Here is a 72,089-nt window from a genome sequence, read left to right on the forward strand (position 1 = left end):
TTTGTTTTAGGATATGGTACACTGGTAGAAATTAAGCCAGCTGATAAGTTGAGAGAGGAAGGGTTATGCTACAGTTAATGGGAATAATAAAATCAATGAATAGCATATTTACCATCCTCATTTTAGCCAATTTCTACCAGTTCAGCAATAGTAAAGTTGAGACTCTTCTGCTCAAACGTACGTTCATATAAATTCAGAAGTCTCAAAAAATGCCCCAATTTCTTTAATCTTAACATCTTAGTTTGCAGTAGGGCATCCTGCCTACCCTACTACTCATTTAATTACCAAGATGAATGTATCCTACTGTTTAATAGGCAACAGAGTGGCCCTCATGTCAGACAACATCTTGTTTTTGCTTTATGATGTTAGCTTGCTAGGCAACAGAGTGGCCCTCAGGTCAGACAACATTCTTGCTTTAGCTTTATGATGTCAGAGCACCAGTGGACCAATTGTCCTTGTGGGAGCTGACCACACAGGAGGATGATATTTCAGAAGTTATGCAGTAGGTTACTATCTGTGTTTGTAAGGCAAGTAGGAGGGGGAATGGTAAAGGACGCTGAACCACTCAAAGCATAGGGGCCGTTTTGAAAGTGGGCTGGGGATACAAAAATAGAGATTATCCCTGATACCAATCCATCTTGAGTGTCAGAGCCCAACATGCAAAGTGCAGGGGAAGTGGTTAAATGAGCTTTCTTCCGTGAGAAGGAAACACTATCGTTCTAAAGTGAGATAGTGCATTTCAACCTCAAAGGCAGCTAATTCCTCAAATGGAACATTGCTAGCACCAGGATCTAAAGCAGGCTTTCACTGTGTTGAAGGTAGTCAGTTTTTGTTAAATATCATGACCAACACAATGTGATCCATATTACTTCCATATTGACAGAAAATATATTCAGGCACAGGCTCCCACTAGAAGGTAATGAGGACATTCAAATGCGGTGAACGTCTTTTTAATGCCTAAAGGAATGATTGTGAGTTTTACTTACCATATAAATTGGTCAAATGATGCCGTATGCCGGAAGACTTGCTTTTTTTTTTTTTCTTCAGTCTCGGCAATGCAGAGAAATTCTGTGGTGAAACACTGCCCCTGCTGGCCATTCAGTATAATCTGCAGATGGAAAAGTCCACTGTTAGAACAATTTTTATAAAGGGTAAACAGATCAATACTATGGAGTCTATATTATTGTGAAAATCAACAGCTCATTAGAAAATCAAATCCCAATTAGTGTTTTCAACCTCCCATACTTCTTTGAATCCCACGCCTCACTTGCTAACACTCTCTAAACAACTGTAGCACATACATTGGGACACAGATATATTGATCTTTTTGCAAGCCAAGTGGCAGTGAACCCTTCTGAATTCATTTGTTTTAGGATATGGTACACTGGTAGAAATTAAGCCAGCTGATAAGTTGAGAGAGGAAGGGTTATGCTACAGTTAATGGGAATAATAAAATCAATGAATAGCATATTTACCATCCTCATTTTAGCCAATTTCTACCAGTTCAGCAATAGTAAAGTTGAGACTCTTCTGCTCAAACGTACGTTCATATGAATTCAGAAGTCTCAAAAAATGCCCCAATTTCTTTAATCTTAACATCTTAGTTTGCAGTAGGGCATCCTGCCTACCCTACTACTCATTTAATTACCAAGATGAATGTATCCTACTGTTTAATAGGCAACAGAGTGGCCCTCATGTCAGACAACATCTTGTTTTTGCTTTATGATGTTAGCTTGCTAGGCAACAGAGTGGACCTCAGGTCAGACAACATTCTTGCTTTAGCTTTATGATGTCAGAGCACCAGTGGACCAATTGTCCTTGTGGGAGCTGACCACACAGGAGGATGAGATTTCAGAAGTTATGCAGTAGGTTACTATCTGTGTTTGTAAGGCAAGTAGGAGGGGGAATGGTAAAGGACGCTGAACCACTCAAAGCATAGGGGCCTTTTTGAAAGTGGGCTGGGGATACAAAAATAGAGATTATCCCTGATACCAATCCATCTTGAGTGTCAGAGCCCAACATGCAAAGTGCAGGGGAAGTGGTTAAATGAGCTTTCTTCTGTGAGAAGGAAACACTATCGTTCTAAAGTGAGATAGTGCATTTCAACCTCAAAGGCAGCTAATTCCTCAAATGGAACATTGCTAGCACCAGGATCTAAAGCAGGCTTTCACTGTGTTGAAGGTAGTCAGTTTTTGTTAAATATCAAGACCAACACAATGTGATCCATATTACTTCCATATTGACAGAAAATATATTCAGGCACAGGCTCCCACTAGAAGGTAATGAGGACATTCAAATGCGGTGAACGTCTTTTTAATGCCTAAAGGAATGATTGTGAGTTTTACTTACCATATAAATTGTTCAAATGATGCCGTATGCCGGAAGACTTGCTTTTTTTTTTTTCTTCAGTCTCGGCAATGCAGAGAAATTCTGTGGTGAAACACTGCCCCTGCTGGCCATTCAGTATAATCTGCAGATGGAAAAGTCCACTGTTAGAACAATTTTTATAAAGGGTAAACAGATCAATACTATGGAGTCTATATTATTGTGAAAATCAACAGCTCATTAGAAAATCAAATCCCAATTAGTGTTTTTAACCTCCCATACTTCTTTCAATCCCACGCCTCACTTGCTAACACTCTCTAAACAACTGTAGCACATACATTGGGACACAGATATATTGATCTTTTTGCCAGCCAAGTGGCAGTGAACCCTTCTGAATTCATTTGTTTTAGGATATGGTACACTGGTAGAAATTAAGCCAGCTGATAAGTTGAGAGAGGAAGGGTTATGCTACAGTTAATGGGAATAATAAAATCAATGAATAGCATATTTACCATCCTCATTTTAGCCAATTTCTACCAGTTCAGCAATAGTAAAGTTGAGACTCTTCTGCTCAAACGTACGTTCATATAAATTCAGAAGTCTCAAAAAATGCCCCAATTTCTTTAATCTTAACATCTTAGTTTGCAGTAGGGCATCCTGCCTACCCTACTACTCATTTAATTACCAAGATGAATGTATCCTACTGTTTAATAGGCAACAGAGTGGCCCTCATGTCAGACAACATCTTGTTTTTGCTTTATGATGTTAGCTTGCTAGGCAACAGAGTGGCCCTCAGGTCAGACAACATTCTTGCTTTAGCTTTATGATGTCAGAGCACCAGTGGACCAATTGTCCTTGTGGGAGCTGACCACACAGGAGGATGAGATTTCAGAAGTTATGCAGTAGGTTACTATCTGTGTTTGTAAGGCAAGTAGGAGGGGGAATGGTAAAGGACGCTGAACCACTCAAAGCATAGGGGCCGTTTTGAAAGTGGGCTGGGGATACAAAAATAGAGATTATCCCTGATACCAATCCATCTTGAGTGTCAGAGCCCAACATGCAAAGTGCAGGGGAAGTGGTTAAATGAGCTTTCTTCCGTGAGAAGGAAACACTATCGTTCTAAAGTGAGATAGTGCATTTCAACCTCAAAGGCAGCTAATTCCTCAAATGGAACATTGCTAGCACCAGGATCTAAAGCAGGCTTTCACTGTGTTGAAGGTAGTCAGTTTTTGTTAAATATCATGACCAATACAATGTGATCCATATTACTTCCATATTGACAGAAAATATATTCAGGCACAGGCTCCCACTAGAAGGTAATGAGGACATTCAAATGCGGTGAACGTCTTTTTAATGCCTAAAGGAATGATTGTGAGTTTTACTTACCATATAAATTGGTCAAATGATGCCGTATGCCGGAAGACTTGCTTTTTTTTTTTTCTTCAGTCTCGGCAATGCAGAGAAATTCTGTGGTGAAACACTGCCCCTGCTGGCCATTCAGTATAATCTGCAGATGGAAAAGTCCACTGTTAGAACAATTTTTATAAAGGGTAAACAGATCAATACTATGGAGTCTATATTATTGTGAAAATCAACAGCTCATTAGAAAATCAAATCCCAATTAGTGTTTTCAACCTCCCATACTTCTTTGAATCCCACGCCTCACTTGCTAACACTCTCTAAACAACTGTAGCACATACATTGGGACACAGATATATTGATCTTTTTGCAAGCCAAGTGGCAGTGAACCCTTCTGAATTCATTTGTTTTAGGATATGGTACACTGGTAGAAATTAAGCCAGCTGATAAGTTGAGAGAGGAAGGGTTATGCTACAGTTAATGGGAATAATAAAATCAATGAATAGCATATTTACCATCCTCATTTTAGCCAATTTCTACCAGTTCAGCAATAGTAAAGTTGAGACTCTTCTGCTCAAACGTACGTTCATATAAATTCAGAAGTCTCAAAAAATGACCCAATTTCTTTAATCTTAACATCTTAGTTTGCAGTAGGGCATCCTGCCTACCCTACTACTCATTTAATTACCAAGATGAATGTATCCTACTGTTTAATAGGCAACAGAGTGGCCCTCATGTCAGACAACATCTTGTTTTTGCTTTATGATGTTAGCTTGCTAGGCAACAGAGTGGCCCTCAGGTCAGACAACATTCTTGCTTTAGCTTTATGATGTCAGAGCACCAGTGGACCAATTGTCCTTGTGGGAGCTGACCACACAGGAGGATGAGATTTCAGAAGTTATGCAGTAGGTTACTATCTGTGTTTGTAAGGCAAGTAGGAGGGGGAATGGTAAAGGACGCTGAACCACTCAAAGCATAGGGGCCTTTTTGAAAGTGGGCTGGGGATACAAAAATAGAGATTATCCCTGATACCAATCCATCTTGAGTGTCAGAGCCCAACATGCAAAGTGCAGGGGAAGTGGTTAAATGAGCTTTCTTCTGTGAGAAGGAAACACTATCGTTCTAAAGTGAGATAGTGCATTTCAACCTCAAAGGCAGCTAATTCCTCAAATGGAACATTGCTAGCACCAGGATCGAAAGCAGGCTTTCACTGTGTTGAAGGTAGTCAGTTTTTGTTAAATATCATGACCAACACAATGTGATCCATATTACTTCCATATTGACAGAAAATATATTCAGGCACAGGCTCCCACTAGAAGGTAATGAGGACATTCAAATGCGGTGAACGTCTTTTTAATGCCTAAAGGAATGATTGTGAGTTTTACTTACCATATACATTGTTCAAATGATGCCGTATGCCGGGAGACTTGCTTTTTTTTTTTTCTTCAGTCTCGGCAATGCAGAGAAATTCTGTGGTGAAACACTGCCCCTGCTGGCCATTCAGTATAATCTGCAGATGGAAAAGTCCACTGTTAGAACAATTTTTATAAAGGGTAAACAGATCAATACTATGGAGTCTATATTATTGTGAAAATCAACAGCTCATTAGAAAATCAAATCCCAATTAGTGTTTTCAACCTCCCATACTTCTTTGAATCCCACGCCTCACTTGCTAACACTCTCTAAACAACTGTAGCACATACATTGGGACACAGATATATTGATCTTTTTGCAAGCCAAGTGGCAGTGAACCCTTCTGAATTCATTTGTTTTAGGATATGGTACACTGGTAGAAATTAAGCCAGCTGATAAGTTGAGAGAGGAAGGGTTATGCTACAGTTAATGGGAATAATAAAATCAATGAATAGCATATTTACCATCCTCATTTTAGCCAATTTCTACCAGTTCAGAAATAGTAAAGTTGAGACTCTTCTGCTCAAACGTACGTTCATATAAATTCAGAAGTCTCAAAAAATGACCCAATTTCTTTAATCTTAACATCTTAGTTTGCAGTAGGGCATCCTGCCTACCCTACTACTCATTTAATTACCAAGATGAATGTATCCTACTGTTTAATAGGCAACAGAGTGGCCCTCATGTCAGACAACATCTTGTTTTTGCTTTATGATGTTAGCTTGCTAGGCAACAGAGTGGCCCTCAGGTCAGACAACATTCTTGCTTTAGCTTTATGATGTCAGAGCACCAGTGGACCAATTGTCCTTGTGGGAGCTGACCACACAGGAGGATGAGATTTCAGAAGTTATGCAGTAGGTTACTATCTGTGTTTGTAAGGCAAGTAGGAGGGGGAATGGTAAAGGACGCTGAACCACTCAAAGCATAGGGGCCTTTTTGAAAGTGGGCTGGGGATACAAAAATAGAGATTATCCCTGATACCAATCCATCTTGAGTGTCAGAGCCCAACATGCAAAGTGCAGGGGAAGTGGTTAAATGAGCTTTCTTCTGTGAGAAGGAAACACTATCGTTCTAAAGTGAGATAGTGCATTTCAACCTCAAAGGCAGCTAATTCCTCAAATGGAACATTGCTAGCACCAGGATCGAAAGCAGGCTTTCACTGTGTTGAAGGTAGTCAGTTTTTGTTAAATATCATGACCAACACAATGTGATCCATATTACTTCCATATTGACAGAAAATATATTCAGGCACAGGCTCCCACTAGAAGGTAATGAGGACATTCAAATGCGGTGAACGTCTTTTTAATGCCTAAAGGAATGATTGTGAGTTTTACTTACCATATACATTGTTCAAATGATGCCGTATGCCGGGAGACTTGCTTTTTTTTTTTTCTTCAGTCTCGGCAATGCAGAGAAATTCTGTGGTGAAACACTGCCCCTGCTGGCCATTCAGTATAATCTGCAGATGGAAAAGTCCACTGTTAGAACAATTTTTATAAAGGGTAAACAGATCAATACTATGGAGTCTATATTATTGTGAAAATCAACAGCTCATTAGAAAATCAAATCCCAATCAGTGTTTTTAACCTCCCATACTTCTTTGAATCCCACGCCTCACTTGCTAACACTCTCTAAACAACTGTAGCACATACATTGGGACACAGATATATTGATCTTTTTGCCAGCCAAGTGGCAGTGAACCCTTCTGAATTCATTTGTTTTAGGATATGGTACACTGGTAGAAATTAAGCCAGCTGATAAGTTGAGAGTGGAAGGGTTATGCTACAGTTAATGGGAATAATAAAATCAATGAATAGCATATTTACCATCCTCATTTTAGCCAATTTCTACCAGTACAGCAATAGTAAAGTTGAGACTCTTCTGCTCAAACGTACGTTCATATAAATTCAGTAGTCTCAAAAAATGCCCCAATTTCTTTAATCTTAACATCTTAGTTTGCAGTAGGGCATCCTGCCTACCCTACTACTCATTTAATTACCAAGATGAATGTATCCTACTGTTTAATAGGCAACAGAGTGGCCCTCATGTCAGACAACATCTTGTTTTTGCTTTATGATGTTAGCTTGCTAGGCAACAGAGTGGCCCTCAGGTCAGACAACATTCTTGCTTTAGCTTTATGATGTCAGAGCACCAGTGGACCAATTGTCCTTGTGGGAGCTGACCACACAGGAGGATGAGATTTCAGAAGTTATGCAGTAGGTTACTATCTGTGTTTGTAAGGCAAGTAGGAGGGGGAATGGTAAAGGACTCTGAACCACTCAAAGCATAGGGGCCTTTTTGAAAGTGGGCTGGGGATAAAAATAGAGATTATCCCTGATACCAATCCATCGTGAGTGTCAGAGCCCAACATGCAAAGTGAGGGGAAGTGGTTAAATGAGCTTTCTTCCGTGAGAAGGAAACACTATCGTTCTAAAGTGAGATAGTGCATTTCAACCTCAAAGGCAGCTAATTCCTCAAATGGAACATTGCTAGCACCAGGATCTAAAGCAGGCTTTCACTGTGTTGAAGGTAGTCAGTTTTTGTTAAATATCATGACCAACACAATGTGATCCATATTACTTCCATATTGACAGAAAATATATTCAGGCACAGGCTCCCACTAGAAGGTAATGAGGACATTCAAATGCGGTGAACGTCTTTTTAATGCCTAAAGGAATGATTGTGAGTTTTACTTACCATATAAATTGGTCAAATGATGCCGTATGCCGGAAGACTTGCTTTTTTTTTTTTCTTCAGTCTCGGCAATGCAGAGAAATTCTGTGGTGAAACACTGCCCCTGCTGGCCATTCAGTATAATCTGCAGATGGAAAAGTCCACTGTTAGAACAATTTTTATAAAGGGTAAACAGATCAATACTATGGAGTCCATATTATTGTGAAAACCAACAGCTCATTAGAAAATCAAATCCCAATTAGTGTTTTCAACCTCCCATACTTCTTTGAATCCCACGCCTCACTTGCTAACACTCTCTAAACAACTGTAGCACATACATTGGGACACAGATATATTGATCTTTTTGCCAGCCAAGTGGCAGTGAACCCTTCTGAATTCATTTGTTTTAGGATATGGTACACTGGTAGAAATTAAGCCAGCTGATAAGTTGAGAGAGGAAGGGTTATGCTACAGTTAATGGGAATAATAAAATCAATGAATAGCATATTTACCATCCTCATTTTAGCCAATTTCTACCAGTTCAGCAATAGTAAAGTTGAGACTCTTCTGCTCAAACGTACGTTCATATAAATTCAGAAGTCTCAAAAAATGCCCCAATTTCTTTAATCTTAACATCTTAGTTTGCAGTAGGGCATCCTGTCTACCCTACTACTCATTTAATTACCAAGATGAATGTATCCTACTGTTTAATAGGCAACAGAGTGGCCCTCATGTCAGACAACATCTTGTTTTTGCTTTATGATGTCAGCTTGCTAGGCAACAGAGTGGCCCTCAGGTCAGACAACATTCTTGCTTTAGCTTTATGATGTCAGAGCACCAGTGGACCAATTGTCCTTGTGGGAGCTGACCACACAGGAGGATGAGATTTCAGAAGTTATGCAGTAGGTTACTATCTGTGTTTGTAAGGCAAGTAGGAGGGGGAATGGTAAAGGACTCTGAACCACTCAAAGCATAGGGGCCTTTTTGAAAGTGGGCTGGGGATACAAAAATAGAGATTATCCCTGATACCAATCCATCTTGAGTGTCAGAGCCCAACATGCAAAGGGAGGGGAAGTGGTTAAATGAGCTTTCTTCCGTGAGAAGGAAACACTATCGTTCTAAAGTGAGATAGTGCATTTCAACCTCAAAGGCAGCTAATTCCTCAAATGGAACATTGCTAGCACCAGGATCGAAAGCAGGCTTTCACTGTGTTGAAGGTAGTCAGTTTTTGTTAAATATCATGACCAACACAATGTGATCCATATTACTTCCATATTGACAGAAAATATATTCAGGCACAGGCTCCCACTAGAAGGTAATGAGGACATTCAAATGCGGTGAACGTCTTTTTAATGCCTAAAGGAATGATTGTGAGTTTTACTTATCATATAAATTGGTCAAATGATGCCGTATGCCTGAAGACTTGCTTTTTTTTTTTTCTTCAGTCTCGGCAATGCAGAGAAATTCTGTGGTGAAACACTGCCCCTGCTGGCCATTCAGTATAATCTGCAGATGGAAAAGTCCACTGTTAGAACAATTTTTATAAAGGGTAAACAGATCAATACTATGGAGTCTATATTATTGTGAAAATCAACAGCTCATTAGAAAATCAAATCCCAATTAGTGTTTTCAACCTCCCATACTTCTTTGAATCCCACGCCTCACTTGCTAACACTCTCTAAACAACTGTAGCACATACATTGGGACACAGATATATTGATCTTTTTGCCAGCCAAGTGGCAGTGAACCCTTCTGAATTAATTTGTTTTAGGATATGGTACACTGGTAGAAATTAAGCCAGCTGATAAGTTGAGAGAGGAAGGGTTATGCTACAGTTAATGGGAATAATAAAATCAATGAATAGCATATTTACCATCCTCATTTTAGCCAATTTCTACCAGTTCAGCAATAGTAAAGTTGAGACTCTTCTGCTCAAACGTACGTTCATATAAATTCAGAAGTCTCAAAAAATGCCCCAATTTCTTTAATCTTAACATCTTAGTTTGCAGTAGGGCATCCTGTCTACCCTACTACTCATTTAATTACCAAGATGAATGTATCCTACTGTTTAATAGGCAACAGAGTGGCCCTCATGTCAGACAACATCTTGTTTTTGCTTTATGATGTCAGCTTGCTAGGCAACAGAGTGGCCCTCAGGTCAGACAACATTCTTGCTTTAGCTTTATGATGTCAGAGCACCAGTGGACCAATTGTCCTTGTGGGAGCTGACCACACAGGAGGATGAGATTTCAGAAGTTATGCAGTAGGTTACTATCTGTGTTTGTAAGGCAAGTAGGAGGGGGAATGGTAAAGGACGCTGAACCACTCAAAGCATAGGGGCCTTTTTGAAAGTTGGCTGGGGATACAAAAATAGAGATTATCCCTGATACCAATCCATCTTGAGTGTCAGAGCCCAACATGCAAAGTGAGGGGAAGTGGTTAAATGAGCTTTCTTCCGTGAGAAGGAAACACTATCGTTCTAAAGTGAGATAGTGCATTTCAACCTCAAAGGCAGCTAATTCCTCAAATGGAACATTGCTAGCACCGGGATCTAAAGCAGGCTTTCACTGTGTTGAAGGTAGTCAGTTTTTGTTAAATATCATGACCAACACAATGTGATCCATATTACTTCCATATTGACAGAAAATATATTCAGGCACAGGCTCCCACTAGAAGGTAATGAGGACATTCAAATGCGGTGAACGTCTTTTTAATGCCTAAAGGAATGATTGTGAGTTTTACTTACCATATAAATTGTTCAAATGATGCCGTATGCCGGAAGACTTGCTTTTTTTTTTTTCTTCGGTCTCGCCAATGCAGAGAAATTCTGTGGTGAAACACTGCCCCTGCTGGCCATTCAGTATAATCTGCAGATGGAAAAGTCCACTGTTAGAACAATTTTTATAAAGGGTAAACAGATCAATACTATGGAGTCTATATTATTGTGAAAATCAACAGCTCATTAGAAAATCAAATCCCAATTAGTGTTTTTAACCTCCCATACTTCTTTGAATCCCACGCCTCACTTGCTAACACTCTCTAAACAACTGTAGCACATACATTGGGACACAGATATATTGATCTTTTTGCCAGCCAAGTGGCAGTGAACCCTTCTGAATTCATTTGTTTTAGGATATGGTACACTGGTAGAAATTAAGCCAGCTGATAAGTTGAGAGAGGAAGGGTTATGCTACAGTTAATGGGAATAATAAAATCAATGAATAGCATATTTACCATCCTCATTTTAGCCAATTTCTACCAGTTCAGCAATAGTAAAGTTGAGACTCTTCTGCTCAAACGTACGTTCATATAAATTCAGAAGTCTCAAAAAATGCCCCAATTTCTTTAATCTTAACATCTTAGTTTGCAGTAGGGCATCCTGTCTACCCTACTACTCATTTAATTACCAAGATGAATGTATCCTACTGTTTAATAGGCAACAGAGTGGCCCTCATGTCAGACAACATCTTGTTTTTGCTTTATGATGTCAGCTTGCTAGGCAACAGAGTGGCCCTCAGGTCAGACAACATTCTTGCTTTAGCTTTATGATGTCAGAGCACCAGTGGACCAATTGTCCTTGTGGGAGCTGACCACACAGGAGGATGAGATTTCAGAAGTTATGCAGTAGGTTACTATCTGTGTTTGTAAGGCAAGTAGGAGGGGGAATGGTAAAGGACTCTGAACCACTCAAAGCATAGGGGCCTTTTTGAAAGTGGGCTGGGGATACAAAAATAGAGATTATCCCTGATACCAATCCATCTTGAGTGTCAGAGCCCAACATGCAAAGTGAGGGGAAGTGGTTAAATGAGCTTTCTTCCGTGAGAAGGAAACACTATCGTTCTAAAGTGAGATAGTGCATTTCAACCTCAAAGGCAGCTAATTCCTCAAATGGAACATTGCTAGCACCAGGATCGAAAGCAGGCTTTCACTGTGTTGAAGGTAGTCAGTGTTTGTTAAATATCATGACCAACACAATGTGATCCATATTACTTCCATATTGACAGAAAATATATTCAGGCACAGGCTCCCACTAGAAGGTAATGAGGACATTCAAATGCGGTGAACGTCTTTTTAATGCCTAAAGGAATGATTGTGAGTTTTACTTACCATATAAATTGGTCAAATGATGCCGTATGCCTGAAGACTTGCTTTTTTTTTTCTTCAGTCTCGGCAATGCAGAGAAATTCTGTGGTGAAACACTGCCCCTGCTGGCCACTCAGTATAATCTGCAGATGGAAAAGTCCACTGTTAGAACAATTTTTATAAAGGGTAAACAGATCAATACTATGGAGTCTATATTATTGTGAAAATCAACAGCTCATTAGAAAATCAAATCCCAATTAGTGTTTTTAACCTCCCATACTTCTTTGAATCCCACGCCTCACTTGCTAACACTCTCTAAACAACTGTAGCACATACATTGGGACACAGATATATTGATCTTTTTGCCAGCCAAGTGGCAGTGAACCCTTCTGAATTCATTTGTTTTAGGATATGGTACACTGGTAGAAATTAAGCCAGCTGATAAGTTGAGAGAGGAAGGGTTATGCTACAGTTAATGGGAATAATAAAATCAATGAATAGCATATTTACCATCCTCATTTTAGCCAATTTCTACCAGTTCAGCAATAGTAAAGTTGAGACTCTTCTGCTCAAACGTACGTTCATATAAATTCAGAAGTCTCAAAAAATGCCCCAATTTCTTTAATCTTAACATCTTAGTTTGCAGTAGGGCATCCTGTCTACCCTACTACTCATTTAATTACCAAGATGAATGTATCCTACTGTTTAATAGGCAACAGAGTGGCCCTCATGTCAGACAACATCTTGTTTTTGCTTTATGATGTCAGCTTGCTAGGCAACAGAGTGGCCCTCAGGTCAGACAACATTCTTGCTTTAGCTTTATGATGTCAGAGCACCAGTGGACCAATTGTCCTTGTGGGAGCTGACCACACAGGAGGATGAGATTTCAGAAGTTATGCAGTAGGTTACTATCTGTGTTTGTAAGGCAAGTAGGAGGGGGAATGGTAAAGGACTCTGAACCACTCAAAGCATAGGGGCCTTTTTGAAAGTGGGCTGGGGATACAAAAATAGAGATTATCCCTGATACCAATCCATCTTGAGTGTCAGAGCCCAACATGCAAAGTGCAGGGGAAGTGGTTAAATGAGCTTTCTTCCGTGAGAAGGAAACACTATCGTTCTAAAGTGAGATAGTGCATTTCAACCTCAAAGGCAGCTAATTCCTCAAATGGAACATTGCTAGCACCAGGATCTAAAGCAGGCTTTCACTGTGTTGAAGGTAGTCAGTTTTTGTTAAATATCATGACCAACACAATGTGATCCATATTACTTCCATATTGACAGAGAATATATTCAGGCACAGGCTCCCACTAGAAGGTAATGAGGACATTCAAATGCGGTGAACGTCTTTTTAATACCTACAGGAATGATTGTGAGTTTTACTTACCATATAAATTGGTCAAATGATGCCGTATGCCGGAAGACTTGCTTTTTTTTTTTTCTTCAGTCTCGGCAATGCAGAGAAATTCTGTGGTGAAACACTGCCCCTGCTGGCCATTCAGTATAATCTGCAGATGGAAAAGTCCACTGTTAGAACAATTTTTATAAAGGGTAAACAGATCAATACTATGGAGTCTATATTATTGTGAAAATCAACAGCTCATTAGAAAATCAAATCCCAATTAGTGTTTTTAACCTCCCATACTTCTTTGAATCCCACGCCTCACTTGCTAACACTCTCTAAACAACTGTAGCACATACATTGGGACACAGATATATTGATCTTTTTGCCAGCCAAGTGGCAGTGAACCCTTCTGAATTCATTTGTTTTAGGATATGGTACACTGGTAGAAATTAAGCCAGCTGATAAGTTGAGAGAGGAAGGGTTATGCTACAGTTAATGGGAATAATAAAATCAATGAATAGCATATTTACCATCCTCATTTTAGCCAATTTCTACCAGTTCAGCAATAGTAAAGTTGAGACTCTTCTGCTCAAACGTACGTTCATATAAATTCAGAAGTCTCAAAAAATGCCCCAATTTCTTTAATCTTAACATCTTAGTTTGCAGTAGGGCATCCTGCCTACCCTACTACTCATTTAATTACCAAGATGAATGTATCCTACTGTTTAATAGGCAACAGAGTGGCCCTCATGTCAGACAACATCTTGTTTTTGCTTTATGATGTTAGCTTGCTAGGCAACAGAGTGGCCCTCAGGTCAGACAACATTCTTGCTTTAGCTTTATGATGTCAGAGCACCAGTGGACCAATTGTCCTTGTGGGAGCTGACCACACAGGAGGATGAGATTTCAGAAGTTATGCAGTAGGTTACTATCTGTGTTTGTAAGGCAAGTAGGAGGGGGAATGGTAAAGGACGCTGAACCACTCAAAGCATAGGGGCCGTTTTGAAAGTGGGCTGGGGATACAAAAATAGAGATTATCCCTGATACCAATCCATCTTGAGTGTCAGAGCCCAACATGCAAAGTGCAGGGGAAGTGGTTAAATGAGCTTTCTTCCGTGAGAAGGAAACACTATCGTTCTAAAGTGAGATAGTGCATTTCAACCTCAAAGGCAGCTAATTCCTCAAATGGAACATTGCTAGCACCAGGATCGAAAGCAGGCTTTCACTGTGTTGAAGGTAGTCAGTTTTTGTTAAATATCATGACCAACACAATGTGATCCATATTACTTCCATATTGACAGAAAATATATTCAGGCACAGGCTCCCACTAGAAGGTAATGAGGACATTCAAATGCGGTGAACGTCTTTTTAATGCCTAAAGGAATGATTGTGAGTTTTACTTACCATATAAATTGGTCAAATGATGCCGTATGCCGGAAGACTTGCTTTTTTTTTTTTCTTCAGTCTCGGCAATGCAGAGAAATTCTGTGGTGAAACACTGCCCCTGCTGGCCATTCAGTATAATCTGCAGATGGAAAAGTCCACTGTTAGAACAATTTTTATAAAGGGTAAACAGATCAATACTATGGAGTCTATATTATTGTGAAAATCAACAGCTCATTAGAAAATCAAATCCCAATTAGTGTTTTCAACCTCCCATACTTCTTTGAATCCCACGCCTCACTTGCTAACACTCTCTAAACAACTGTAGCACATACATTGGGACACAGATATATTGATCTTTTTGCCAGCCAAGTGGCAGTGAACCCTTCTGAATTCATTTGTTTTAGGATATGGTACACTGGTAGAAATTAAGCCAGCTGATAAGTTGAGAGAGGAAGGGTTATGCTACAGTTAATGGGAATAATAAAATCAATGAATAGCATATTTACCATCCTCATTTTAGCCAATTTCTACCAGTTCAGCAATAGTAAAGTTGAGACTCTTCTGCTCAAACGTACGTTCATATAAAGTCAGAAGTCTCAAAAAATGCCCCAATTTCTTTAATCTTAACATCTTAGTTTGCAGTAGGGCATCCTGTCTACCCTACTACTCATTTAATTACCAAGATGAATGTATCCTACTGTTTAATAGGCAACAGAGTGGCCCTCATGTCAGACAACATCTTGTTTTTGCTTTATGATGTCAGCTTGCTAGGCAACAGAGTGGCCCTCAGGTCAGACAACATTCTTGCTTTAGCTTTATGATGTCAGAGCACCAGTGGACCAATTGTCCTTGTGGGAGCTGACCACACAGGAGGATGAGATTTCAGAAGTTATGCAGTAGGTTACTATCTGTGTTTGTAAGGCAAGTAGGAGGGGGAATGGTAAAGGACGCTGAACCACTCAAAGCATAGGGGCCTTTTTGAAAGTGGGCTGGGGATACAAAAATAGAGATTATCCCTGATACCAATCCATCTTGAGTGTCAGAGCCCAACATGCAAAGTGCAGGGGAAGTGGTTAAATGAGCTTTCTTCCGTGAGAAGGAAACACTATCGTTCTAAAGTGAGATAGTGCATTTCAACCTCAAAGGCAGCTAATTCCTCAAATGGAACATTGCTAGCACCAGGATCTAAAGCAGGCTTTCACTGTGTTGAAGGTAGTCAGTTTTTGTTAAATATCATGACCAACACAATGTGATCCATATTACTTCCATATTGACAGAGAATATATTCAGGCACAGGCTCCCACTAGAAGGTAATGAGGACATTCAAATGCGGTGAACGTCTTTTTAATACCTACAGGAATGATTGTGAGTTTTACTTACCATATAAATTGGTCAAATGATGCCGTATGCCGGAAGACTTGCTTTTTTTTTTTCTTCAGTCTCGGCAATGCAGAGAAATTCTGTGGTGAAACACTGCCCCTGCTGGCCATTCAGTATAATCTGCAGATGGAAAAGTCCACTGTTAGAACAATTTTTATAAAGGGTAAACAGATCAATACTATGGAGTCTATATTATTGTGAAAATCAACAGCTCATTAGAAAATCAAATCCCAATTAGTGTTTTTAACCTCCCATACTTCTTTGAATCCCACGCCTCACTTGCTAACACTCTCTAAACAACTGTAGCACATACATTGGGACACAGATATATTGATCTTTTTGCCAGCCAAGTGGCAGTGAACCCTTCTGAATTCATTTGTTTTAGGATATGGTACACTGGTAGAAATTAAGCCAGCTGATAAGTTGAGAGAGGAAGGGTTATGCTACAGTTAATGGGAATAATAAAATCAATGAATAGCATATTTACCATCCTCATTTTAGCCAATTTCTACCAGTTCAGCAATAGTAAAGTTGAGACTCTTCTGCTCAAACGTACGTTCATATAAATTCAGAAGTCTCAAAAAATGCCCCAATTTCTTTAATCTTAACATCTTAGTTTGCAGTAGGGCATCCTGCCTACCCTACTACTCATTTAATTACCAAGATGAATGTATCCTACTGTTTAATAGGCAACAGAGTGGCCCTCATGTCAGACAACATCTTGTTTTTGCTTTATGATGTTAGCTTGCTAGGCAACAGAGTGGCCCTCAGGTCAGACAACATTCTTGCTTTAGCTTTATGATGTCAGAGCACCAGTGGACCAATTGTCCTTGTGGGAGCTGACCACACAGGAGGATGAGATTTCAGAAGTTATGCAGTAGGTTACTATCTGTGTTTGTAAGGCAAGTAGGAGGGGGAATGGTAAAGGACGCTGAACCACTCAAAGCATAGGGGCCGTTTTGAAAGTGGGCTGGGGATACAAAAATAGAGATTATCCCTGATACCAATCCATCTTGAGTGTCAGAGCCCAACATGCAAAGTGCAGGGGAAGTGGTTAAATGAGCTTTCTTCCGTGAGAAGGAAACACTATCGTTCTAAAGTGAGATAGTGCATTTCAACCTCAAAGGCAGCTAATTCCTCAAATGGAACATTGCTAGCACCAGGATCTAAAGCAGGCTTTCACTGTGTTGAAGGTAGTCAGTTTTTGTTAAATATCATGACCAACACAATGTGATCCATATTACTTCCATATTGACAGAAAATATATTCAGGCACAGGCTCCCACTAGAAGGTAATGAGGACATTCAAATGCGGTGAACGTCTTTTTAATGCCTAAAGGAATGATTGTGAGTTTTACTTACCATATAAATTGGTCAAATGATGCCGTATGCCGGAAGACTTGCTTTTTTTTTTTCTTCAGTCTCGGCAATGCAGAGAAATTCTGTGGTGAAACACTGCCCCTGCTGGCCATTCAGTATAATCTGCAGATGGAAAAGTCCACTGTTAGAACAATTTTTATAAAGGGTAAACAGATCAATACTATGGAGTCTATATTATTGTGAAAATCAACAGCTCATTAGAAAATCAAATCCCAATTAGTGTTTTTAACCTCCCATACTTCTTTGAATCCCACGCCTCACTTGCTAACACTCTCTAAACAACTGTAGCACATACATTGGGACACAGATATATTGATCTTTTTGCCAGCCAAGTGGCAGTGAACCCTTCTGAATTCATTTGTTTTAGGATATGGTACACTGGTAGAAATTAAGCCAGCTGATAAGTTGAGAGAGGAAGGGTTATGCTACAGTTAATGGGAATAATAAAATCAATGAATAGCATATTTACCATCCTCATTTTAGCCAATTTCTACCAGTTCAGCAATAGTAAAGTTGAGACTCTTCTGCTCAAACGTACGTTCATATAAATTCAGAAGTCTCAAAAAATGCCCCAATTTCTTTAATCTTAACATCTTAGTTTGCAGTAGGGCATCCTGTCTACCCTACTACTCATTTAATTACCAAGATGAATGTATCCTACTGTTTAATAGGCAACAGAGTGGCCCTCATGTCAGACAACATCTTGTTTTTGCTTTATGATGTCAGCTTGCTAGGCAACAGAGTGGCCCTCAGGTCAGACAACATTCTTGCTTTAGCTTTATGATGTCAGAGCACCAGTGGACCAATTGTCCTTGTGGGAGCTGACCACACAGGAGGATGAGATTTCAGAAGTTATGCAGTAGGTTACTATCTGTGTTTGTAAGGCAAGTAGGAGGGGGAATGGTAAAGGACTCTGAACCACTCAAAGCATAGGGGCCTTTTTGAAAGTGGGCTGGGGATACAAAAATAGAGATTATCCCTGATACCAATCCATCTTGAGTGTCAGAGCCCAACATGCAAAGTGAGGGGAAGTGGTTAAATGAGCTTTCTTCCGTGAGAAGGAAACACTATCGTTCTAAAGTGAGATAGTGCATTTCAACCTCAAAGGCAGCTAATTCCTCAAATGGAACATTGCTAGCACCAGGATCGAAAGCAGGCTTTCACTGTGTTGAAGGTAGTCAGTTTTTGTTAAATATCATGACCAACACAATGTGATCCATATTACTTCCATATTGACAGAACATATATTCAGGCACAGGCTCCCACTAGAAGGTAATGAGGACATTCAAATGCGGTGAACGTCTTTTTAATGCCTAAAGGAATGATTGTGAGTTTTACTTACCATATAAATTGGTCAAATAATGCCGTATGCCTGAAGACTTGCTTTTTTTTTTTCTTCAGTCTCGGCAATGCAGAGAAATTCTGTGGTGAAACACTGCCCCTGCTGGCCACTCAGTATAATCTGCAGATGGAAAAATCCACTGTTAGAACAATTTTTATAAAGGGTAAACAGATCAATACTATGGAGTCTATATTATTGTGAAAATCAACAGCTCATTAGAAAATCAAATCCCAATTAGTGTTTTTAACCTCCCATACTTCTTTGAATCCCACGCCTCACTTGCTAACACTCTCTAAACAACTGTAGCACATACATTGGGACACAGATATATTGATCTTTTTGCCAGCCAAGTGGCAGTGAACCCTTCTGAATTCATTTGTTTTAGGATATGGTACACTGGTAGAAATTAAGCCAGCTGATAAGTTGAGAGAGGAAGGGTTATGCTACAGTTAATGGGAATAATAAAATCAATGAATAGCATATTTACCATCCTCATTTTAGCCAATTTCTACCAGTTCAGCAATAGTAAAGTTGAGACTCTTCTGCTCAAACGTACGTTCATATAAATTCAGAAGTCTCAAAAAATGCCCCAATTTCTTTAATCTTAACATCTTAGTTTGCAGTAGGGCATCCTGCCTACCCTACTACTCATTTAATTACCAAGATGAATGTATCCTACTGTTTAATAGGCAACAGAGTGGCCCTCATGTCAGACAACATCTTGTTTTTGCTTTATGATGTTAGCTTGCTAGGCAACAGAGTGGCCCTCAGGTCAGACAACATTCTTGCTTTAGCTTTATGATGTCAGAGCACCAGTGGACCAATTGTCCTTGTGGGAGCTGACCACACAGGAGGATGAGATTTCAGAAGTTATGCAGTAGGTTACTATCTGTGTTTGTAAGGCAAGTAGGAGGGGGAATGGTAAAGGACGCTGAACCACTCAAAGCATAGGGGCCGTTTTGAAAGTGGGCTGGGGATACAAAAATAGAGATTATCCCTGATACCAATCCATCTTGAGTGTCAGAGCCCAACATGCAAAGTGCAGGGGAAGTGGTTAAATGAGCTTTCTTCCGTGAGAAGGAAACACTATCGTTCTAAAGTGAGATAGTGCATTTCAACCTCAAAGGCAGCTAATTCCTCAAATGGAACATTGCTAGCACCAGGATCTAAAGCAGGCTTTCACTGTGTTGAAGGTAGTCAGTTTTTGTTAAATATCATGACCAACACAATGTGATCCATATTACTTCCATATTGACAGAAAATATATTCAGGCACAGGCTCCCACTAGAAGGTAATGAGGACATTCAAATGCGGTGAACGTCTTTTTAATGCCTAAAGGAATGATTGTGAGTTTTACTTACCATATAAATTGGTCAAATGATGCCGTATGCCGGAAGACTTGCTTTTTTTTTTTTCTTCAGTCTCGGCAATGCAGAGAAATTCTGTGGTGAAACACTGCCCCTGCTGGCCATTCAGTATAATCTGCAGATGGAAAAGTCCACTGTTAGAACAATTTTTATAAAGGGTAAACAGATCAATACTATGGAGTCTATATTATTGTGAAAATCAACAGCTCATTAGAAAATCAAATCCCAATTAGTGTTTTTAACCTCCCATACTTCTTTGAATCCCACGCCTCACTTGCTAACACTCTCTAAACAACTGTAGCACATACATTGGGACACAGATATATTGATCTTTTTGCCAGCCAAGTGGCAGTGAACCCTTCTGAATTCATTTGTTTTAGGATATGGTACACTGGTAGAAATTAAGCCAGCTGATAAGTTGAGAGAGGAAGGGTTATGCTACAGTTAATGGGAATAATAAAATCAATGAATAGCATATTTACCATCCTCATTTTAGCCAATTTCTACCAGTTCAGCAATAGTAAAGTTGAGACTCTTCTGCTCAAACGTACGTTCATATAAATTCAGAAGTCTCAAAAAATGCCCCAATTTCTTTAATCTTAACATCTTAGTTTGCAGTAGGGCATCCTGTCTACCCTACTACTCATTTAATTACCAAGATGAATGTATCCTACTGTTTAATAGGCAACAGAGTGGCCCTCATGTCAGACAACATCTTGTTTTTGCTTTATGATGTCAGCTTGCTAGGCAACAGAGTGGCCCTCAGGTCAGACAACATTCTTGCTTTAGCTTTATGATGTCAGAGCACCAGTGGACCAATTGTCCTTGTGGGAGCTGACCACACAGGAGGATGAGATTTCAGAAGTTATGCAGTAGGTTACTATCTGTGTTTGTAAGGCAAGTAGGAGGGGGAATGGTAAAGGACTCTGAACCACTCAAAGCATAGGGGCCTTTTTGAAAGTGGGCTGGGGATACAAAAATAGAGATTATCCCTGATACCAATCCATCGTGAGTGTCAGAGCCCAACATGCAAAGTGAGGGGAAGTGGTTAAATGAGCTTTCTTCCGTGAGAAGGAAACACTATCGTTCTAAAGTGAGATAGTGCATTTCAACCTCAAAGGCAGCTAATTCCTCAAATGGAACATTGCTAGCACCAGGATCTAAAGCAGGCTTTCACTGTGTTGAAGGTAGTCAGTTTTTGTTAAATATCATGACCAACACAATGTGATCCATATTACTTCCATATTGACAGAAACTATATTCAGGCACAGGCTCCCACTAGAAGGTAATGAGGACATTCAAATGCGGTGAACGTCTTTTTAATGCCTAAAGGAATGATTGTGAGTTTTACTTACCATATAAATTGTTCGAATGATGCCGTATGCCGGAAGACTTGCTTTTTTTTTTTTCTTCAGTCTCGGCAATGCAGAGAAATTCTGTGGTGAAACACTGCCCCTGCTGGCCATTCAGTATAATCTGCAGATGGAAAAGTCCACTGTTAGAACAATTTTTATAAAGGGTAAACAGATCAATACTATGGAGTCTATATTATTGTGAAAATCAACAGCTCATTAGAAAATCAAATCCCAATTAGTGTTTTTAACCTCCCATACTTCTTTGAATCCCACGCCTCACTTGCTAACACTCTCTAAACAACTGTAGCACATACATTGGGACACAGATATATTGATCTTTTTGCCAGCCAAGTGGCAGTGAACCCTTCTGAATTCATTTGTTTTAGGATATGGTACACTGGTAGAAATTAAGCCAGCTGATAAGTTGAGAGAGGAAGGGTTATGCTACAGTTAATGGGAATAATAAAATCAATGAATAGCATATTTACCATCCTCATTTTAGCCAATTTCTACCAGTTCAGCAATAGTAAAGTTGAGACTCTTCTGCTCAAACGTACGTTCATATAAATTCAGAAGTCTCAAAAAATGCCCCAATTTCTTTAATCTTAACATCTTAGTTTGCAGTAGGGCATCCTGCCTACCCTACTACTCATTTAATTACCAAGATGAATGTATCCTACTGTTTAATAGGCAACAGAGTGGCCCTCATGTCAGACAACATCTTGTTTTTGCTTTATGATGTTAGCTTGCTAGGCAACAGAGTGGCCCTCAGGTCAGACAACATTCTTGCTTTAGCTTTATGATGTCAGAGCACCAGTGGACCAATTGTCCTTGTGGGAGCTGACCACACAGGAGGATGAGATTTCAGAAGTTATGCAGTAGGTTACTATCTGTGTTTGTAAGGCAAGTAGGAGGGGGAATGGTAAAGGACGCTGAACCACTCAAAGCATAGGGGCCGTTTTGAAAGTGGGCTGGGGATACAAAAATAGAGATTATCCCTGATACCAATCCATCTTGAGTGTCAGAGCCCAACATGCAAAGTGCAGGGGAAGTGGTTAAATGAGCTTTCTTCCGTGAGAAGGAAACACTATCGTTCTAAAGTGAGATAGTGCATTTCAACCTCAAAGGCAGCTAATTCCTCAAATGGAACATTGCTAGCACCAGGATCTAAAGCAGGCTTTCACTGTGTTGAAGGTAGTCAGTTTTTGTTAAATATCATGACCAACACAATGTGATCCATATTACTTCCATATTGACAGAAAATATATTCAGGCACAGGCTCCCACTAGAAGGTAATGAGGACATTCAAATGCGGTGAACGTCTTTTTAATGCCTAAAGGAATGATTGTGAGTTTTACTTACCATATAAATTGGTCAAATGATGCCGTATGCCGGAAGACTTGCTTTTTTTTTTTTCTTCAGTCTCGGCAATGCAGAGAAATTCTGTGGTGAAACACTGCCCCTGCTGGCCATTCAGTATAATCTGCAGATGGAAAAGTCCACTGTTAGAACAATTTTTATAAAGGGTAAACAGATCAATACTATGGAGTCTATATTATTGTGAAAATCAACAGCTCATTAGAAAATCAAATCCCAATTAGTGTTTTTAACCTCCCATACTTCTTTGAATCCCACGCCTCACTTGCTAACACTCTCTAAACAACTGTAGCACATACATTGGGACACAGATATATTGATCTTTTTGCCAGCCAAGTGGCAGTGAACCCTTCTGAATTCATTTGTTTTAGGATATGGTACACTGGTAGAAATTAAGCCAGCTGATAAGTTGAGAGAGGAAGGGTTATGCTACAGTTAATGGGAATAATAAAATCAATGAATAGCATATTTACCATCCTCATTTTAGCCAATTTCTACCAGTTCAGCAATAGTAAAGTTGAGACTCTTCTGCTCAAACGTACGTTCATATAAATTCAGAAGTCTCAAAAAATGCCCCAATTTCTTTAATCTTAACATCTTAGTTTGCAGTAGGGCATCCTGTCTACCCTACTACTCATTTAATTACCAAGATGAATGTATCCTACTGTTTAATAGGCAACAGAGTGGCCCTCATGTCAGACAACATCTTGTTTTTGCTTTATGATGTTAGCTTGCTAGGCAACAGAGTGGCCCTCAGGTCAGACAACATTCTTGCTTTAGCTTTATGATGTCAGAGCACCAGTGGACCAATTGTCCTTGTGGGAGCTGACCACACAGGAGGATGAGATTTCAGAAGTTATGCAGTAGGTTACTATCTGTGTTTGTAAGGCAAGTAGGAGGGGGAATGGTAAAGGACGCTGAACCACTCAAAGCATAGGGGCCGTTTTGAAAGTGGGCTGGGGATACAAAAATAGAGATTATCCCTGATACCAATCCATCTTGAGTGTCAGAGCCCAACATGCAAAGTGCAGGGGAAGTGGTTAAATGAGCTTTCTTCCGTGAGAAGGAAACACTATCGTTCTAAAGTGAGATAGTGCATTTCAACCTCAAAGGCAGCTAATTCCTCAAATGGAACATTGCTAGCACCAGGATCTAAAGCAGGCTTTCACTGTGTTGAAGGTAGTCAGTTTTTGTTAAATATCATGACCAACACAATGTGATCCATATTACTTCCATATTGACAGAAAATATATTCAGGCACAGGCTCCCACTAGAAGGTAATGAGGACATTCAAATGCGGTGAACGTCTTTTTAATGCCTAAAGGAATGATTGTGAGTTTTACTTACCATATAAATTGGTCAAATGATGCCGTATGCCGGAAGACTTGCTTTTTTTTTTTTCTTCAGTCTCGGCAATGCAGAGAAATTCTGTGGTGAAACACTGCCCCTGCTGGCCATTCAGTATAATCTGCAGATGGAAAAGTCCACTGTTAGAACAATTTTTATAAAGGGTAAACAGATCAATACTATGGAGTCTATATTATTGTGAAAATCAACAGCTCATTAGAAAATCAAATCCCAATTAGTGTTTTTAACCTCCCATACTTCTTTGAATCCCACGCCTCACTTGCTAACACTCTCTAAACAACTGTAGCACATACATTGGGACACAGATATATTGATCTTTTTGCCAGCCAAGTGGCAGTGAACCCTTCTGAATTCATTTGTTTTAGGATATGGTACACTGGTAGAAATTAAGCCAGCTGATAAGTTGAGAGAGGAAGGGTTATGCTACAGTTAATGGGAATAATAAAATCAATGAATAGCATATTTACCATCCTCATTTTAGCCAATTTCTACCAGTTCAGCAATAGTAAAGTTGAGACTCTTCTGCTCAAACGTACGTTCATATAAATTCAGAAGTCTCAAAAAATGCCCCAATTTCTTTAATCTTAACATCTTAGTTTGCAGTAGGGCATCCTGTCTACCCTACTACTCATTTAATTACCAAGATGAATGTATCCTACTGTTTAATAGGCAACAGAGTGGCCCTCATGTCAGACAACATCTTGTTTTTGCTTTATGATGTCAGCTTGCTAGGCAACAGAGTGGCCCTCAGGTCAGACAACATTCTTGCTTTAGCTTTATGATGTCAGAGCACCAGTGGACCAATTGTCCTTGTGGGAGCTGACCACACAGGAGGATGAGATTTCAGAAGTTATGCAGTAGGTTACTATCTGTGTTTGTAAGGCAAGTAGGAGGGGGAATGGTAAAGGACTCTGAACCACTCAAAGCATAGGGGCCTTTTTGAAAGTGGGCTGGGGATACAAAAATAGAGATTATCCCTGATACCAATCCATCGTGAGTGTCAGAGCCCAACATGCAAAGTGAGGGGAAGTGGTTAAATGAGCTTTCTTCCGTGAGAAGGAAACACTATCGTTCTAAAGTGAGATAGTGCATTTCAACCTCAAAGGCAGCTAATTCCTCAAATGGAACATTGCTAGCACCAGGATCTAAAGCAGGCTTTCACTGTGTTGAAGGTAGTCAGTTTTTGTTAAATATCATGACCAACACAATGTGATCCATATTACTTCCATATTGACAGAAACTATATTCAGGCACAGGCTCCCACTAGAAGGTAATGAGGACATTCAAATGCGGTGAACGTCTTTTTAATGCCTAAAGGAATGATTGTGAGTTTTACTTACCATATAAATTGTTCGAATTATGCCGTATGCCGGAAGACTTGCTTTTTTTTTTTCTTCAGTCTCGGCAATGCAGAGAAATTCTGTGGTGAAACACTGCCCCTGCTGGCCATTCAGTATAATCTGCAGATGGAAAAGTCCACTGTTAGAACAATTTTTATAAAGGGTAAACAGATCAATACTATGGAGTCTATATTATTGTGAAAATCAACAGCTCATTAGAAAATCAAATCCCAATTAGTGTTTTTAACCTCCCATACTTCTTTGAATCCCACGCCTCACTTGCTAACACTCTCTAAACAACTGTAGCACATACATTGGGACACAGATATATTGATCTTTTTGCCAGCCAAGTGGCAGTGAACCCTTCTGAATTCATTTGTTTTAGGATATGGTACACTGGTAGAAATTAAGCCAGCTGATAAGTTGAGAGAGGAAGGGTTATGCTACAGTTAATGGGAATAATAAAATCAATGAATAGCATATTTACCATCCTCATTTTAGCCAATTTCTACCAGTTCAGCAATAGTAAAGTTGAGACTCTTCTGCTCAAACGTACGTTCATATAAATTCAGAAGTCTCAAAAAATGCCCCAATTTCTTTAATCTTAACATCTTAGTTTGCAGTAGGGCATCCTGCCTACCCTACTACTCATTTAATTACCAAGATGAATGTATCCTACTGTTTAATAGGCAACAGAGTGGCCCTCATGTCAGACAACATCTTGTTTTTGCTTTATGATGTTAGCTTGCTAGGCAACAGAGTGGCCCTCAGGTCAGACAACATTCTTGCTTTAGCTTTATGATGTCAGAGCACCAGTGGACCAATTGTCCTTGTGGGAGCTGACCACACAGGAGGATGAGATTTCAAAAGTTATGCAGTAGGTTACTATCTGTGTTTGTAAGGCAAGTAGGAGGGGGAATGGTAAAGGACGCTGAACCACTCAAAGCATAGGGGCCGTTTTGAAAGTGGGCTGGGGATACAAAAATAGAGATTATCCCTGATACCAATCCATCTTGAGTGTCAGAGCCCAACATGCAAAGTGCAGGGGAAGTGGTTAAATGAGCTTTCTTCCGTGAGAAGGAAACACTATCGTTCTAAAGTGAGATAGTGCATTTCAACCTCAAAGGCAGCTAATTCCTCAAATGGAACATTGCTAGCACCAGGATCTAAAGCAGGCTTTCACTGTGTTGAAGGTAGTCAGTTTTTGTTAAATATCATGACCAACACAATGTGATCCATATTACTTCCATATTGACAGAAAATATATTCAGGCACAGGCTCCCACTAGAAGGTAATGAGGACATTCAAATGCGGTGAACGTCTTTTTAATGCCTAAAGGAATGATTGTGAGTTTTACTTACCATATAAATTGGTCAAATGATGCCGTATGCCGGAAGACTTGCTTTTTTTTTTTTCTTCAGTCTCGGCAATGCAGAGAAATTCTGTGGTGAAACACTGCCCCTGCTGGCCATTCAGTATAATCTGCAGATGGAAAAGTCCACTGTTAGAACAATTTTTATAAAGGGTAAACAGATCAATACTATGGAGTCTATATTATTGTGAAAATCAACAGCTCATTAGAAAATCAAATCCCAATTAGTGTTTTCAACCTCCCATACTTCTTTGAATCCCACGCCTCACTTGCTAACACTCTCTAAACAACTGTAGCACATACATTGGGACACAGATATATTGATCTTTTTGCCAGCCAAGTGGCAGTGAACCCTTCTGAATTCATTTGTTTTAAGATATGGTACACTGGTAGAAATTAAGCCAGCTGATAAGTTGAGAGAGGAAGGGTTATGCTACAGTTAATGGGAATAATAAAATCAATGAATAGCATATTTACCATCCTCATTTTAGCCAATTTCTACCAGTTCAGCAATAGTAAAGTTGAGACTCTTCTGCTCAAACGTACGTTCATATAAATTCAGAAGTCTCAAAAAATGCCCCAATTTCTTTAATCTTAACATCTTAGTTTGCAGTAGGGCATCCTGTCTACCCTACTACTCATTTAATTACCAAGATGAATGTATCCTACTGTTTAATAGGCAACAGAGTGGCCCTCATGTCAGACAACATCTTGTTTTTGCTTTATGATGTCAGCTTGCTAGGCAACAGAGTGGCCCTCAGGTCAGACAACATTCTTGCTTTAGCTTTATGATGTCAGAGCACCAGTGGACCAATTGTCCTTGTGGGAGCTGACCACACAGGAGGATGAGATTTCAGAAGTTATGCAGTAGGTTACTATCTGTGTTTGTAAGGCAAGTAGGAGGGGGAATGGTAAAGGACTCTGAACCACTCAAAGCATAGGGGCCTTTTTGAAAGTGGGCTGGGGATACAAAAATAGAGATTATCCCTGATACCAATCCATCTTGAGTGTCAGAGCCCAACATGCAAAGTGAGGGGAAGTGGTTAAATGAGCTTTCTTCCGTGAGAAGGAAACACTATCGTTCTAAAGTGAGATAGTGCATTTCAACCTCAAAGGCAGCTAATTCCTCAAATGGAACATTGCTAGCACCAGGATCGAAAGCAGGCTTTCACTGTGTTGAAGGTAGTCAGTTTTTGTTAAATATCATGACCAACACAATGTGATCCATATTACTTCCATATTGACAGAAAATATATTCAGGCACAGGCTCCCACTAGAAGGTAATGAGGACATTCAAATGCGGTGAACGTCTTTTTAATGCCTAAAGGAATGATTGTGAGTTTTACTTACCATATAAATTGGTCAAATGATGCCGTATGCCTGAAGACTTGCTTTTTTTTTTTCTTCAGTCTCGGCAATGCAGAGAAATTCTGTGGTGAAACACTGCCCCTGCTGGCCACTCAGTATAATCTGCAGATGGAAAAGTCCACTGTTAGAACAATTTTTATAAAGGGTAAACAGATCAATACTATGGAGTCTATATTATTGTGAAAATCAACAGCTCATTAGAAAATCAAATCCCAATTAGTGTTTTCAACCTCCCATACTTCTTTGAATCCCACGCCTCACTTGCTAACACTCTCTAAACAACTGTAGCACATACATTGGGACACAGATATATTGATCTTTTTGCCAGCCAAGTGGCAGTGAACCCTTCTGAATTCATTTGTTTTAAGATATGGTACACTGGTAGAAATTAAGCCAGCTGATAAGTTGAGAGAGGAAGGGTTATGCTACAGTTAATGGGAATAATAAAATCAATGAATAGCATATTTACCATCCTCATTTTAGCCAATTTCTACCAGTTCAGCAATAGTAAAGTTGAGACTCTTCTGCTCAAACGTACGTTCATATAAATTCAGAAGTCTCAAAAAATGCCCCAATTTCTTTAATCTTAACATCTTAGTTTGCAGTAGGGCATCCTGTCTACCCTACTACTCATTTAATTACCAAGATGAATGTATCCTACTGTTTAATAGGCAACAGAGTGGCCCTCATGTCAGACAACATCTTGTTTTTGCTTTATGATGTCAGCTTGCTAGGCAACAGAGTGGCCCTCAGGTCAGACAACATTCTTGCTTTAGCTTTATGATGTCAGAGCACCAGTGGACCAATTGTCCTTGTGGGAGCTGACCACACAGGAGGATGAGATTTCAGAAGTTATGCAGTAGGTTACTATCTGTGTTTGTAAGGCAAGTAGGAGGGGGAATGGTAAAGGACGCTGAACCACTCAAAGCATAGGGGCCTTTTTGAAAGTGGGCTGGGGATACAAAAATAGAGATTATCCCTGATACCAATCCATCTTGAGTGTCAGAGCCCAACATGCAAAGTGCAGGGGAAGTGGTTAAATGAGCTTTCTTCCGTGAGAAGGAAACACTATCGTTCTAAAGTGAGATAGTGCATTTCAACCTCAAAGGCAGCTAATTCCTCAAATGGAACATTGCTAGCACCAGGATCTAAAGCAGGCTTTCACTGTGTTGAAGGTAGTCAGTTTTTGTTAAATATCATGACCAACACAATGTGATCCATATTACTTCCATATTGACAGAAAATATATTCAGGCACAGGCTCCCACTAGAAGGTAATGAGGACATTCAAATGCGGTGAACGTCTTTTTAATGCCTAAAGGAATGATTGTGAGTTTTACTTACCATATAAATTGGTCAAATGATGCCGTATGCCTGAAGACTTGCTTTTTTTTTTTCTTCAGTCTCGGCAATGCAGAGAAATTCTGTGGTGAAACACTGCCCCTGCTGGCCACTCAGTATAATCTGCAGATGGAAAAGTCCACTGTTAGAACAATTTTTATAAAGGGTAAACAGATCAATACTATGGAGTCTATATTATTGTGAAAATCAACAGCTCATTAGAAAATCAAATCCCAATTAGTGTTTTCAACCTCCCATACTTCTTTGAATCCCACGCCTCACTTGCTAACACTCTCTAAACAACTGTAGCACATACATTGGGACACAGATATATTGATCTTTTTGCCAGCCAAGTGGCAGTGAACCCTTCTGAATTCATTTGTTTTAAGATATGGTACACTGGTAGAAATTAAGCCAGCTGATAAGTTGAGAGAGGAAGGGTTATGCTACAGTTAATGGGAATAATAAAATCAATGAATAGCATATTTACCATCCTCATTTTAGCCAATTTCTACCAGTTCAGCAATAGTAAAGTTGAGACTCTTCTGCTCAAACGTACGTTCATATAAATTCAGAAGTCTCAAAAAATGCCCCAATTTCTTTAATCTTAACATCTTAGTTTGCAGTAGGGCATCCTGTCTACCCTACTACTCATTTAATTACCAAGATGAATGTATCCTACTGTTTAATAGGCAACAGAGTGGCCCTCATGTCAGACAACATCTTGTTTTTGCTTTATGATGTCAGCTTGCTAGGCAACAGAGTGGCCCTCAGGTCAGACAACATTCTTGCTTTAGCTTTATGATGTCAGAGCACCAGTGGACCAATTGTCCTTGTGGGAGCTGACCACACAGGAGGATGAGATTTCAGAAGTTATGCAGTAGGTTACTATCTGTGTTTGTAAGGCAAGTAGGAGGGGGAATGGTAAAGGACGCTGAACCACTCAAAGCATAGGGGCCTTTTTGAAAGTGGGCTGGGGATACAAAAATAGAGATTATCCCTGATACCAATCCATCTTGAGTGTCAGAGCCCAACATGCAAAGTGCAGGGGAAGTGGTTAAATGAGCTTTCTTCCGTGAGAAGGAAACACTATCGTTCTAAAGTGAGATAGTGCATTTCAACCTCAAAGGCAGCTAATTCCTCAAATGGAACATTGCTAGCACCAGGATCTAAAGCAGGCTTTCACTGTGTTGAAGGTAGTCAGTTTTTGTTAAATATCATGACCAACACAATGTGATCCATATTACTTCCATATTGACAGAGAATATATTCAGGCACAGGCTCCCACTAGAAGGTAATGAGGACATTCAAATGCGGTGAACGTCTTTTTAATACCTACAGGAATGATTGTGAGTTTTACTTACCATATAAATTGGTCAAATGATGCCGTATGCCGGAAGACTTGCTTTTTTTTTTTCTTCAGTCTCGGCAATGCAGAGAAATTCTGTGGTGAAACACTGCCCCTGCTGGCCATTCAGTATAATCTGCAGATGGAAAAGTCCACTGTTAGAACAATTTTTATAAAGGGTAAACAGATCAATACTATGGAGTCTATATTATTGTGAAAATCAACAGCTCATTAGAAAATCAAATCCCAATTAGTGTTTTTAACCTCCCATACTTCTTTGAATCCCACGCCTCACTTGCTAACACTCTCTAAACAACTGTAGCACATACATTGGGACACAGATATATTGATCTTTTTGCCAGCCAAGTGGCAGTGAACCCTTCTGAATTCATTTGTTTTAGGATATGGTACACTGGTAGAAATTAAGCCAGCTGATAAGTTGAGAGAGGAAGGGTTATGCTACAGTTAATGGGAATAATAAAATCAATGAATAGCATATTTACCATCCTCATTTTAGCCAATTTCTACCAGTTCAGCAATAGTAAAGTTGAGACTCTTCTGCTCAAACGTACGTTCATATAAATTCAGAAGTCTCAAAAAATGCCCCAATTTCTTTAATCTTAACATCTTAGTTTGCAGTAGGGCATCCTGCCTACCCTACTACTCATTTAATTACCAAGATGAATGTATCCTACTGTTTAATAGGCAACAGAGTGGCCCTCATGTCAGACAACATCTTGTTTTTGCTTTATGATGTTAGCTTGCTAGGCAACAGAGTGGCCCTCAGGTCAGACAACATTCTTGCTTTAGCTTTATGATGTCAGAGCACCAGTGGACCAATTGTCCTTGTGGGAACTGACCACACAGGAGGATGAGATTTCAGAAGTTATGCAGTAGGTTACTATCTGTGTTTGTAAGGCAAGTAGGAGGGGGAATGGTAAAGGACGCTGAACCACTCAAAGCATAGGGGCCGTTTTGAAAGTGGGCTGGGGATACAAAAATAGAGATTATCCCTGATACCAATCCATCTTGAGTGTCAGAGCCCAACATGCAAAGTGCAGGGGAAGTGGTTAAATGAGCTTTCTTCCGTGAGAAGGAAACACTATCGTTCTAAAGTGAGATAGTGCATTTCAACCTCAAAGGCAGCTAATTCCTCAAATGGAACATTGTTAGCACCAGGATCTAAAGCAGGCTTTCACTGTGTTGAAGGTAGTCAGTTTTTGTTAAATATCATGACCAACACAATGTGATCCATATTACTTCCATATTGACAGAAAATATATTCAGGCACAGGCTCCCACTAGAAGGTAATGAGGACATTCAAATGCGGTGAACGTCTTTTTAATGCCTAAAGGAATGATTGTGAGTTTTACTTACCATATAAATTGGTCAAATGATGCCGTATGCCGGAAGACTTGCTTTTTTTTTTTTCTTCAGTCTCGGCAATGCAGAGAAATTCTGTGGTGAAACACTGCCCCTGCTGGCCATTCAGTATAATCTGCAGATGGAAAAGTCCACTGTTAGAACAATTTTTATAAAGGGTAAACAGATCAATACTATGGAGTCTATATTATTGTGAAAATCAACAGCTCATTAGAAAATCAAATCCCAATTAGTGTTTTTAACCTCCCATACTTCTTTGAATCCCACGCCTCACTTACTAACACTCTCTAAACAACTGTAGCACATACATTGGGACACAGATATATTGATCTTTTTGCCAGCCAAGTGGCAGTGAACCCTTCTGAATTCATTTGTTTTAGGATATGGTACACTGGTAGAAATTAAGCCAGCTGATAAGTTGAGAGAGGAAGGGTTATGCTACAGTTAATGGGAATAATAAAATCAATGAATAGCATATTTACCATCCTCATTTTAGCCAATTTCTACCAGTTCAGCAATAGTAAAGTTGAGACTCTTCTGCTCAAACGTACGTTCATATAAATTCAGAAGTCTCAAAAAATGCCCCAATTTCTTTAATCTTAACATCTTAGTTTGCAGTAGGGCATCCTGCCTACCCTACTACTCATTTAATTACCAAGATGAATGTATCCTACTGTTTAATAGGCAACAGAGTGGCCCTCATGTCAGACAACATCTTGTTTTTGCTTTATGATGTTAGCTTGCTAGGCAACAGAGTGGCCCTCAGGTCAGACAACATTCTTGCTTTAGCTTTATGATGTCAGAGCACCAGTGGACCAATTGTCCTTGTGGGAGCTGACCACACAGGAGGATGAGATTTCAGAAGTTATGCAGTAGGTTACTATCTGTGTTTGTAAGGCAAGTAGGAGGGGGAATGGTAAAGGACGCTGAACCACTCAAAGCATAGGGGCCGTTTTGAAAGTGGGCTGGGGATACAAAAATAGAGATTATCCCTGATACCAATCCATCTTGAGTGTCAGAGCCCAACATGCAAAGTGCAGGGGAAGTGGTTAAATGAGCTTTCTTCCGTGAGAAGGAAACACTATCGTTCTAAAGTGAGATAGTGCATTTCAACCTCAAAGGCAGCTAATTCCTCAAATGGAACATTGCTAGCACCAGGATCTAAAGCAGGCTTTCACTGTGTTGAAGGTAGTCAGTTTTTGTTAAATATCATGACCAACACAATGTGATCCATATTACTTCCATATTGACAGAAAATATATTCAGGCACAGGCTCCCACTAGAAGGTAATGAGGACATTCAAATGCGGTGAACGTCTTTTTAATGCCTAAAGGAATGATTGTGAGTTTTACTTACCATATAGATTGGTCAAATGATGCCGTATGCCGGAAGACTTGCTTTTTTTTTCTTCTTTAGTCTCAGCAATGCAGAGAAATTCTGTGGTGAAACACTGCCCCTGCTGGCCATTCAGTATAATCTGCAGATGGAAAAGTCCACTGTTAGAACAATTTTTATAAAGGGTAAACAGATCAATACTATGGAGTCTATATTATTGTGAAAATCAACAGCTCATTAGAAAATCAAATCCCAATTAGTGTTTTTAACCTCCCATACTTCTTTGAATCCCACGCCTCACTTGCTAACACTCTCTAAACAACTGTAGCACATACATTGGGACACAGATATATTGATCTTTTTGCCAGCCAAGTGGCAGTGAACCCTTCTGAATTCATTTGTTTTAGGATATGGTACACTGGTAGAAATTAAGCCAGCTGATAAGTTGAGAGAGGAAGGGTTATGCTACAGTTAATGGGAATAATAAAATCAATGAATAGCATATTTACCATCCTCATTTTAGCCAATTTCTACCAGTTCAGCAATAGTAAAGTTGAGACTCTTCTGCTCAAACGTACGTTCATATAAATTCAGAAGTCTCAAAAAATGCCCCAATTTCTTTAATCTTAACATCTTAGTTTGCAGTAGGGCATCCTGCCTACCCTACTACTCATTTAATTACCAAGATGAATGTATCCTACTGTTTAATAGGCAACAGAGTGGCCCTCATGTCAGACAACATCTTGTTTTTGCTTTATGATGTTAGCTTGCTAGGCAACAGAGTGGCCCTCAGGTCAGACAACATTCTTGCTTTAGCTTTATGATGTCAGAGCACCAGTGGACCAATTGTCCTTGTGGGAGCTGACCACACAGGAGGATGAGATTTCAGAAGTTATGCAGTAGGTTACTATCTGTGTTTGTAAGGCAAGTAGGAGGGGGAATGGTAAAGTACGCTGAACCACTCAAAGCATAGGGGCCATTTTGAAAGTGGGCTGGGGATACAAAAATAGAGATTATCCCTGATACCAATCCATCTTGAGTGTCAGAGCCCAACATGCAAAGTGCAGGGGAAGTGGTTAAATGAGCTTTCTTCCGTGAGAAGGAAACACTATCGTTCTAAAGTGAGATAGTGCATTTCAACCTCAAAGGCAGCTAATTCCTCAAATGGAACATTGCTAGCACCAGGATCTAAAGCAGGCTTTCACTGTGTTGAAGGTAGTCAGTTTTTGTTAAATATCATGACCAACACAATGTGATCCATATTACTTCCATATTGACAGAAAATATATTCAGGCACAGGCTCCCACTAGAAGGTAATGAGGACATTCAAATGCGGTGAACGTCTTTTTAATGCCTAAAGGAATGATTGTGAGTTTTACTTACCATATAAATTGGTCAAATGATGCCGTATGCCGGAAGACTTGCTTTTTTTTTTTTCTTCAGTCTCGGCAATGCAGAGAAATTCTGTGGTGAAACACTGCCCCTGCTGGCCATTCAGTATAATCTGCAGATGGAAAAGTCCACTGTTAGAACAATTTTTATAAAGGGTAAACAGATCAATACTATGGAGTCTATATTATTGTGAAAATCAACAGCTCATTAGAAAATCAAATCCCAATTAGTGTTTTTAACCTCCCATACTTCTTTGAATCCCACGCCTCACTTGCTAACACTCTCTAAACAACTGTAGCACATACATTGGGACACAGATATATTGATCTTTTTGCCAGCCAAGTGGCAGTGAACCCTTCTGAATTCATTTGTTTTAGGATATGGTACACTGGTAGAAATTAAGCCAGCTGATAAGTTGAGAGAGGAAGGGTTATGCTACAGTTAATGGGAATAATAAAATCAATGAATAGCATATTTACCATCCTCATTTTAGCCAATTTCTACCAGTTCAGCAATAGTAAAGTTGAGACTCTTCTGCTCAAACGTACGTTCATATAAATTCAGAAGTCTCAAAAAATGCCCCAATTTCTTTAATCTTAACATCTTAGTTTGCAGTAGGGCATCCTGTCTACCCTACTACTCATTTAATTACCAAGATGAATGTATCCTACTGTTTAATAGGCAACAGAGTGGCCCTCATGTCAGACAACATCTTGTTTTTGCTTTATGATGTTAGCTTGCTAGGCAACAGAGTGGCCCTCAGGTCAGACAACATTCTTGCTTTAGCTTTATGATGTCAGAGCACCAGTGGACCAATTGTCCTTGTGGGAGCTGACCACACAGGAGGATGAGATTTCAGAAGTTATGCAGTAGGTTACTATCTGTGTTTGTAAGGCAAGTAGGAGGGGGAATGGTAAAGGACGCTGAACCACTCAAAGCATAGGGGCCGTTTTGAAAGTGGGCTGGGGATACAAAAATAGAGATTATCCCTGATACCAATCCATCTTGAGTGTCAGAGCCCAACATGCAAAGTGCAGGGGAAGTGGTTAAATGAGCTTTCTTCCGTGAGAAGGAAACACTATCGTTCTAAAGTGAGATAGTGCATTTCAACCTCAAAGGCAGCTAATTCCTCAAATGGAACATTGCTAGCACCAGGATCTAAAGCAGGCTTTCACTGTGTTGAAGGTAGTCAGTTTTTGTTAAATATCATGACCAACACAATGTGATCCATATTACTTCCATATTGACAGAAAATATATTCAGGCACAGGCTCCCACTAGAAGGTAATGAGGACATTCAAATGCGGTGAACGTCTTTTTAATGCCTAAAGGAATGATTGTGAGTTTTACTTACCATATAAATTGGTCAAATGATGCCGTATGCCGGAAGACTTGCTTTTTTTTTTTTCTTCAGTCTCGGCAATGCAGAGAAATTCTGTGGTGAAACACTGCCCCTGCTGGCCATTCAGTATAATCTGCAGATGGAAAAGTCCACTGTTAGAACAATTTTTATAAAGGGTAAACAGATCAATACTATGGAGTCTATATTATTGTGAAAATCAACAGCTCATTAGAAAATCAAATCCCAATTAGTGTTTTCAACCTCCCATACTTCTTTGAATCCCACGCCTCACTTGCTAACACTCTCTAAACAACTGTAGCACATACATTGGGACACAGATATATTGATCTTTTTGCCAGCCAAGTGGCAGTGAACCCTTCTGAATTCATTTGTTTTAGGATATGGTACACTGGTAGAAATTAAGCCAGCTGATAAGTTGAGAGAGGAAGGGTTATGCTACAGTTAATGGGAATAATAAAATCAATGAATAGCATATTTACCATCCTCATTTTAGCCAATTTCTACCAGTTCAGCAATAGTAAAGTTGAGACTCTTCTGCTCAAACGTACGTTCATATAAATTCAGAAGTCTCAAAAAATGCCCCAATTTCTTTAATCTTAACATCTTAGTTTGCAGTAGGGCATCCTGTCTACCCTACTACTCATTTAATTACCAAGATGAATGTATCCTACTGTTTAATAGGCAACAGAGTGGCCCTCATGTCAGACAACATCTTGTTTTTGCTTTATGATGTTAGCTTGCTAGGCAACAGAGTGGCCCTCAGGTCAGACAACATTCTTGCTTTAGCTTTATGATGTCAGAGCACCAGTGGACCAATTGTCCTTGTGGGAGCTGACCACACAGGAGGATGAGATTTCAGAAGTTATGCAGTAGGTTACTATCTGTGTTTGTAAGGCAAGTAGGAGGGGGAATGGTAAAGGACGCTGAACCACTCAAAGCATAGGGGCCATTTTGAAAGTGGGCTGGGGATACAAAAATAGAGATTATCCCTGATACCAATCCATCTTGAGTGTCAGAGCCCAACATGCAAAGTGCAGGGGAAGTGGTTAAATGAGCTTTCTTCCGTGAGAAGGAAACACTATCGTTCTAAAGTGAGATAGTGCATTTCAACCTCAAAGGCAGCTAATTCCTCAAATGGAACATTGCTAGCACCAGGATCTAAAGCAGGCTTTCACTGTGTTGAAGGTAGTCAGTTTTTGTTAAATATCATGACCAACACAATGTGATCCATATTACTTCCATATTGACAGAAAATATATTCAGGCACAGGCTCCCACTAGAAGGTAATGAGGACATTCAAATGCGGTGAACGTCTTTTTAATGCCTAAAGGAATGATTGTGAGTTTTACTTACCATATAAATTGGTCAAATGATGCCGTATGCCGGAAGACTTGCTTTTTTTTTTTTCTTCAGTCTCGGCAATGCAGAGAAATTCTGTGGTGAAACACTGCCCCTGCTGGCCATTCAGTATAATCTGCAGATGGAAAAGTCCACTGTTAGAACAATTTTTATAAAGGGTAAACAGATCAATACTATGGAGTCTATATTATTGTGAAAATCAACAGCTCATTAGAAAATCAAATCCCAATTAGTGTTTTCAACCTCCCATACTTCTTTGAATCCCACGCCTCACTTGCTAACACTCTCTAAACAACTGTAGCACATACATTGGGACACAGATATATTGATCTTTTTGCCAGCCAAGTGGCAGTGAACCCTTCTGAATTCATTTGTTTTAAGATATGGTACACTGGTAGAAATTAAGCCAGCTGATAAGTTGAGAGAGGAAGGGTTATGCTACAGTTAATGGGAATAATAAAATCAATGAATAGCATATTTACCATCCTCATTTTAGCCAATTTCTACCAGTTCAGCAATAGTAAAGTTGAGACTCTTCTGCTCAAACGTACGTTCATATAAATTCAGAAGTCTCAAAAAATGCCCCAATTTCTTTAATCTTAACATCTTAGTTTGCAGTAGGGCATCCTGTCTACCCTACTACTCATTTAATTACCAAGATGAATGTATCCTACTGTTTAATAGGCAACAGAGTGGCCCTCATGTCAGACAACATCTTGTTTTTGCTTTATGATGTCAGCTTGCTAGGCAACAGAGTGGCCCTCAGGTCAGACAACATTCTTGCTTTAGCTTTATGATGTCAGAGCACCAGTGGACCAATTGTCCTTGTGGGAGCTGACCACACAGGAGGATGAGATTTCAGAAGTTATGCAGTAGGTTACTATCTGTGTTTGTAAGGCAAGTAGGAGGGGGAATGGTAAAGGACGCTGAACCACTCAAAGCATAGGGGCCTTTTTGAAAGTGGGCTGGGGATACAAAAATAGAGATTATCCCTGATACCAATCCATCTTGAGTGTCAGAGCCCAACATGCAAAGTGCAGGGGAAGTGGTTAAATGAGCTTTCTTCCGTGAGAAGGAAACACTATCGTTCTAAAGTGAGATAGTGCATTTCAACCTCAAAGGCAGCTAATTCCTCAAATGGAACATTGCTAGCACCAGGATCTAAAGCAGGCTTTCACTGTGTTGAAGGTAGTCAGTTTTTGTTAAATATCATGACCAACACAATGTGATCCATATTACTTCCATATTGACAGAGAATATATTCAGGCACAGGCTCCCACTAGAAGGTAATGAGGACATTCAAATGCGGTGAACGTCTTTTTAATACCTACAGGAATGATTGTGAGTTTTACTTACCATATAAATTGGTCAAATGATGCCGTATGCCGGAAGACTTGCTTTTTTTTTTCTTCAGTCTCGGCAATGCAGAGAAATTCTGTGGTGAAACACTGCCCCTGCTGGCCATTCAGTATAATCTGCAGATGGAAAAGTCCACTGTTAGAACAATTTTTATAAAGGGTAAACAGATCAATACTATGGAGTCTATATTATTGTGAAAATCAACAGCTCATTAGAAAATCAAATCCCAATTAGTGTTTTTAACCTCCCATACTTCTTTGAATCCCACGCCTCACTTGCTAACACTCTCTAAACAACTGTAGCACATACATTGGGACACAGATATATTGATCTTTTTGCCAGCCAAGTGGCAGTGAACCCTTCTGAATTCATTTGTTTTAGGATATGGTACACTGGTAGAAATTAAGCCAGCTGATAAGTTGAGAGAGGAAGGGTTATGCTACAGTTAATGGGAATAATAAAATCAATGAATAGCATATTTACCATCCTCATTTTAGCCAATTTCTACCAGTTCAGCAATAGTAAAGTTGAGACTCTTCTGCTCAAACGTACGTTCATATAAATTCAGAAGTCTCAAAAAATGCCCCAATTTCTTTAATCTTAACATCTTAGTTTGCAGTAGGGCATCCTGCCTACCCTACTACTCATTTAATTACCAAGATGAATGTATCCTACTGTTTAATAGGCAACAGAGTGGCCCTCATGTCAGACAACATCTTGTTTTTGCTTTATGATGTTAGCTTGCTAGGCAACAGAGTGGCCCTCAGGTCAGACAACATTCTTGCTTTAGCTTTATGATGTCAGAGCACCAGTGGACCAATTGTCCTTGTGGGAGCTGACCACACAGGAGGATGAGATTTCAGAAGTTATGCAGTAGGTTACTATCTGTGTTTGTAAGGCAAGTAGGAGGGGGAATGGTAAAGGACGCTGAACCACTCAAAGCATAGGGGCCGTTTTGAAAGTGGGCTGGGGATACAAAAATAGAGATTATCCCTGATACCAATCCATCTTGAGTGTCAGAGCCCAACATGCAAAGTGCAGGGGAAGTGGTTAAATGAGCTTTCTTCCGTGAGAAGGAAACACTATCGTTCTAAAGTGAGATAGTGCATTTCAACCTCAAAGGCAGCTAATTCCTCAAATGGAACATTGCTAGCACCAGGATCTAAAGCAGGCTTTCACTGTGTTGAAGGTAGTCAGTTTTTGTTAAATATCATGACCAACACAATGTGATCCATATTACTTCCATATTGACAGAAAATATATTCAGGCACAGGCTCCCACTAGAAGGTAATGAGGACATTCAAATGCGGTGAACGTCTTTTTAATGCCTAAAGGAATGATTGTGAGTTTTACTTACCATATAAATTGGTCAAATGATGCCGTATGCCGGAAGACTTGCTTTTTTTTTTTTCTTCAGTCTCGGCAATGCAGAAAAATTCTGTGGTTAAACACTGCCCCTGCTGGCCATTCAGTATAATCTGCAGATGGAAAAGTCCACTGTTAGAACAATTTTTATAAAGGGTAAACAGATCAATACTATGGAGTCTATATTATTGTGAAAATCAACAGCTCATTAGAAAATCAAATCCCAATTAGTGTTTTTAACCTCCCATACTTCTTTGAATCCCACGCCTCACTTGCTAACACTCTCTAAACAACTGTAGCACATACATTGGGACACAGATATATTGATCTTTTTGCCAGCCAAGTGGCAGTGAACCCTTCTGAATTCATTTGTTTTAGGATATGGTACACTGGTAGAAATTAAGCCAGCTGATAAGTTGAGAGAGGAAGGGTTATGCTACAGTTAATGGGAATAATAAAATCAATGAATAGCATATTTACCATCCTCATTTTAGCCAATTTCTACCAGTTCAGCAATAGTAAAGTTGAGACTCTTCTGCTCAAACGTACGTTCATATAAATTCAGAAGTCTCAAAAAATGCCCCAATTTCTTTAATCTTAACATCTTAGTTTGCAGTAGGGCATCCTGCCTACCCTACTACTCATTTAATTACCAAGATGAATGTATCCTACTGTTTAATAGGCAACAGAGTGGCCCTCATGTCAGACAACATCTTGTTTTTGCTTTATGATGTTAGCTTGCTAGGCAACAGAGTGGCCCTCAGGTCAGACAACATTCTTGCTTTAGCTTTATGATGTCAGAGCACCAGTGGACCAATTGTCCTTGTGGGAGCTGACCACACAGGAGGATGAGATTTCAGAAGTTATGCAGTAGGTTACTATCTGTGTTTGTAAGGCAAGTAGGAGGGGGAATGGTAAAGGACGCTGAACCACTCAAAGCATAGGGGCCGTTTTGAAAGTGGGCTGGGGATACAAAAATAGAGATTATCCCTGATACCAATCCATCTTGAGTGTCAGAGCCCAACATGCAAAGTGCAGGGGAAGTGGTTAAATGAGCTTTCTTCCGTGAGAAGGAAACACTATCGTTCTAAAGTGAGATAGTGCATTTCAACCTCAAAGGCAGCTAATTCCTCAAATGGAACATTGCTAGCACCAGGATCTAAAGCAGGCTTTCACTGTGTTGAAGGTAGTCAGTTTTTGTTAAATATCATGACCAACACAATGTGATCCATATTACTTCCATATTGACAGAAAATATATTCAGGCACAGGCTCCCACTAGAAGGTAATGAGGACATTCAAATGCGGTGAACGTCTTTTTAATGCCTAAAGGAATGATTGTGAGTTTTACTTACCATATAAATTGGTCAAATGATGCCGTATGCCGGAAGACTTGCTTTTTTTTTTTTCTTCAGTCTCGGCAATGCAGAGAAATTCTGTGGTGAAACACTGCCCCTGCTGGCCATTCAGTATAATCTGCAGATGGAAAAGTCCACTGTTAGAACAATTTTTATAAAGGGTAAACAGATCAATACTATGGAGTCTATATTATTGTGAAAATCAACAGCTCATTAGAAAATCAAATCCCAATTAGTGTTTTTAACCTCCCATACTTCTTTGAATCCCACGCCTCACTTGCTAACACTCTCTAAACAACTGTAGCACATACATTGGGACACAGATATATTGATCTTTTTGCCAGCCAAGTGGCAGTGAACCCTTCTGAATTCATTTGTTTTAGGATATGGTACACTGGTAGAAATTAAGCCAGCTGATAAGTTGAGAGAGGAAGGGTTATGCTACAGTTAATGGGAATAATAAAATCAATGAATAGCATATTTACCATCCTCATTTTAGCCAATTTCTACCAGTTCAGCAATAGTAAAGTTGAGACTCTTCTGCTCAAACGTACGTTCATATAAATTCAGAAGTCTCAAAAAATGCCCCAATTTCTTTAATCTTAACATCTTAGTTTGCAGTAGGGCATCCTGTCTACCCTACTACTCATTTAATTACCAAGATGAATGTATCCTACTGTTTAATAGGCAACAGAGTGGCCCTCATGTCAGACAACATCTTGTTTTTGCTTTATGATGTTAGCTTGCTAGGCAACAGAGTGGCCCTCAGGTCAGACAACATTCTTGCTTTAGCTTTATGATGTCAGAGCACCAGTGGACCAATTGTCCTTGTGGGAGCTGACCACACAGGAGGATGAGATTTCAGAAGTTATGCAGTAGGTTACTATCTGTGTTTGTAAGGCAAGTAGGAGGGGGAATGGTAAAGGACGCTGAACCACTCAAAGCATAGGGGCCGTTTTGAAAGTGGGCTGGGGATACAAAAATAGAGATTATCCCTGATACCAATCCATCTTGAGTGTCAGAGCCCAACATGCAAAGTGCAGGGGAAGTGGTTAAATGAGCTTTCTTCCGTGAGAAGGAAACACTATCGTTCTAAAGTGAGATAGTGCATTTCAACCTCAAAGGCAGCTAATTCCTCAAATGGAACATTGCTAGCACCAGGATCTAAAGCAGGCTTTCACTGTGTTGAAGGTAGTCAGTTTTTGTTAAATATCATGACCAACACAATGTGATCCATATTACTTCCATATTGACAGAAAATATATTCAGGCACAGGCTCCCACTAGAAGGTAATGAGGACATTCAAATGCGGTGAACGTCTTTTTAATGCCTAAAGGAATGATTGTGAGTTTTACTTACCATATAAATTGGTCAAATGATGCCGTATGCCGGAAGACTTGCTTTTTTTTTTTTCTTCAGTCTCGGCAATGCAGAGAAATTCTGTGGTGAAACACTGCCCCTGCTGGCCATTCAGTATAATCTGCAGATGGAAAAGTCCACTGTTAGAACAATTTTTATAAAGGGTAAACAGATCAATACTATGGAGTCTATATTATTGTGAAAATCAACAGCTCATTAGAAAATCAAATCCCAATTAGTGTTTTTAACCTCCCATACTTCTTTGAATCCCACGCCTCACTTGCTAACACTCTCTAAACAACTGTAGCACATACATTGGGACACAGATATATTGATCTTTTTGCCAGCCAAGTGGCAGTGAACCCTTCTGAATTCATTTGTTTTAGGATATGGTACACTGGTAGAAATTAAGCCAGCTGATAAGTTGAGAGAGGAAGGGTTATGCTACAGTTAATGGGAATAATAAAATCAATGAATAGCATATTTACCATCCTCATTTTAGCCAATTTCTACCAGTTCAGCAATAGTAAAGTTGAGACTCTTCTGCTCAAACGTACGTTCATATAAATTCAGAAGTCTCAAAAAATGCCCCAATTTCTTTAATCTTAACATCTTAGTTTGCAGTAGGGCATCCTGTCTACCCTACTACTCATTTAATTACCAAGATGAATGTATCCTACTGTTTAATAGGCAACAGAGTGGCCCTCATGTCAGACAACATCTTGTTTTTGCTTTATGATGTTAGCTTGCTAGGCAACAGAGTGGCCCTCAGGTCAGACAACATTCTTGCTTTAGCTTTATGATGTCAGAGCACCAGTGGACCAATTGTCCTTGTGGGAGCTGACCACACAGGAGGATGAGATTTCAGAAGTTATGCAGTAGGTTACTATCTGTGTTTGTAAGGCAAGTAGGAGGGGGAATGGTAAAGGACGCTGAACCACTCAAAGCATAGGGGCCATTTTGAAAGTGGGCTGGGGATACAAAAATAGAGATTATCCCTGATACCAATCCATCTTGAGTGTCAGAGCCCAACATGCAAAGTGCAGGGGAAGTGGTTAAATGAGCTTTCTTCCGTGAGAAGGAAACACTATCGTTCTAAAGTGAGATAGTGCATTTCAACCTCAAAGGCAGCTAATTCCTCAAATGGAACATTGCTAGCACCAGGATCTAAAGCAGGCTTTCACTGTGTTGAAGGTAGTCAGTTTTTGTTAAATATCATGACCAACACAATGTGATCCATATTACTTCCATATTGACAGAAAATATATTCAGGCACAGGCTCCCACTAGAAGGTAATGAGGACATTCAAATGCGGTGAACGTCTTTTTAATGCCTAAAGGAATGATTGTGAGTTTTACTTACCATATAAATTGGTCAAATGATGCCGTATGCCGGAAGACTTGCTTTTTTTTTTTTCTTCAGTCTCGGCAATGCAGAGAAATTCTGTGGTGAAACACTGCCCCTGCTGGCCATTCAGTATAATCTGCAGATGGAAAAGTCCACTGTTAGAACAATTTTTATAAAGGGTAAACAGATCAATACTATGGAGTCTATATTATTGTGAAAATCAACAGCTCATTAGAAAATCAAATCCCAATTAGTGTTTTCAACCTCCCATACTTCTTTGAATCCCACGCCTCACTTGCTAACACTCTCTAAACAACTGTAGCACATACATTGGGACACAGATATATTGATCTTTTTGCCAGCCAAGTGGCAGTGAACCCTTCTGAATTCATTTGTTTTAAGATATGGTACACTGGTAGAAATTAAGCCAGCTGATAAGTTGAGAGAGGAAGGGTTATGCTACAGTTAATGGGAATAATAAAATCAATGAATAGCATATTTACCATCCTCATTTTAGCCAATTTCTACCAGTTCAGCAATAGTAAAGTTGAGACTCTTCTGCTCAAACGTACGTTCATATAAATTCAGAAGTCTCAAAAAATGCCCCAATTTCTTTAATCTTAACATCTTAGTTTGCAGTAGGGCATCCTGTCTACCCTACTACTCATTTAATTACCAAGATGAATGTATCCTACTGTTTAATAGGCAACAGAGTGGCCCTCATGTCAGACAACATCTTGTTTTTGCTTTATGATGTCAGCTTGCTAGGCAACAGAGTGGCCCTCAGGTCAGACAACATTCTTGCTTTAGCTTTATGATGTCAGAGCACCAGTGGACCAATTGTCCTTGTGGGAGCTGACCACACAGGAGGATGAGATTTCAGAAGTTATGCAGTAGGTTACTATCTGTGTTTGTAAGGCAAGTAGGAGGGGGAATGGTAAAGGACGCTGAACCACTCAAAGCATAGGGGCCTTTTTGAAAGTGGGCTGGGGATACAAAAATAGAGATTATCCCTGATACCAATCCATCTTGAGTGTCAGAGCCCAACATGCAAAGTGCAGGGGAAGTGGTTAAATGAGCTTTCTTCCGTGAGAAGGAAACACTATCGTTCTAAAGTGAGATAGTGCATTTCAACCTCAAAGGCAGCTAATTCCTCAAATGGAACATTGCTAGCACCAGGATCTAAAGCAGGCTTTCACTGTGTTGAAGGTAGTCAGTTTTTGTTAAATATCATGACCAACACAATGTGATCCATATTACTTCCATATTGACAGAGAATATATTCAGGCACAGGCTCCCACTAGAAGGTAATGAGGACATTCAAATGCGGTGAACGTCTTTTTAATACCTACAGGAATGATTGTGAGTTTTACTTACCATATAAATTGGTCAAATGATGCCGTATGCCGGAAGACTTGCTTTTTTTTTTCTTCAGTCTCGGCAATGCAGAGAAATTCTGTGGTGAAACACTGCCCCTGCTGGCCATTCAGTATAATCTGCAGATGGAAAAGTCCACTGTTAGAACAATTTTTATAAAGGGTAAACAGATCAATACTATGGAGTCTATATTATTGTGAAAATCAACAGCTCATTAGAAAATCAAATCCCAATTAGTGTTTTTAACCTCCCATACTTCTTTGAATCCCACGCCTCACTTGCTAACACTCTCTAAACAACTGTAGCACATACATTGGGACACAGATATATTGATCTTTTTGCCAGCCAAGTGGCAGTGAACCCTTCTGAATTCATTTGTTTTAGGATATGGTACACTGGTAGAAATTAAGCCAGCTGATAAGTTGAGAGAGGAAGGGTTATGCTACAGTTAATGGGAATAATAAAATCAATGAATAGCATATTTACCATCCTCATTTTAGCCAATTTCTACCAGTTCAGCAATAGTAAAGTTGAGACTCTTCTGCTCAAACGTACGTTCATATAAATTCAGAAGTCTCAAAAAATGCCCCAATTTCTTTAATCTTAACATCTTAGTTTGCAGTAGGGCATCCTGCCTACCCTACTACTCATTTAATTACCAAGATGAATGTATCCTACTGTTTAATAGGCAACAGAGTGGCCCTCATGTCAGACAACATCTTGTTTTTGCTTTATGATGTTAGCTTGCTAGGCAACAGAGTGGCCCTCAGGTCAGACAACATTCTTGCTTTAGCTTTATGATGTCAGAGCACCAGTGGACCAATTGTCCTTGTGGGAGCTGACCACACAGGAGGATGAGATTTCAGAAGTTATGCAGTAGGTTACTATCTGTGTTTGTAAGGCAAGTAGGAGGGGGAATGGTAAAGGACGCTGAACCACTCAAAGCATAGGGGCCGTTTTGAAAGTGGGCTGGGGATACAAAAATAGAGATTATCCCTGATACCAATCCATCTTGAGTGTCAGAGCCCAACATGCAAAGTGCAGGGGAAGTGGTTAAATGAGCTTTCTTCCGTGAGAAGGAAACACTATCGTTCTAAAGTGAGATAGTGCATTTCAACCTCAAAGGCAGCTAATTCCTCAAATGGAACATTGCTAGCACCAGGATCTAAAGCAGGCTTTCACTGTGTTGAAGGTAGTCAGTTTTTGTTAAATATCATGACCAACACAATGTGATCCATATTACTTCCATATTGACAGAAAATATATTCAGGCACAGGCTCCCACTAGAAGGTAATGAGGACATTCAAATGCGGTGAACGTCTTTTTAATGCCTAAAGGAATGATTGTGAGTTTTACTTACCATATAAATTGGTCAAATGATGCCGTATGCCGGAAGACTTGCTTTTTTTTTTTTCTTCAGTCTCGGCAATGCAGAAAAATTCTGTGGTTAAACACTGCCCCTGCTGGCCATTCAGTATAATCTGCAGATGGAAAAGTCCACTGTTAGAACAATTTTTATAAAGGGTAAACAGATCAATACTATGGAGTCTATATTATTGTGAAAATCAACAGCTCATTAGAAAATCAAATCCCAATTAGTGTTTTTAACCTCCCATACTTCTTTGAATCCCACGCCTCACTTGCTAACACTCTCTAAACAACTGTAGCACATACATTGGGACACAGATATATTGATCTTTTTGCCAGCCAAGTGGCAGTGAACCCTTCTGAATTCATTTGTTTTAGGATATGGTACACTGGTAGAAATTAAGCCAGCTGATAAGTTGAGAGAGGAAGGGTTATGCTACAGTTAATGGGAATAATAAAATCAATGAATAGCATATTTACCATCCTCATTTTAGCCAATTTCTACCAGTTCAGCAATAGTAAAGTTGAGACTCTTCTGCTCAAACGTACGTTCATATAAATTCAGAAGTCTCAAAAAATGCCCCAATTTCTTTAATCTTAACATCTTAGTTTGCAGTAGGGCATCCTGCCTACCCTACTACTCATTTAATTACCAAGATGAATGTATCCTACTGTTTAATAGGCAACAGAGTGGCCCTCATGTCAGACAACATCTTGTTTTTGCTTTATGATGTTAGCTTGCTAGGCAACAGAGTGGCCCTCAGGTCAGACAACATTCTTGCTTTAGCTTTATGATGTCAGAGCACCAGTGGACCAATTGTCCTTGTGGGAGCTGACCACACAGGAGGATGAGATTTCAGAAGTTATGCAGTAGGTTACTATCTGTGTTTGTAAGGCAAGTAGGAGGGGGAATGGTAAAGGACGCTGAACCACTCAAAGCATAGGGGCCGTTTTGAAAGTGGGCTGGGGATACAAAAATAGAGATTATCCCTGATACCAATCCATCTTGAGTGTCAGAGCCCAACATGCAAAGTGCAGGGGAAGTGGTTAAATGAGCTTTCTTCCGTGAGAAGGAAACACTATCGTTCTAAAGTGAGATAGTGCATTTCAACCTCAAAGGCAGCTAATTCCTCAAATGGAACATTGCTAGCACCAGGATCTAAAGCAGGCTTTCACTGTGTTGAAGGTAGTCAGTTTTTGTTAAATATCATGACCAACACAATGTGATCCATATTACTTCCATATTGACAGAAAATATATTCAGGCACAGGCTCCCACTAGAAGGTAATGAGGACATTCAAATGCGGTGAACGTCTTTTTAATGCCTAAAGGAATGATTGTGAGTTTTACTTACCATATAAATTGGTCAAATGATGCCGTATGCCGGAAGACTTGCTTTTTTTTTTTTCTTCAGTCTCGGCAATGCAGAGAAATTCTGTGGTGAAACACTGCCCCTGCTGGCCATTCAGTATAATCTGCAGATGGAAAAGTCCACTGTTAGAACAATTTTTATAAAGGGTAAACAGATCAATACTATGGAGTCTATATTATTGTGAAAATCAACAGCTCATTAGAAAATCAAATCCCAATTAGTGTTTTTAACCTCCCATACTTCTTTGAATCCCACGCCTCACTTGCTAACACTCTCTAAACAACTGTAGCACATACATTGGGACACAGATATATTGATCTTTTTGCCAGCCAAGTGGCAGTGAACCCTTCTGAATTCATTTGTTTTAGGATATGGTACACTGGTAGAAATTAAGCCAGCTGATAAGTTGAGAGAGGAAGGGTTATGCTACAGTTAATGGGAATAATAAAATCAATGAATAGCATATTTACCATCCTCATTTTAGCCAATTTCTACCAGTTCAGCAATAGTAAAGTTGAGACTCTTCTGCTCAAACGTACGTTCATATAAATTCAGAAGTCTCAAAAAATGCCCCAATTTCTTTAATCTTAACATCTTAGTTTGCAGTAGGGCATCCTGTCTACCCTACTACTCATTTAATTACCAAGATGAATGTATCCTACTGTTTAATAGGCAACAGAGTGGCCCTCATGTCAGACAACATCTTGTTTTTGCTTTATGATGTCAGCTTGCTAGGCAACAGAGTGGCCCTCAGGTCAGACAACATTCTTGCTTTAGCTTTATGATGTCAGAGCACCAGTGGACCAATTGTCCTTGTGGGAGCTGACCACACAGGAGGATGAGATTTCAGAAGTTATGCAGTAGGTTACTATCTGTGTTTGTAAGGCAAGTAGGAGGGAGAATGGTAAAGGACTCTGAACCACTCAAAGCATAGGGGCCTTTTTGAAAGTGGGCTGGGGATACAAAAATAGAGATTATCCCTGATACCAATCCATCGTGAGTGTCAGAGCCCAACATGCAAAGTGAGGGGAAGTGGTTAAATGAGCTTTCTTCCGTGAGAAGGAAACACTATCGTTCTAAAGTGAGATAGTGCATTTCAACCTCAAAGGCAGCTAATTCCTCAAATGGAACATTGCTAGCACCAGGATCGAAAGCAGGCTTTCACTGTGTTGAAGGTAGTCAGTTTTTGTTAAATATCATGACCAACACAATGTGATCCATATTACTTCCATATTGACAGAAAATATATTCAGGCACAGGCTCCCACTAGAAGGTAATGAGGACATTCAAATGCGGTGAACGTCTTTTTAATGCCTAAAGGAATGATTGTGAGTTTTACTTACCATATAAATTGGTCAAATGATGCCGTATGCCTGAAGACTTGCTTTTTTTTTTTCTTCAGTCTCGGCAATGCAGAGAAATTCTGTGGTGAAACACTGCCCCTGCTGGCCACTCAGTATAATCTGCAGATGGAAAAGTCCACTGTTAGAACAATTTTTATAAAGGGTAAACAGATCAATACTATGGAGTCTATATTATTGTGAAAATCAACAGCTCATTAGAAAATCAAATCCCAATTAGTGTTTTCAACCTCCCATACTTCTTTGAATCCCACGCCTCACTTGCTAACACTCTCTAAACAACTGTAGCACATACATTGGGACACAGATATATTGATCTTTTTGCCAGCCAAGTGGCAGTGAACCCTTCTGAATTCATTTGTTTTAGGATATGGTACACTGGTAGAAATTAAGCCAGCTGATAAGTTGAGAGTGGAAGGGTTATGCTACAGTTAATGGGAATAATAAAATCAATGAATAGCATATTTACCATCCTCATTTTAGCCAATTTCTACCAGTTCAGCAATAGTAAAGTTGAGACTCTTCTGCTCAAACGTACGTTCATATAAATTCAGAAGTCTCAAAAAATGCCCCAATTTCTTTAATCTTAACATCTTAGTTTGCAGTAGGGCATCCTGTCTACCCTACTACTCATTTAATTACCAAGATGAATGTATCCTACTGTTTAATAGGCAACAGAGTGGCCCTCATGTCAGACAACATCTTGTTTTTGCTTTATGATGTCAGCTTGCTAGGCAACAGAGTGGCCCTCAGGTCAGACAACATTCTTGCTTTAGCTTTATGATGTCAGAGCACCAGTGGACCAATTGTCCTTGTGGGAGCTGACCACACAGGAGGATGAGATTTCAGAAGTTATGCAGTAGGTTACTATCTGTGTTTGTAAGGCAAGTAGGAGGGGGAATGGTAAAGGACTCTGAACCACTCAAAGCATAGGGGCCTTTTTGAAAGTGGGCTGGGGATACAAAAATAGAGATTATCCCTGATACCAATCCATCTTGAGTGTCAGAGCCCAACATGCAAAGTGAGGGGAAGTGGTTAAATGAGCTTTCTTCCGTGAGAAGGAAACACTATCGTTCTAAAGTGAGATAGTGCATTTCAACCTCAAAGGCAGCTAATTCCTCAAATGGAACATTGCTAGCACCAGGATCGAAAGCAGGCTTTCACTGTGTTGAAGGTAGTCAGTTTTTGTTAAATATCATGACCAACACAATGTGATCCATATTACTTCCATATTGACAGAAAATATATTCAGGCACAGGCTCCCACTAGAAGGTAATGAGGACATTCAAATGCGGTGAACGTCTTTTTAATGCCTAAAGGAATGATTGTGAGTTTTACTTACCATATAAATTGGTCAAATGATGCCGTATGCCTGAAGACTTGCTTTTTTTTTTTCTTCAGTCTCGGCAATGCAGAGAAATTCTGTGGTGAAACACTGCCCCTGCTGGCCACTCAGTATAATCTGCAGATGGAAAAGTCCACTGTTAGAACAATTTTTATAAAGGGTAAACAGATCAATACTATGGAGTCTATATTATTGTGAAAATCAACAGCTCATTAGAAAATCAAATCCCAATTAGTGTTTTCAACCTCCCATACTTCTTTGAATCCCACGCCTCACTTGCTAACACTCTCTAAACAACTGTAGCACATACATTGGGACACAGATATATTGATCTTTTTGCCAGCCAAGTGGCAGTGAACCCTTCTGAATTCATTTGTTTTAGGATATGGTACACTGGTAGAAATTAAGCCAGCTGATAAGTTGAGAGAGGAAGGGTTATGCTACAGTTAATGGGAATAATAAAATCAATGAATAGCATATTTACCATCCTCATTTTAGCCAATTTCTACCAGTTCAGCAATAGTAAAGTTGAGACTCTTCTGCTCAAACGTACGTTCATATAAATTCAGAAGTCTCAAAAAATGCCCCAATTTCTTTAATCTTAACATCTTAGTTTGCAGTAGGGCATCCTGTCTACCCTACTACTCATTTAATTACCAAGATGAATGTATCCTACTGTTTAATAGGCAACAGAGTGGCCCTCATGTCAGACAACATCTTGTTTTTGCTTTATGATGTCAGCTTGCTAGGCAACAGAGTGGCCCTCAGGTCAGACAACATTCTTGCTTTAGCTTTATGATGTCAGAGCACCAGTGGACCAATTGTCCTTGTGGGAGCTGACCACACAGGAGGATGAGATTTCAGACGTTATGCAGTAGGTTACTATCTGTGTTTGTAAGGCAAGTAGGAGGGGGAATGGTAAAGGACGCTGAACCACTCAAAGCATAGGGGCCTTTTTGAAAGTGGGCTGGGGATACAAAAATAGAGATTATCCCTGATACCAATCCATCTTGAGTGTCAGAGCCCAACATGCAAAGTGCAGGGGAAGTGGTTAAATGAGCTTTCTTCTGTGAGAAGGAAACACTATCGTTCTAAAGTGAGATAGTGCATTTCAACCTCAAAGGCAGCTAATTCCTCAAATGGAACATTGCTAGCACCAGGATCTAAAGCAGGCTTTCACTGTGTTGAAGGTAGTCAGTTTTTGTTAAATATCATGACCAACACAATGTGATCCATATTACTTCCATATTGACAGAGAATATATTCAGGCACAGGCTCCCACTAGAAGGTAATGAGGACATTCAAATGCGGTGAACGTCTTTTTAATACCTACAGGAATGATTGTGAGTTTTACTTACCATATAAATTGGTCAAATGATGCCGTATGCCGGAAGACTTGCTTTTTTTTTTTTCTTCAGTCTCGGCAATGCAGAGAAATTCTGTGGTGAAACACTGCCCCTGCTGGCCATTCAGTATAATCTGCAGATGGAAAAGTCCACTGTTAAAACAATTTTTATAAAGGGTAAACAGATCAATACTATGGAGTCTATATTATTGTGAAAATCAACAGCTCATTAGAAAATCAAATCCCAATTAGTGTTTTTAACCTCCCATACTTCTTTGAATCCCACGCCTCACTTGCTAACACTCTCTAAACAACTGTAGCACATACATTGGGACACAGATATATTGATCTTTTTGCCAGCCAAGTGGCAGTGAACCCTTCTGAATTCATTTGTTTTAGGATATGGTACACTGGTAGAAATTAAGCCAGCTGATAAGTTGAGAGAGGAAGGGTTATGCTACAGTTAATGGGAATAATAAAATCAATGAATAGCATATTTACCATCCTCATTTTAGCCAATTTCTACCAGTTCAGCAATAGTAAAGTTGAGACTCTTCTGCTCAAACGTACGTTCATATAAATTCAGAAGTCTCAAAAAATGCCCCAATTTCTTTAATCTTAACATCTTAGTTTGCAGTAGGGCATCCTGTCTACCCTACTACTCATTTAATTACCAAGATGAATGTATCCTACTGTTTAATAGGCAACAGAGTGGCCCTCATGTCAGACAACATCTTGTTTTTGCTTTATGATGTCAGCTTGCTAGGCAACAGAGTGGCCCTCAGGTCAGACAACATTCTTGCTTTAGCTTTATGATGTCAGAGCACCAGTGGACCAATTGTCCTTGTGGGAGCTGACCACACAGGAGGATGAGATTTCAGAAGTTATGCAGTAGGTTACTATCTGTGTTTGTAAGGCAAGTAGGAGGGGGAATGGTAAAGGACTCTGAACCACTCAAAGCATAGGGGCCTTTTTGAAAGTGGGCTGGGGATACAAAAATAGAGATTATCCCTGATACCAATCCATCGTGAGTGTCAGAGCCCAACATGCAAAGTGAGGGGAAGTGGTTAAATGAGCTTTCTTCCGTGAGAAGGAAACACTATCGTTCTAAAGTGAGATAGTGCATTTCAACCTCAAAGGCAGCTAATTCCTCAAATGGAACATTGCTAGCACCAGGATCGAAAGCAGGCTTTCACTGTGTTGAAGGTAGTCAGTTTTTGTTAAATATCATGACCAACACAATGTGATCCATATTACTTCCATATTGACAGAAAATATATTCAGGCACAGGCTCCCACTAGAAGGTAATGAGGACATTCAAATGCGGTGAACGTCTTTTTAATGCCTAAAGGAATGATTGTGAGTTTTACTTACCATATAAATTGGTCAAATGATGCCGTATGCCTGAAGACTTGCTTTTTTTTTTCTTCAGTCTCGGCAATGCAGAGAAATTCTGTGGTGAAACACTGCCCCTGCTGGCCACTCAGTATAATCTGCAGATGGAAAAGTCCACTGTTAGAACAATTTTTATAAAGGGTAAACAGATCAATACTATGGAGTCTATATTATTGTGAAAATCAACAGCTCATTAGAAAATCAAATCCCAATTAGTGTTTTCAACCTCCCATACTTCTTTGAATCCCACGCCTCACTTGCTAACACTCTCTAAACAACTGTAGCACATACATTGGGACACAGATATATTGATCTTTTTGCCAGCCAAGTGGCAGTGAACCCTTCTGAATTCATTTGTTTTAGGATATGGTACACTGGTAGAAATTAAGCCAGCTGATAAGTTGAGAGAGGAAGGGTTATGCTACAGTTAATGGGAATAATAAAATCAATGAATAGCATATTTACCATCCTCATTTTAGCCAATTTCTACCAGTTCAGCAATAGTAAAGTTGAGACTCTTCTGCTCAAACGTACGTTCATATAAATTCAGAAGTCTCAAAAAATGCCCCAATTTCTTTAATCTTAACATCTTAGTTTGCAGTAGGGCATCCTGTCTACCCTACTACTCATTTAATTACCAAGATGAATGTATCCTACTGTTTAATAGGCAACAGAGTGGCCCTCATGTCAGACAACCTCTTGTTTTTGCTTTATGATGTCAGCTTGCTAGGCAACAGAGTGGCCCTCAGGTCAGACAACATTCTTGCTTTAGCTTTATGATGTCAGAGCACCAGTGGACCAATTGTCCTTGTGGGAGCTGACCACACAGGAGGATGAGATTTCAGAAGTTATGCAGTAGGTTACTATCTGTGTTTGTAAGGCAAGTAGGAGGGGGAATGGTAAAGGACGCTGAACCACTCAAAGCATAGGGGCCGTTTTGAAAGTGGGCTGGGGATACAAAAATAGAGATTATCCCTGATACCAATCCATCTTGAGTGTCAGAGCCCAACATGCAAAGTGCAGGGGAAGTGGTTAAATGAGCTTTCTTCCGTGAGAAGGAAACACTATCGTTCTAAAGTGAGATAGTGCATTTCAACCTCAAAGGCAGCTAATTCCTCAAATGGAACATTGCTAGCACCAGGATCTAAAGCAGGCTTTCACTGTGTTGAAGGTAGTCAGTTTTTGTTAAATATCATGACCAACACAATGTGATCCATATTACTTCCATATTGACAGAAAATATATTCAGGCACAGGCTCCCACTAGAAGGTAATGAGGACATTCAAATGCGGTGAACGTCTTTTTAATGCCTAAAGGAATGATTGTGAGTTTTACTTACCATATAAATTGGTCAAATGATGCCGTATGCCGGAAGACTTGCTTTTTTTTTTTTCTTCAGTCTCGGCAATGCAGAGAAATTCTGTGGTGAAACACTGCCCCTGCTGGCCATTCAGTATAATCTGCAGATGGAAAAGTCCACTGTTAAAACAATTTTTATAAAGGGTAAACAGATCAATACTATGGAGTCTATATTATTGTGAAAATCAACAGCTCATTAGAAAATCAAATCCCAATTTGTGTTTTTAACCTCCCATACTTCTTTGAATCCCACGCCTCACTTGCTAACACTCTCTAAACAACTGTAGCACATACATTGGGACACAGATATATTGATCTTTTTGCCAGCCAAGTGGCAGTGAACCCTTCTGAATTCATTTGTTTTAGGATATGGTACACTGGTAGAAATTAAGCCAGCTGATAAGTTGAGAGAGGAAGGGTTATGCTACAGTTAATGGGAATAATAAAATCAATGAATAGCATATTTACCATCCTCATTTTAGCCAATTTCTACCAGTTCAGCAATAGTAAAGTTGAGACTCTTCTGCTCAAACGTACGTTCATATAAATTCAGAAGTCTCAAAAAATGCCCCAATTTCTTTAATCTTAACATCTTAGTTTGCAGTAGGGCATCCTGTCTACCCTACTACTCATTTAATTACCAAGATGAATGTATCCTACTGTTTAATAGGCAACAGAGTGGCCCTCATGTCAGACAACATCTTGTTTTTGCTTTATGATGTCAGCTTGCTAGGCAACAGAGTGGCCCTCAGGTCAGACAACATTCTTGCTTTAGCTTTATGATGTCAGAGCACCAGTGGACCAATTGTCCTTGTGGGAGCTGACCACACAGGAGGATGAGATTTCAGAAGTTATGCAGTAGGTTACTATCTGTGTTTGTAAGGCAAGTAGGAGGGGGAATGGTAAAGGACTCTGAACCACTCAAAGCATAGGGGCCTTTTTGAAAGTGGGCTGGGGATACAAAAATAGAGATTATCCCTGATACCAATCCATCGTGAGTGTCAGAGCCCAACATGCAAAGTGAGGGGAAGTGGTTAAATGAGCTTTCTTCCGTGAGAAGGAAACACTATCGTTCTAAAGTGAGATAGTGCATTTCAACCTCAAAGGCAGCTAATTCCTCAAATGGAACATTGCTAGCACCAGGATCGAAAGCAGGCTTTCACTGTGTTGAAGGTAGTCAGTTTTTGTTAAATATCATGACCAACACAATGTGATCCATATTACTTCCATATTGACAGAAAATATATTCAGGCACAGGCTCCCACTAGAAGGTAATGAGGACATTCAAATGCGGTGAACGTCTTTTTAATGCCTAAAGGAATGATTGTGAGTTTTACTTACCATATAAATTGGTCAAATGATGCCGTATGCCTGAAGACTTGCTTTTTTTTTTCTTCAGTCTCGGCAATGCAGAGAAATTCTGTGGTGAAACACTGCCCCTGCTGGCCACTCAGTATAATCTGCAGATGGAAAAGTCCACTGTTAGAACAATTTTTATAAAGGGTAAACAGATCAATACTATGGAGTCTATATTATTGTGAAAATCAACAGCTCATTAGAAAATCAAATCCCAATTAGTGTTTTCAACCTCCCATACTTCTTTGAATCCCACGCCTCACTTGCTAACACTCTCTAAACAACTGTAGCACATACATTGGGACACAGATATATTGATCTTTTTGCCAGCCAAGTGGCAGTGAACCCTTCTGAATTCATTTGTTTTAGGATATGGTACACTGGTAGAAATTAAGCCAGCTGATAAGTTGAGAGAGGAAGGGTTATGCTACAGTTAATGGGAATAATAAAATCAATGAATAGCATATTTACCATCCTCATTTTAGCCAATTTCTACCAGTTCAGCAATAGTAAAGTTGAGACTCTTCTGCTCAAACGTACGTTCATATAAATTCAGAAGTCTCAAAAAATGCCCCAATTTCTTTAATCTTAACATCTTAGTTTGCAGTAGGGCATCCTGTCTACCCTACTACTCATTTAATTACCAAGATGAATGTATCCTACTGTTTAATAGGCAACAGAGTGGCCCTCATGTCAGACAACATCTTGTTTTTGCTTTATGATGTCAGCTTGCTAGGCAACAGAGTGGCCCTCAAGTCAGACAACATTCTTGCTTTAGCTTTATGATGTCAGAGCACCAGTGGACCAATTGTCCTTGTGGGAGCTGACCACACAGGAGGATGAGATTTCAGAAGTTATGCAGTAGGTTACTATCTGTGTTTGTAAGGCAAGTAGGAGGGGGAATGGTAAAGGACGCTGAACCACTCAAAGCATAGGGGCCGTTTTGAAAGTGGGCTGGGGATACAAAAATAGAGATTATCCCTGATACCAATCCATCTTGAGTGTCAGAGCCCAACATGCAAAGTGCAGGGGAAGTGGTTAAATGAGCTTTCTTCCGTGAGAAGGAAACACTATCGTTCTAAAGTGAGATAGTGCATTTCAACCTCAAAGGCAGCTAATTCCTCAAATGGAACATTGCTAGCACCAGGATCTAAAGCAGGCTTTCACTGTGTTGAAGGTAGTCAGTTTTTGTTAAATATCATGACCAACACAATGTGATCCATATTACTTCCATATTGACAGAAAATATATTCAGGCACAGGCTCCCACTAGAAGGTAATGAGGACATTCAAATGCGGTGAACGTCTTTTTAATGCCTAAAGGAATGATTGTGAGTTTTACTTACCATATAAATTGGTCAAATGATGCCGTATGCCGGAAGACTTGCTTTTTTTTTTTTCTTCAGTCTCGGCAATGCAGAGAAATTCTGTGGTGAAACACTGCCCCTGCTGGCCATTCAGAATAATCTGCAGATGGAAAAGTCCACTGTTAGAACAATTTTTATAAAGGGTAAACAGATCAATACTATGGAGTCTATATTATTGTGAAAATCAACAGCTCATTAGAAAATCAAATCCCAATTAGTGTTTTCAACCTCCCATACTTCTTTGAATCCCACGCCTCACTTGCTAACACTCTCTAAACAACTGTAGCACATACATTGGGACACAGATATATTGATCTTTTTGCCAGCCAAGTGGCAGTGAACCCTTCTGAATTCATTTGTTTTAGGATATGGTACACTGGTAGAAATTAAGCCAGCTGATAAGTTGAGAGAGGAAGGGTTATGCTACAGTTAATGGGAATAATAAAATCAATGAATAGCATATTTACCATCCTCATTTTAGCCAATTTCTACCAGTTCAGCAATAGTAAAGTTGAGACTCTTCTGCTCAAACGTACGTTCATATAAATTCAGAAGTCTCAAAAAATGCCCCAATTTCTTTAATCTTAACATCTTAGTTTGCAGTAGGGCATCCTGCCTACCCTACTACTCATTTAATTACCAAGATGAATGTATCCTACTGTTTAATAGGCAACAGAGTGGCCCTCATGTCAGACAACATCTTGTTTTTGCTTTATGATGTTAGCTTGCTAGGCAACAGAGTGGCCCTCAGGTCAGACAACATTCTTGCTTTAGCTTTATGATGTCAGAGCACCAGTGGACCAATTGTCCTTGTGGGAGCTGACCACACAGGAGGATGAGATTTCAGAAGTTATGCAGTAGGTTACTATCTGTGTTTGTAAGGCAAGTAGGAGGGGGAATGGTAAAGGACGCTGAACCACTCAAAGCATAGGGGCCTTTTTGAAAGTGGGCTGGGGATACAAAAATAGAGATTATCCCTGATACCAATCCATCTTGAGTGTCAGAGCCCAACATGCAAAGTGCAGGGGAAGTGGTTAAATGAGCTTTCTTCTGTGAGAAGGAAACACTATCGTTCTAAAGTGAGATAGTGCATTTCAACCTCAAAGGCAGCTAATTCCTCAAATGGAACATTGCTAGCACCAGGATCGAAAGCAGGCTTTCACTGTGTTGAAGGTAGTCAGTTTTTGTTAAATATCATGACCAACACAATGTGATCCATATTACTTCCATATTGACAGAAAATATATTCAGGCACTGGCTCCCACTAGAAGGTAATGAGGACATTCAAATGCGGTGAACGTCTTTTTAATGCCTAAAGGAATGATTGTGAGTTTTACTTACCATATAAATTGTTCGAATGATGCCGTATGCCGGAAGACTTGCTTTTTTTTTTTTCTTCAGTCTCGGCAATGCAGAGAAATTCTGTGGTGAAACACTGCCCCTGCTGGCCACTCAGTATAATCTGCAGATGGAAAAGTCCACTGTTAGAACCATTTTTATAAAGGGTAAACAGATCAATACTATGGAGTCTATGTTATTGTGAAAATCAACAGCTCATTAGAAAATCAAATCCCAATCAGTGTTTTTAACCTCCCATACTTCTTTGAATCCCACGCCTCACTTGCTAACACTCTCTAAACAACTGTAGCACATACATTGGGACACAGATATATTGATCTTTTTGCCAGCCAAGTGGCAGTGAACCCTTCTGAATTCATTTGTTTTAGGATATGGTACACTGGTAGAAATTAAGCCAGCTGATAAGTTGAGAGTGGAAGGGTTATGCTACAGTTAATGGGAATAATAAAATCAATGAATAGCATATTTACCATCCTCATTTTAGCCAATTTCTACCAGTTCAGCAATAGTAAAGTTGAGACTCTTCTGCTCAAACGCACGTTCATATAAATTCAGAAGTCTCAAAAAATGCCCCAATTTCTTTAATCTTAACATCTTAGTTTGCAGTAGGGCATCCTGCCTACCCTACTACTCATTTAATTACCAAGATGAATGTATCCTACTGTTTAATAGGCAACAGAGTGGCCCTCATGTCAGACAACATCTTGTTTTTGCTTTATGATGTTAGCTTGCTAGGCAACAGAGTGGCCCTCAGGTCAGACAACATTCTTGCTTTAGCTTTATGATGTCAGAGCACCAGTGGACCAATTGTCCTTGTGGGAGCTGACCACACAGGAGGATGAGATTTCAGAAGTTATGCAGTAGGTTACTATCTGTGTTTGTAAGGCAAGTAGGAGGGGGAATGGTAAAGGACGCTGAACCACTCAAAGCATAGGGGCCTTTTTGAAAGTGGGCTTGGGATACAAAAATAGAGAATATCCCTGATACCAATCCATCTTGAGTGTCAGAGCCCAACATGCAAAGTGCAGGGGAAGTGGTTAAATGAGCTTTCTTCCGTGAGAAGGAAACACTATCGTTCTAAAGTGAGATAGTGCATTTCAACCTCAAAGGCAGCTAATTCCTCAAATGGAACATTGCTAGCACCAGGATCGAAAGCAGGCTTTCACTGTGTTGAAGGTAGTCAGTTTTTGTTAAATATCATGACCAACACAATGTGATCCATATTACTTCCATATTGACAGAAAATATATTCAGGCGACAGGCTCCCACTAGAAGGTAATGAGGACATTCAAATGCGGTGAACGTCTTTTTAATGCCTAAAGGAATGATTGTGAGTTTTACTTACCATATAAATTGGTCAAATGATGCCGTATGCCGGAAGACTTGCTTTTTTTTTTTTCTTCAGTCTCGGCAATGCAGAGAAATTCTGTGGTGAAACACTGCCCCTGCTGGCCATTCAGTATAATCTGCAGATGGAAAAGTCCACTGTTAGAACAATTTTTATAAAGGGTAAACAGATCAATACTATGGAGTCTATATTATTGTGAAAATCAACAGCTCATTAGAAAATCAAATCCCAATTAGTGTTTTCAACCTCCCATACTTCTTTGAATCCCACGCCTCACTTGCTAACACTCTCTAAACAACTGTAGCACATACATTGGGACACAGATATATTGATCTTTTTGCCAGCCAAGTGGCAGTGAACCCTTCTGAATTCATTTGTTTTAGGATATGGTACACTGGTAGAAATTAAGCCAGCTGATAAGTTGAGAGAGGAAGGGTTATGCTACAGTTAATGGGAATAATAAAATCAATGAATAGCATATTTACCATCCTCATTTTAGCCAATTTCTACCAGTTCAGCAATAGTAAAGTTGAGACTCTTCTGCTCAAACGTACGTTCATATAAATTCAGAAGTCTCAAAAAATGCCCCAATTTCTTTAATCTTAACATCTTAGTTTGCAGTAGGGCATCCTGCCTACCCTACTACTCATTTAATTACCAAGATGAATGTATCCTACTGTTTAATAGGCAACAGAGTGGCCCTCATGTCAGACAACATCTTGTTTTTGCTTTATGATGTTAGCTTGCTAGGCAACAGAGTGGCCCTCAGGTCAGACAACATTCTTGCTTTAGCTTTATGATGTCAGAGCACCAGTGGACCAATTGTCCTTGTGGGAGCTGACCACACAGGAGGATGAGATTTCAGAAGTTATGCAGTAGGTTACTATCTGTGTTTGTAAGGCAAGTAGGAGGGGGAATGGTAAAGGACGCTGAACCACTCAAAGCATAGGGGCCTTTTTGAAAGTGGGCTGGGGATACAAAAATAGAGATTATCCCTGATACCAATCCATCTTGAGTGTCAGAGCCCAACATGCAAAGTGAGGAGAAGTGGTTAAATGAGCTTTCTTCCGTGAGAAGGAAACACTATCGTTCTAAAGTGAGATAGTGCATTTCAACCTCAAAGGCAGCTAATTCCTCAAATGGAACATTGCTAGCACCAGGATCTAAAGCAGGCTTTCACTGTGTTGAAGGTAGTCAGTTTTTGTTAAATATCATGACCAACACAATGTGATCCATATTACTTCCATATTGACAGAAAATATATTCAGGCACAGGCTCCCACTAGAAGGTAATGAGGACATTCAAATGCGGTGAACGTCTTTTTAATGCCTAAAGGAATGATTGTGAGTTTTACTTACCATATACATTGTTCAAATGATGCCGTATGCCGGGAGACTTGCTTTTTTTTTTTTCTTCAGTCTCGGCAATGCAGAGAAATTCTGTGGTGAAACACTGCCCCTGCTGGCCATTCAGTATAATCTGCAGATGGAAAAGTCCACTGTTAGAACAATTTTTATAAAGGGTAAACAGATCAATACTATGGAGTCTATATTATTGTGAAAATCAACAGCTCATTAGAAAATCAAATCCCAATTAGTGTTTTCAACCTCCCATACTTCTTTGAATCCCACGCCTCACTTGCTAACACTCTCTAAACAACTGTAGCACATACATTGGGACACAGATATATTGATCTTTTTGCCAGCCAAGTGGCAGTGAACCCTTCTGAATTCATTTGTTTTAGGATATGGTACACTGGTAGAAATTAAGCCAGCTGATAAGTTGAGAGAGGAAGGGTTATGCTACAGTTAATGGGAATAATAAAATCAATGAATAGCATATTTACCATCCTCATTTTAGCCAATTTCTACCAGTTCAGCAATAGTAAAGTTGAGACTCTTCTGCTCAAACGCACGTTCATATAAATTCAGAAGTCTCAAAAAATGCCCCAATTTCTTTAATCTTAACATCTTAGTTTGCAGTAGGGCATCCTGCCTACCCTACTACTCATTTAATTACCAAGATGAATGTATCCTACTGTTTAATAGGCAACAGAGTGGCCCTCATGTCAGACAACATCTTGTTTTTGCTTTATGATGTTAGCTTGCTAGGCAACAGAGTGGCCCTCAGGTCAGACAACATTCTTGCTTTAGCTTTATGATGTCAGAGCACCAGTGGACCAATTGTCCTTGTGGGAGCTGACCACACAGGAGGATGAGATTTCAGAAGTTATGCAGTAGGTTACTATCTGTGTTTGTAAGGCAAGTAGGAGGGAGAATGGTAAAGGACTCTGAACCACTCAAAGCATCGGGGCCTTTTTGAAAGTGGGCTGGGGATACAAAAATAGAGATTATCCCTGATACCAATCCATCGTGAGTGTCAGAGCCCAACATGCAAAGTGAGGGGAAGTGGTTAAATGAGCTTTCTTCCGTGAGAAGGAAACACTATCGTTCTAAAGTGAGATAGTGCATTTCAACCTCAAAGGCAGCTAATTCCTCAAATGGAACATTGCTAGCACCAGGATCTAAAGCAGGCTTTCACTGTGTTGAAGGTAGTCAGTTTTTGTTAAATATCATGACCAACACAATGTGATCCATATTACTTCCATATTGACAGAAAATATATTCAGGCACAGGCTCCCACTAGAAGGTAATGAGGACATTCAAATGCGGTGAACGTCTTTTTAATGCCTAAAGGAATGATTGTGAGTTTTACTTACCATATAAATTGGTCAAATGATGCCGTATGCCGGAAGACTTGCTTTTTTTTTTTTCTTCAGTCTCGGCAATGCAGAGAAATTCTGTGGTGAAACACTGCCCCTGCTGGCCATTCAGAATAATCTGCAGATGGAAAAGTCCACTGTTAGAACAATTTTTATAAAGGGTAAACAGATCAATACTATGGAGTCTATATTATTGTGAAAATCAACAGCTCATTAGAAAATCAAATCCCAATTAGTGTTTTCAACCTCCCATACTTCTTTGAATCCCACGCCTCACTTGCTAACACTCTCTAAACAACTGTAGCACATACATTGGGACACAGATATATTGATCTTTTTGCCAGCCAAGTGGCAGTGAACCCTTCTGAATTCATTTGTTTTAGGATATGGTACACTGGTAGAAATTAAGCCAGCTGATAAGTTGAGAGAGGAAGGGTTATGCTACAGTTAATGGGAATAATAAAATCAATGAATAGCATATTTACCATCCTCATTTTAGCCAATTTCTACCAGTTCAGCAATAGTAAAGTTGAGACTCTTCTGCTCAAACGTACGTTCATATAAATTCAGAAGTCTCAAAAAATGCCCCAATTTCTTTAATCTTAACATCTTAGTTTGCAGTAGGGCATCCTGCCTACCCTACTACTCATTTAATTACCAAGATGAATGTATCCTACTGTTTAATAGGCAACAGAGTGGCCCTCATGTCAGACAACATCTTGTTTTTGCTTTATGATGTTAGCTTGCTAGGCAACAGAGTGGCCCTCAGGTCAGACAACATTCTTGCTTTAGCTTTATGATGTCAGAGCACCAGTGGACCAATTGTCCTTGTGGGAGCTGACCACACAGGAGGATGAGATTTCAGAAGTTATGCAGTAGGTTACTATCTGTGTTTGTAAGGCAAGTAGGAGGGGGAATGGTAAAGGACGCTGAACCACTCAAAGCATAGGGGCCTTTTTGAAAGTGGGCTGGGGATACAAAAATAGAGATTATCCCTGATACCAATCCATCTTGAGTGTCAGAGCCCAACATGCAAAGTGAGGAGAAGTGGTTAAATGAGCTTTCTTCCGTGAGAAGGAAACACTATCGTTCTAAAGTGAGATAGTGCATTTCAACCTCAAAGGCAGCTAATTCCTCAAATGGAACATTGCTAGCACCAGGATCTAAAGCAGGCTTTCACTGTGTTGAAGGTAGTCAGTTTTTGTTAAATATCATGACCAACACAATGTGATCCATATTACTTCCATATTGACAGAAAATATATTCAGGCACAGGCTCCCACTAGAAGGTAATGAGGACATTCAAATGCGGTGAACGTCTTTTTAATGCCTAAAGGAATGATTGTGAGTTTTACTTACCATATACATTGTTCAAATGATGCCGTATGCCGGGAGACTTGCTTTTTTTTTTTTCTTCAGTCTCGGCAATGCAGAGAAATTCTGTGGTGAAACACTGCCCCTGCTGGCCATTCAGTATAATCTGCAGATGGAAAAGTCCACTGTTAGAACAATTTTTATAAAGGGTAAACAGATCAATACTATGGAGTCTATATTATTGTGAAAATCAACAGCTCATTAGAAAATCAAATCCCAATTAGTGTTTTCAACCTCCCATACTTCTTTGAATCCCACGCCTCACTTGCTAACACTCTCTAAACAACTGTAGCACATACATTGGGACACAGATATATTGATCTTTTTGCCAGCCAAGTGGCAGTAAACCCTTCTGAATTCATTTGTTTTAGGATATGGTACACTGGTAGAAATTAAGCCAGCTGATAAGTTGAGAGAGGAAGGGTTATGCTACAGTTAATGGGAATAATAAAATCAATGAATAGCATATTTACCATCCTCATTTTAGCCAATTTCTACCAGTTCAGCAATAGTAAAGTTGAGACTCTTCTGCTCAAACGTACGTTCATATAAATTCAGAAGTCTCAAAAAATGCCCCAATTTCTTTAATCTTAACATCTTAGTTTGCAGTAGGGCATCCTGTCTACCCTACTACTCATTTAATTACCAAGATGAATGTATCCTACTGTTTAATAGGCAACAGAGTGGCCCTCATGTCAGACAACATCTTGTTTTTGCTTTATGATGTCAGCTTGCTAGGCAACAGAGTGGCCCTCAGGTCAGACAACATTCTTGCTTTAGCTTTATGATGTCAGAGCACCAGTGGACCAATTGTCCTTGTGGGAGCTGACCACACAGGAGGATGAGATTTCAGAAGTTATGCAGTAGGTTACTATCTGTGTTTGTAAGGTAAGTAGGAGGGAGAATGGTAAAGGACTCTGAACCACTCAAAGCATCGGGGCCTTTTTGAAAGTGGGCTGGGGATACAAAAATAGAGATTATCCCTGATACCAATCCATCGTGAGTGTCAGAGCCCAACATGCAAAGTGAGGGGAAGTGGTTAAATGAGCTTTCTTCCGTGAGAAGGAAACACTATCGTTCTAAAGTGAGATAGTGCATTTCAACCTCAAAGGCAGCTAATTCCTCAAATGGAACATTGCTAGCACCAGGATCTAAAGCAGGCTTTCACTGTGTTGAAGGTAGTCAGTTTTTGTTAAATATCATGACCAACACAATGTGATCCATATTACTTCCATATTGACAGAAAATATATTCAGGCACAGGCTCCCACTAGAAGGTAATGAGGACATTCAAATGCGGTGAACGTCTTTTTAATGCCTAAAGGAATGATTGTGAGTTTTACTTACCATATAAATTGTTCGAATGATGCCGTATGCCGGAAGACTTGCTTTTTTTTTTTTCTTCAGTCTCGGCAATGCAGAGAAATTCTGTGGTGAAACACTGCCCCTGCTGGCCACTCAGTATAATCTGCAGATGGAAAAGTCCACTGTTAGAACAATTTTTATAAAGAGTAAACAGATCAATACTATGGAGTCTATATTATTGTGAAAATCAACAGCTCATTAGAAAATCAAATCCCAATCAGTGTTTTTAACCTCCCATACTTCTTTGAATCCCACGCCTCACTTGCTAACACTCTCTAAACAACTGTAGCACATACATTGGGACACAGATATATTGATCTTTTTGCCAGCCAAGTGGCAGTGAACCCTTCTGAATTCATTTGTTTTAGGATATGGTACACTGGTAGAAATTAAGCCAGCTGATAAGTTGAGAGTGGAAGGGTTATGCTACAGTTAATGGGAATAATAAAATCAATGAATAGCATATTTACCATCCTCATTTTAGCCAATTTCTACCAGTTCAGCAATAGTAAAGTTGAGACTCTTCTGCTCAAACGTACGTTCATATAAATTCAGAAGTCTCAAAAAATGCCCCAATTTCTTTAATCTTAACATCTTAGTTTGCAGTAGGGCATCCTGTCTACCCTACTACTCATTTAATTACCAAGATGAATGTATCCTACTGTTTAATAGGCAACAGAGTGGCCCTCATGTCAGACAACATCTTGTTTTTGCTTTATGATGTCAGCTTGCTAGGCAACAGAGTGGCCCTCAGGTCAGACAACATTCTTGCTTTAGCTTTATGATGTCAGAGCACCAGTGGACCAATTGTCCTTGTGGGAGCTGACCACACAGGAGGATGAGATTTCAGAAGTTATGCAGTAGGTTACTATCTGTGTTTGTAAGGCAAGTAGGAGGGGGAATGGTAAAGGACTCTGAACCACTCAAAGCATAGGGGCCTTTTTGAAAGTGGGCTGGGGATACAAAAATAGAGATTATCCCTGATACCAATCCATCTTGAGTGTCAGAGCCCAACATGCAAAGTGAGGGGAAGTGGTTAAATGAGCTTTCTTCCGTGAGAAGGAAACACTATCGTTCTAAAGTGAGATAGTGCATTTCAACCTCAAAGGCAGCTAATTCCTCAAATGGAACATTGCTAGCACCAGGATCGAAAGCAGGCTTTCACTGTGTTGAAGGTAGTCAGTTTTTGTTAAATATCATGACCAACACAATGTGATCCATATTACTTCCATATTGACAGAAAATATATTCAGGCACAGGCTCCCACTAGAAGGTAATGAGGACATTCAAATGCGGTGAACGTCTTTTTAATGCCTAAAGGAATGATTGTGAGTTTTACTTACCATATAAATTGGTCAAATGATGCCGTATGCCTGAAGACTTGCTTTTTTTTTTTCTTCAGTCTCGGCAATGCAGAGAAATTCTGTGGTGAAACACTGCCCCTGCTGGCCACTCAGTATAATCTGCAGATGGAAAAGTCCACTGTTAGAACAATTTTTATAAAGGGTAAACAGATCAATACTATGGAGTCTATATTATTGTGAAAATCAACAGCTCATTAGAAAATCAAATCCCAATTAGTGTTTTCAACCTCCCATACTTCTTTGAATCCCACGCCTCACTTGCTAACACTCTCTAAACAACTGTAGCACATACATTGGGACACAGATATATTGATCTTTTTGCCAGCCAAGTGGCAGTGAACCCTTCTGAATTCATTTGTTTTAGGATATGGTACACTGGTAGAAATTAAGCCAGCTGATAAGTTGAGAGTGGAAGGGTTATGCTACAGTTAATGGGAATAATAAAATCAATGAATAGCATATTTACCATCCTCATTTTAGCCAATTTCTACCAGTTCAGCAATAGTAAAGTTGAGACTCTTCTGCTCAAACGTACGTTCATATAAATTCAGAAGTCTCAAAAAATGCCCCAATTTCTTTAATCTTAACATCTTAGTTTGCAGTAGGGCATCCTGTCTACCCTACTACTCATTTAATTACCAAGATGAATGTATCCTACTGTTTAATAGGCAACAGAGTGGCCCTCATGTCAGACAACATCTTGTTTTTGCTTTATGATGTCAGCTTGCTAGGCAACAGAGTGGCCCTCAGGTCAGACAACATTCTTGCTTTAGCTTTATGATGTCAGAGCACCAGTGGACCAATTGTCCTTGTGGGAGCTGACCACACAGGAGGATGAGATTTCAGAAGTTATGCAGTAGGTTACTATCTGTGTTTGTAAGGCAAGTAGGAGGGGGAATGGTAAAGGACTCTGAACCACTCAAAGCATAGGGGCCTTTTTGAAAGTGGGCTGGGGATACAAAAATAGAGATTATCCCTGATACCAATCCATCTTGAGTGTCAGAGCCCAACATGCAAAGTGAGGGGAAGTGGTTAAATGAGCTTTCTTCCGTGAGAAGGAAACACTATCGTTCTAAAGTGAGATAGTGCATTTCAACCTCAAAGGCAGCTAATTCCTCAAATGGAACATTGCTAGCACCAGGATCGAAAGCAGGCTTTCACTGTGTTGAAGGTAGTCAGTTTTTGTTAAATATCATGACCAACACAATGTGATCCATATTACTTCCATATTGACAGAAAATATATTCAGGCACAGGCTCCCACTAGAAGGTAATGAGGACATTCAAATGCGGTGAACGTCTTTTTAATGCCTAAAGGAATGATTGTGAGTTTTACTTACCATATAAATTGGTCAAATGATGCCGTATGCCTGAAGACTTGCTTTTTTTTTTTCTTCAGTCTCGGCAATGCAGAGAAATTCTGTGGTGAAACACTGCCCCTGCTGGCCACTCAGTATAATCTGCAGATGGAAAAGTCCACTGTTAGAACAATTTTTATAAAGGGTAAACAGATCAATACTATGGAGTCTATATTATTGTGAAAATCAACAGCTCATTAGAAAATCAAATCCCAATTAGTGTTTTCAACCTCCCATACTTCTTTGAATCCCACGCCTCACTTGCTAACACTCTCTAAACAACTGTAGCACATACATTGGGACACAGATATATTGATCTTTTTGCCAGCCAAGTGGCAGTGAACCCTTCTGAATTCATTTGTTTTAGGATATGGTACACTGGTAGAAATTAAGCCAGCTGATAAGTTGAGAGAGGAAGGGTTATGCTACAGTTAATGGGAATAATAAAATCAATGAATAGCATATTTACCATCCTCATTTTAGCCAATTTCTACCAGTTCAGCAATAGTAAAGTTGAGACTCTTCTGCTCAAACGTACGTTCATATAAATTCAGAAGTCTCAAAAAATGCCCCAATTTCTTTAATCTTAACATCTTAGTTTGCAGTAGGGCATCCTGTCTACCCTACTACTCATTTAATTACCAAGATGAATGTATCCTACTGTTTAATAGGCAACAGAGTGGCCCTCATGTCAGACAACATCTTGTTTTTGCTTTATGATGTCAGAGCACCAGTGGACCAATTGTCCTTGTGGGAGCTGACCACACAGGAGGATGAGATTTCAGAAGTTATGCAGTAGGTTACTATCTGTGTTTGTAAGGCAAGTAGGAGGGGGAATGGTAAAGGACGCTGAACCACTCAAAGCATAGGGGCCTTTTTGAAAGTGGGCTGGGGATACAAAAATAGAGATTATCCCTGATACCAATCCATCTTGAGTGTCAGAGCCCAACATGCAAAGTGCAGGGGAAGTGGTTAAATGAGCTTTCTTCTGTGAGAAGGAAACACTATCGTTCTAAAGTGAGATAGTGCATTTCAACCTCAAAGGCAGCTAATTCCTCAAATGGAACATTGCTAGCACCAGGATCTAAAGCAGGCTTTCACTGTGTTGAAGGTAGTCAGTTTTTGTTAAATATCATGACCAACACAATGTGATCCATATTACTTCCATATTGACAGAGAATATATTCAGGCACAGGCTCCCACTAGAAGGTAATGAGGACATTCAAATGCGGTGAACGTCTTTTTAATACCTACAGGAATGATTGTGAGATTTACTTACCATATAAATTGGTCAAATGATGCCGTATGCCGGAAGACTTGCTTTTTTTTTTTTCTTCAGTCTCGGCAATGCAGAGAAATTCTGTGGTGAAACACTGCCCCTGCTGGCCATTCAGTATAATCTGCAGATGGAAAAGTCCACTGTTAAAACAATTTTTATAAAGGGTAAACAGATCAATACTATGGAGTCTATATTATTGTGAAAATCAACAGCTCATTAGAAAATCAAATCCCAATTAGTGTTTTCAACCTCCCATACTTCTTTGAATCCCACGCCTCACTTGCTAACACTCTCTAAACAACTGTAGCACATACATTGGGACACAGATATATTGATCTTTTTGCCAGCCAAGTGGCAGTGAACCCTTCTGAATTCATTTGTTTTAGGATATGGTACACTGGTAGAAATTAAGCCAGCTGATAAGTTGAGAGAGGAAGGGTTATGCTACAGTTAATGGGAATAATAAAATCAATGAATAGCATATTTACCATCCTCATTTTAGCCAATTTCTACCAGTTCAGCAATAGTAAAGTTGAGACTCTTCTGCTCAAACGTACGTTCATATAAATTCAGAAGTCTCAAAAAATGCCCCAATTTCTTTAATCTTAACATCTTAGTTTGCAGTAGGGCATCCTGTCTACCCTACTACTCATTTAATTACCAAGATGAATGTATCCTACTGTTTAATAGGCAACAGAATGGCCCTCATGTCAGACAACATCTTGTTTTTGCTTTATGATGTCAGCTTGCTAGGCAACAGAGTGGCCCTCAGGTCAGACAACATTCTTGCTTTAGCTTTATGATGTCAGAGCACCAGTGGACCAATTGTCCTCGTGGGAGCTGACCACACAGGAGGATGAGATTTCAGAAGTTATGCAGTAGGTTACTATCTGTGTTTGTAAGGCAAGTAGGAGGGGGAATGGTAAAGGACGCTTAACCACTCAAAGCATAGGGGCCGTTTTGAAAGTGGGCTGGGGATACAAAAATAGAGATTATCCCTGATACCAATCCATCTTGAGTGTCAGAGCCCAACATGCAAAGTGCAGGGGAAGTGGTTAAATGAGCTTTCTTCCGTGAGAAGGAAACACTATCGTTCTAAAGTGAGATAGTGCATTTCAACCTCAAAGGCAGCTAATTCCTCAAATGGAACATTGCTAGCACCAGGATCTAAAGCAGGCTTTCACTGTGTTGAAGGTAGTCAGTTTTTGTTAAATATCATGACCAACACAATGTGATCCATATTACTTCCATATTGACAGAAAATATATTCAGGCACAGGCTCCCACTAGAAGGTAATGAGGACATTCAAATGCGGTGAACGTCTTTTTAATGCCTAAAGGAATGATTGTGAGTTTTACTTACCATATACATTGTTCAAATGATGCCGTATGCCGGGAGACTTGCTTTTTTTTTTTTCTTCAGTCTCGGCAATGCAGAGAAATTCTGTGGTGAAACACTGCCCCTGCTGGCCATTCAGTATAATCTGCAGATGGAAAAGTCCACTGTTAGAACAATTTTTATAAAGGGTAAACAGATCAATACTATGGAGTCTATATTATTGTGAAAATCAACAGCTCATTAGAAAATCAAATCCCAATTAGTGTTTTCAACCTCCCATACTTCTTTGAATCCCACGCCTCACTTGCTAACACTCTCTAAACAACTGTAGCACATACATTGGGACACAGATATATTGATCTTTTTGCCAGCCAAGTGGCAGTGAACCCTTCTGAATTCATTTGTT

This window comes from Lissotriton vulgaris, chromosome 5 (assembly GCF_964263255.1).
Source record: "Lissotriton vulgaris chromosome 5, aLisVul1.2, whole genome shotgun sequence".
NCBI lineage: Eukaryota > Metazoa > Chordata > Amphibia > Caudata > Salamandridae > Lissotriton > Lissotriton vulgaris.